The sequence below is a fragment of the Neopsephotus bourkii genome, unplaced genomic scaffold (assembly GCF_033783945.1).
Source record: "Neopsephotus bourkii isolate Nb327-2 ecotype Australia unplaced genomic scaffold, CSIRO-AGI_Nbou_v1 NB_1767, whole genome shotgun sequence".
Classification (NCBI taxonomy): Eukaryota; Metazoa; Chordata; class Aves; order Psittaciformes; family Psittacidae; genus Neopsephotus; species Neopsephotus bourkii.
In genome coordinates, this window is record NW_026902241.1 from 10,123,898 (window position 1) to 10,195,986 (window position 72,089).

General features: G+C 38.3%; 1 protein-coding gene across 1 annotated transcript; it reads right to left on the minus strand.

Annotated features, from left to right (window-relative positions):
• Positions 1 to 20,922: 20,922 nt before the first annotated feature.
• On the minus strand, positions 20,923 to 52,363 carry THBS2 (thrombospondin 2). Its single transcript, XM_061378522.1, has 21 exons — positions 52,293 to 52,363; positions 50,773 to 51,329; positions 49,149 to 49,233; positions 44,334 to 44,527; positions 43,310 to 43,450; positions 42,971 to 43,067; positions 41,783 to 41,953; positions 40,616 to 40,792; positions 39,142 to 39,315; positions 38,569 to 38,696; positions 38,316 to 38,468; positions 37,086 to 37,304; positions 34,708 to 34,815; positions 32,742 to 32,901; positions 31,658 to 31,776; positions 30,770 to 31,004; positions 27,513 to 27,740; positions 26,775 to 27,046; positions 25,738 to 25,835; positions 23,263 to 23,402; positions 20,923 to 22,579 (listed from the first exon to the last, which is right to left on the minus strand). Exons 1-21 carry the CDS (start codon positions 52,360 to 52,362, stop codon positions 22,572 to 22,574), a joined length of 3,534 nt encoding a protein of 1,177 aa, XP_061234506.1. The 5' UTR covers position 52,363; the 3' UTR covers positions 20,923 to 22,571.
• Positions 52,364 to 72,089: the final 19,726 nt, after the last annotated feature.

Here is a 72,089-nt window from a genome sequence, read left to right on the forward strand (position 1 = left end):
AACACATATATTTACACTTGTGTTCTTTGCCAGATACTTGCAAGATAAATCTACACAATAAGAGTAGCATTTAAAATTACCGATTGTGATTTAGCCATTATTGCCAGTGGCTTGCATATATATTGCAATCCAAGAGAACTAGGGAACTCAGAGAAAAAGTTACAGTGCACATAACAGAATTTTTGCAGTGCTGAGAGGACAGAACTTCTATCACAAACAGCATCTTTTTTAACCTGCAGCAACAAGCATTTTAAAACAAATGTGATATGACCTTGAATGCTTCTTGCACAGAAAACAGAAGTAGCACAAGGAACTACACAGCAACATGTGGTGCAGCTTTGAATGTGGAAAATCCTGTTGTGAATCAGAAGGGGGTTGTGTTCAGACACAGACTTCCTTAGTATTTTCACATGGATGAAAATCATGCTTTTCATGACCAATCATGAAATCTTTCTCTGTGGTTGAAATAATGAAATGTTTTTAGGTCTGAGCATTCCACAAACATCAGGACAGAACATTTTTCACAAAGTTAGGGTTGGGGTTTTCTTCATTGTTTTGAAGGACTGATGCAATGATTCTGAAACACCAGATACATTTCCACTTTACAAGATTAAGCCTGATTTATTCCTTAAAGTTAGTAAATTTTTTCCCTGAAAAAGAGAATCTGACATCACAGACCAGGGAACACAAAGGGGCAATATGCTCTGATGATTGTACCCTAGGTAATTTAACACAGAGCATAATTGTATGTGTTGGTGGGCACTATAACATGATTTCTGTTTATGCAGATTAGGCATAATAATTGGGAAAATATTTTAAATTTGTCTGTCAATTCATTTTTTACTGTGAACTTCACCTATGTAAAAATGACATTGTTCTACTCAAGACACCTTCCCCTTCCCTCTAATTGGCATCTGATCTAACTTCAGTGCTCAAAAGATGCGTTTTCTCTTCTCTATTGCAGGTCACACTGTACAATCATTTCTACATAAATTGTGATTCCAGAATCTTTATTCCTAACGCTGACAGAAAGAGCTTAGACAGCCTTTTAGATTTTGTGATGAGTTTTGCAAGGTTGTTAGCAAGTTACAAGAGACATTTTACTTGTGATCTGAGCAGATTTCATATGGAACTCATGAAAGACCATAAACCACCCACAGTTTAAAGACACCTTCAGACAGAATATTCAAATTATTTTAAGGTCCTTCTGCCAGGAAATTCTTAAGCTTCCTGAAAGGACACTTGAGTTTTTATCTTTAATGTCCATGCAGAACCTTTGTCAGGACTTTAAATAACAGTATTTTTTGCCAAATGAATATAAAGAAGGCTGAAACCTGCAGTGCACTTATCCTTCTCTTACTTGAAATGACACTTGTTATGTTAGGAGGCTACAGAATGCTCATAGCATCCATGTAAATATTTCTGGTAGCAGCCGTCCAGAGAAAAAGACAAAATATGGCAAAATGCTCCTTTATGACATATTGGTATCGTGTGTACAAATCTGATCATCCAGATTATAGTCTAGCAATGCTAATGCACTTTATCCAAATATATCCAAAATTGCTAGTACGTCTCTATTAAAATCTTCCCAGGTTTGTTTCTCTTGCAACCTTCCAACCAGTTTGAACCTTTTAAGCCAAAGTCTTTTCTGAAAGACTCTAAGTGGAATGTGGTTTTCTTTCATTACTTAGAAGGCCTCATTTACACAGCTTCCCTGTTACAGAATTGATAAGTCTCTATGTTAATGAACTGCAGAAGTTCTTCTTACTGAGCAGATAATATTCTGTTGATAGGTTTATAATAAATCAAGAAAAGCATGCACTGTCCACTGCAAAGCCACCCACACAACTCCAGACACTTAATCCTTAAACAAAGGAAAGCCAGGCAATTTGATGTTTTTATTGAGCAGATCATTTACTTCTTAATCTTTCTAAGGTGAAATCCACCCTGGTGGAACAGGATATACATCAGGCCTATAAGCTACTTGGTTCTGTTTAAGTCCCAGTTGTGTTCGGGAACATACAAAAGTGACTCTTAGTTGTTGCACAGGCCTTGTGAGGCTCAAAAGAAGTAAGCAGTGATTGAAATTTTTTCATAGCTAAAACATGCCTTAGCAGCAGAGACTGCTAATAATATATACAACCAAAGTACAACATATCTCTGGCTAATTTCCACACTGGGTTACCTACTTCACAGATTAAATTTTGCGTGCTCCAGTTAATATATAGCTTATATATATTAATATTTTAATATATTAATAATTAGCTTATACATTAGCTTTCAATACCTATAAATTAGCTTATTTTGATCAGATTTTAAAAAGTGAAAATGATGTAGATGATTTTATAGGCTTGACCTAAGCATAAACAAAAATCTTTCTGACAAATAAAGAGAATTTTGAGGAATGCACCAAAAATATAACAGGGATAAATTTCAGTGGAAACTCAGAGCACAAACATATACTAGAGAAAGAAAAGGATCAAGGAAAAAAAATGCATTTCTTGAATACTTATCAGTTGAGCCCTGCTCCAGCAGTCAGGGGCAGCTGCTTTTGGAACAATAGGCTGAAGTTAAAATCCATGTTGTAGTTACTATTGTTTTGATTGCTTTGGTTTTGTACTTTACAAAGTCTTCCTATGCACATAAAAGAAATCATGTGATCCCTTTACCAAGTTGCAAATTTATAGCGAAATAGGTTGAGGTATAGTCTTGCAGAGAAGCAGAGATGGTGACTGACACAACTTTTGTATGTTTGTTTTTCACATGTTTTTGAAAACTTGCCTAGATTGTTCTGACTCTGCCTTTGCACAATAGAGTGAGCTTAAGTTTTTCGCAGTCATTTGTAATTAGTAATTTCCGTATAAAAGAGAAAGACAATGTCATTGCAGTAAACAAGACAGGAGAGAAAAAATCTTATCTCTGTACAGCTTAAGCTCTATTGGGGAATTTTTCAAGGAAGAATAACTCTTTTTTCTTTTTAGTAAATTTCCTATCAACTAGAATTCCAGTGATGACTAATTCACTTTTTAATGTTCAATCTTGTTTGTTTGTTTTTTTATTTGTCTTGGAAACCAGCATGACCCTTTCAGCTTCATGTTATAGATTTCAGCTTAACCAGATATACAATGAGAGTACTCTGCACTAGGTACTATTCTACTCTTTCCTCTGTCAGTTATATAGTAGAGAGAAAAATCTGTGTTATAACTGGAGTGAGGATTGGTTCCACCAGTAAACAGTTTCTCAAGGGATCTTCAGGAATTGATATAAAACTACGCTCTCTACCTTGTTAGCTTGCTCGCTCGCCTCCTTTGCCAGTTTGCCTGACCATAGAATCATAGAATACTAGAATAGTTACGGCTGGAAAAGACCTTAAGATCATTAAGTTCCAACCCTCCTGCCATGGGCAGGAACACCTCACACTAAACCATCTCACCCAAGACTTCATCCAGAGAGATAGTTCCTTCGGTTCACCTTCACCACCTTCCTATTTCTACCTGTCTCTTCCTTTGCTTTATCTTTTTTTTTTCCCCTTTCTTAACCACCAGTGTTCTAGCTCACATTTACATTTACATGTGACATTATTACGTATACTGTCCAAGACACGGTACGTAAACTCTAGACAATACAATTAAAAGTCACCTGTAGAATAATAATAAAAAATATTATTTTAAAACAACAGATTTGTAAATCATCATGTATCTTATGCATTTCTCCCCTTTCCTGAACCTGCTGGTTTCCATTGAGGTCCTTTCAAGAGAAGACTGTAATTTGCCCTCTAGTTACAGAACGGGCTTTAATGATCACTGGAACTTCCAAGGAATACTGAATTGTTATCAACAAGCAAAATGATAATGCACAAAAAGCGAAGAGTATGACAATCAGACAGAAGGATCTAGTTCTTCTATCACTATTGCATGAATGTAATTAGATTTGACCAAAATTTTTCATTTGCATTTTCTTTGCCAAGGAAGCTTTGATAGATCATTTTGACCCAGACACAACAATTCCAGAATTGTCTGAACTATATATATTCATGTTTTTCTTCAACCTTGGCTTACACTTGTTTTTCCTGTACTCAAGCAATACTATTTCATTCTGAAAGGTTCAAGGGGAGTGAATAAAAAAAATAGTAATAAAATAAATGTAAGATAGCTATATCACAGAACCCCAGTATGGTTTATCTAACCCTCACTAGTCATGAGAAAGTTCTGGGGTCTTACAAGGGTTATACCACCCCTTGGGTAGATTTCCAAAGATTATGAAGGTTGAGACTACAGCCTCATCAGTTAATGGATAGTGTTGTGCAATTCTCTCACAGTACGATGTGTCTGTATGCTTATGAAGCAACTTGGGAGGTTAATGAGTACAAATGCATGCTACAGATTCTTCACATAATTTTAATCCCCTTGAGTTCAGCCTGGAGAAGAAAAGGCTGCGTGGAGACCTCGTAGCAGCCTTTCTGTATCTGAAGGGGGCCTCCAGGGATGCTGGGGAGGGACTCTCCATTAGGGACTGTAGTGATAGGACAAGGGGTAATGGGTTAAAACTTAAACAGGGGAAGTTTAGATTGGATATAAGGAGGAAATTCTTTCCTGTTAGGGTGGTGAGGCACTGGAATAGGTTGCCCAGGGAAGCTGTGAATGCTCCATCCCTGGCACTGTTCAAGGCCAGGTTGGACGAGGACTTGGGTGATATTGTTAAGTGCAAGGTGTCCCTGCCCATGGCAGGGGGGTTGGAACTTGATGATCTTAAGGTCCTTTCCAACCCTAACTATTCTATGATTGTAAGATGCAAAAAAAGCACTTAGCAAATCCTGATAAGTGGTAGCAGAGAATTTTAAAGGAGAAGATATTGCTCCAAGGCCCCCCAGCAACTCAAACATGCCATTCTTCTGTACCTGATGCTGAAAACTGGTTAGATTACAAGACACATCAGTAGAGGGTAGCCATTCCTCCCCTTTCCTGAAAGTTTATTAAAGTGTTTATGAAGTGCTTGTTCCAGCTGTCAGGTCCTCAGGACATCTTGCTGCAAAAACTCCTAAGTCAGATAGGTATCAAATCTCATTGTTCTTGGAAGCAAGTCTGATTTCATGATCAAGCTTGCCAACAGCTGACCTCTGTTCTAGTGCAGATGAGAATACCTCAGGTTGGACACTGTGGAATCAGCAATGTAATTTTTTTATAAACAAATGAGACCTAGGCTAAAGAGTGTGTTAAATCATACCTTTGAGCTCAGGAAAACAAAAACATCTTCCTGTCTGCATAGTAGAGAGTGCAGCTGGAACTGGGTTTATGACATCAAAAGCACAAAAAAGTTTTTTTTACTGTTGCTGGTGTGTTTTCATATGCTTTTTCAGAAACCCTGTTAAGCCATGGAGAATGCTGAGTAAACTACACTTTTAATACTTAGACATCTTAGATATAGTCTAATCTGAAAGAAAGCTGGATGAAATTCATCAGAACAAATGATAGGTAACCTCTGAAAGGAATAATCAAGCTGACAAAGACAAGATGGAGATCAACAACTAAAAGATGTGATGTGGGACTAACAGTCGGTAACCAGCTGGAGTGCTGTGTAATGGGTAGGGCTCTGTAATTCAAGAAAGATGTAAACTAACTAGAGAAAGTTAAAAACTGATCAACTGCTGGAAAATCTGAATTAAAAGGAAAGATTAAACAGAGATTGGCAGTAAACAAGGGAAGACATAAAGGTCCTAAATGGCTTGTAGAAAGAATTTATTAAAAGAAAGTCTTTTTCCAAGGTTTATAGTGCTAAACATCTACCAGAAGTTATACACACACAGTTTGCTGTCAGTCCTTCTTTGGAAGTGACAACACTTATTTTTCCACCCAAACGCAGACTAGAAGTTACCATTGAATCCCTTTCCATTCACTTGATTATTATTAATGTGCCTATACAATCATGATCAAGTCGATACAATGTCTATACAATAGCAAGTCTATACAATGTTTCATTGTAATTATAAATTCTTTTTGTTTGTTTTACATTCTTAATTCAATCCATAGTCTTCATTTACATAATATAAAATTACACTGTTTATGAAATTTTATGTAATAATATGGGCACATCTATGTATATATGTCATGTAAAGTTCACGAATGTGTGAACCTGTAAATTCATCCATTGACCTGAAAAAGAAATCGAATGTGTTGCATCTATGACTTTTGCAAGAATGTGTACTTGATTCCACTTTCCATTTAAACTAGTTCTATTTGAAAAAATAAAAATCAGTGCCCTTTATCTGCATCTTTGACTTTGGGATTCTAGTAAAAAGTTTAAAACTTCTCTTAACAGGTTTCTCTGTTGCCTGATTCTTCAGTCCCTACAACACCAAACCCACCCCTGCTTGCAGGCTTTTTAGTTACGGGCTTATAATCTAAGCCCAAGCTATTTGTCTTCAGATGCTCATGTTAAACATTTTTCTGGCCATATCAAAAGGAAACCATAAACAATGCTGAAACACCTTGTTAATCATAGATACCAGTGAAAGGTAAGGACTATCACATAGAAATCAAGCATGGCAAAAGTGTCCTAGGGCACATGTTACATGATCATTCGTTTAATACATATGAACAATGTAGATATACATGTCTTCAAAATTAACCAAATTTTGCACTGGAAGAAGCTATTACAAAGATTTTTTGCACTCTTAAGAACACAGTAAGAGCAGTGACCTGCAACTGCAGCCTGTTGCTGTGGAGTCCTTATTTCATGAACAGCCCTTTCAAAAGGTGTGCAAGGGTACAGAGCAGTCCCTCCATCCATTCAGAGCTGCAGGGATGAGGTTTTGTGAATGTGCACCAGGAACAGCAGAGATGAGAGACATAAAAATTGGGAAACTTTTTTTTTTTTGACATTTAAATAAAACACCAATGTTTCTCTATGATAGAACTTCTTGAAATAAAAGGATGAAGCTTCCATCTAAGTGGCCTGCATCATGAAAATAACTCATCTAAAAAAGCCAAAGGTCATTTCTAGTTGGATGCCAGCAAAACTAAAGCTTCATTTCAACTCAGTCTGTCACAGCTAATTCTGTAGTGAAGAAGAAGTAGAAATTCATACAGTGGGATGACAGCTGTCCTGCTGGAAGACAGTGCTTGGTATTGAAACAGGAGGGGGAAAAGCGGCTTCAGAGAACAGGTACAACTTCTGGGTCTAATTCCGATGTGATATTATATACGTGATTTTCTGGTTTCTGATATTGTGAGCATGAATGCATTTTCTATGCATGATTCCTATGCATGAATTCTACGGCTTGCAGAAACTTTTCACATGATCTTTGCAGCTCTGAACCACCTGGTTTGGCAGGTAGGAGTGCTTTTGTGCTTCACTAAAAGACTACTGGACTTCATAGGCTGACATGACCACAAAATATCTAAACTTTCATGAAAGAGCCCTGCCAGGAATTCTAGACCAGAGATGTTCTGGCCTTAGTAAAGATTTGCTGTGCATTAAAAGAAAAAAAAAAACATACATCCACAAAGAACAATAATCCTAGAACACTTTCAGAGGTAAATTTCCTCATTTATTTGTTTTACAGGCTTTGGGGCCACGATTTCTGAAGCTCTGTTTTAGTCTGCTTTTAAAGTGACAATATGACCCATCCTTCCTGCAGGGCTCCCCTGCTTTTCAAAACCTCATGCTTGCTCATAATGGAGCTGTTTAACTCTGGCCTTAGGTGGTCTAATGAAATATTACCGTGCTATTTCTTCAATGACTCCTTTGGCCTCTTGTATCATTTATCCTTCTCAAAATCATAGTATTTATTTTGGACTGTTTTGCTGGAATAGTTCCTTGGTCCCTGATCTATTTGATGAAAGGAAGGACAGGCACCAGTGTCCCTTGGCACTGTTCAATAAACAGAAATATTTATCTGAGGTTAGCAGGTGCTACTCCAGGTTTCCTCTGAAAAGCAGCTCTTTGATGACATGTAGGCTGCTTAGAGGAGTCCTGTTGACATCACTGGTATTGGCTTCTCTTGTAGGAGATGCAATTCAAACAGACATGAAAGGCACTGGAGGACAGGGGAAGGAATGGTCTTATGCAAGTTGCAGATCCAATGCCTTGTTTCTCCTCCAGAATCAGCAACTAATTTCTTCAAAGCCAAGCTAGGGAATTGAGGCTGTTGGCCTGAGCACAGCTGGGACTCCAGCTGAGCTGCTGTTTGTTTAGTGACAACAGCTGCTCTCAGCTAGGACCTTCAGAAAATAGTATGTGTTTGGAGAGGCAAGAGGGTGCTGCTGCTGTTGTGAAGTACCAAGTATCCTCATCTTCACACTCTGACTGCTGTGGGAGCTGAAAGCTCTCAGCACTTTGCTGGCAGTGTTCAGCACCTCAAGATTAGATGCATGGACAATTAAGGCTTTCAGATATTCCCACAGAAGTGATGAAGAGTTGCAAACATGAGGTTCTGATTCTCACTACTGTTGTGAAGTGTGACTGCTGAAACATTTATTTCCGTTTCAAATATTAGTCCATATGCGTACTTCACTATTGGTATGAGTACACCGTATGGAGTTGAAATATGAAAACTTTGGCCACCAGTGTCTGCTGGGGACATTTCTTCTTGCACGTCCACCTGCTGTGATGCCAAAAGTGTAAAAGGCAGTTTACACGTAATAACAAAATTTCTTCTCAGCATTCATTTTTTTCCCAGTATAATCACTTGTATTAGTTGATTCAGAGAAAACTCCAGGAACAAACTTGCCAACAAAGTTTTCAAGCTGACAAGCAGGTATTCTTTATTGCGGCACCGCGAGACATGGGGGATAGCTCCTCCTAACGTGTGTCCCCGTATTGCTATACAAGCCATCCTTATATAGTCCCTGGGCATACATACATATTCATGAGGCTACATATGGATTACATCATTTTCCAGAGAGTTCCCTGCATGCGTACAGAATTGTGGTGGTGGTCTCTGAGGGTTGTTTACTTCTTCCAACAATCTTCATCACTTCTGGCAGCCTTTGAAGCACGCGCAGTAGATGCTCATACCAGTTTAATTGGTTCATTAGCACCAGAGACATAATAGTCCTCCTATCCTCCTACTTATCAGTTAGTTTAACTGTAGCCCATCCTGGACACCTGCGGTTCCCAGATACTCCTTATCCCTGTGTCCTGTTCTTCTAGACTGTTTTTCTTAAAACTAGGCCAACTATAACGATTTATCTTGTGAGAATTCTCAGTATGTTCTCTAGCTGTACTCTATTTTTTTTTCTCTGTGTATCCTGGACCTCAGTAATTTTCCATTGCTACTGTTACAAAGCCATCAAACTTAACATTACTTAAAACTAATTCTAAAGGTTTCTATATTCCATTTTGCGATTTTGTGCCCCTTGGTCTCATAGTCAACATATACAACAGTGTTAGCTTAACAGTGCTAATTAAGTAGCTGTTCCCTGAAAGTTCTTTAATCAGATTTAGCTTGTAGTCACAAATCAAAGGAGCTTCTTTCTTTGTGATAAGCTGTTCCACCCTGAAATTACTAGATTGAAACACCACCCATCTTTTAAGACAGAATTACTTCTTACTGAAAGCAGTATCTATATGTGTTGTTTAATTATATTTCTTTTATTTTACTACACTCTCTTTTACTTCCGGTAAGAGTATTTTGGACCCTACAAGGTGTTACAAGATGTGAATTCTGACACTTCTGGGGAAAAAAAAAAGCAGATTAGAAAATACTCATGAAATTCTGCAAATATTTAGTTGGTTGACTAGTTGATGCGATGAGGGGTATGTTTTCTTCAGGATGTCAAGAAGGGAGATAAAATACCATGGTTGTCTAAGAGGCTAAGACGCAAAAATTAGATCAAAGACCTTATAAAGTCTACCAGGGAACTACCAGACAGTTTGACTATTACAGACTAGTTTCTATCGAAAAGTAAAGAATAGCAGATCCTTGAATGGCATGATTTTTTTTCCCTAATTTCTTTTTCTAGATTCTTCTATGGGTGCATACATGTTACTTCTAACCAGTTTAGCATAACAGAAATGTTTGTGCCCATCCACATGTAGGAAGGTAGTCTAAAAGATCTTCCATGCGGGTGAACAAACTAAACTCTGTCCTTTTGCTTTTTCAAATCTGCCTGAAACTTCACATTAGATGCTAATGAGAAAGAACAAAACCTGACATTTGGGAAAACTGAGTTTTGTTCTCAGCTCCACGCTGACATTCTGTGGAGATTACCTGCCTATAACACTATTCTTCATTTGCCTTCATCTGCTGCTCATGACTTCCATACATGCTTGTACATGTGCAACTTTAGTCTATCTTGACCGTTTAGCAGATTTTCCAGGACAACAAACTGCATCTTAAACTGTGCTTGTGTAGTGTCAGCTATGACCTGGTTTTGCTTGCTTGTTTTAAATTCCTGTGAATAGGGCACTTATATGGGGGCTCTCCCAGTATTGCCAGTGGCACAACTCCACCAGCACTGGAACTAGCAACTGGCTTCCAATGCGCTTGTGTCTTTTACCCAGTTTCCCACCGCATGTTTCCTCATCAGCTTTATTGTTATTAGACATCAAAAAGAAAGAGATTAGAGATCCTCTAATTATGAGAAAATATTTCGGTCTTTTTGTGACTTACTAGTCTAAAGAGAAATCTTAATTCAATTCTTTGTGCAAAGTTTCTATGTACTTAATATTTTTGAAAAGTCTGCCAAATTCAGCTCTGTCAATTTAATTAAAACTGGCCAATGAGCTTCACATTTCTGTATTGATTTACTAAGATATGAGACAGATGGACAGCATGATCATGCCAGCTTCATTGCTTTGAGGAACCAGGATTAGTAAAAAGCCCTCTTCAGCTCCTAATAATTTTTTCACTGAAAAATTTTATTCTGTATACTTCCAAACGTACATCTTTAGACTTTTATTTTTTTATCTATTATGTATTTCTTATTTGGCCAACATTCAAGGCAAACGTTTTTCAGCAACGGGAGCAAAGAAGTGGAATTCCTTGAGAAGCATCATCACGATACCCTGATTTTCTGATTAAGAGGTACCTTAGTACCAATCAGGCAGGCCTGGTAATGGTTAAACCTAGTGCCAGCTCTAGATATCTGCTGGTCTAAATACAATTACACCGAGTCCTGCATGTATTAGATGTGGTACTGAATATGGGTTAAGTATAAGCTAGCAGTGCAGCCTCACGTGTATCACCATTACTTTTTTTTTAAAGTAAAATTTAAGTGCAACACTGAAAACCCAACCTACTTGGAGATTTTCTTGCTCAGTCTGATTTGCTCTTGAAGCTTTGCCATTAATGATGAAGCACCTGAATCCGGTGCTTCTGGCAGGCTATGTAAGAGCTCCTTTCATTTTCCATCATCTTTTACAGAGTCACAGAGTGGTTAAGGTGGGAAGGAACTTCTGGAAGTTGTCTAGCCCAACCCCCCTGCTCCAAGCACAGCCAGCTGGACCAGCTGCTCAGAACTGGTTTTGGGTTTAGTGGTAAGCTTTCTTAAATCCCATCAGTGGCGTTATATTCATTTATGGCGTTATATTCATTTATGAGCAGAGCAAAACGGGAGAGATGTTTTCCTTCTGCATCTTAAAGAATAATTTTATTTGTCCTACTTTATACACCTACATTAAACCAAAAACTTTGTTCTAGGAAATCCTGGTTTTCTTCACTAACTGGAAAGGAAGTGTAAAGAGTTACATCAGGTATAAATATCTACTTCTCAGATGTTAAATCTCATTTCTGGTGTTTTGGATTTTTGGGGATCGTGGTTTTTTTGGTTTTTGGTGTGTTTTTTTTTTCATTTATTTACCAGATTATCATCTGTCTCACACATCTGGAAACAGAGTATTTCTTACAGCTATAGCTGCAAATGGGGCATTGTGAAGCACAGACAAAATGGCCAATCCTTTATGAAGGAGTATGCCTTTGGGAAATGTGATTTAACAGTTGCCCTCAGGTCACTATTAACAATCTCAAATAATTTCTATTTCCATCTTTAAAAAGCCTAGGTCTGAACATGGATCAGTGGCCTTCAAAAATGTAAATGAAAAATGTATGTAAGTGAAAAATACCACCTCTGTAAGCTCACTCTGAAGAGCATAACTTCTGTATATTATGCACATGTATAATTTTCAGCCTGCCTTTGCACAAGTGAAGCAAGAATTTGGCTTTCTGGTTTTATAGTCTATATAATAAAAAATACACAGCAATGAAGAAAGGCTAGCAGCTGCCTTCTGATCTGTACAGTACAGCAGCTCCCCAGGGTATCCTGCCAGGCATCTTAGGTGGTTCAGATCCTGGCTGATGATCTCTGCAGACGAGATCCTACATTTCTGCAAGTACTGATTATGACTTTGAGCAGAGTATTATTTTCCCCCTGCCCACCTTTTTCGTGCGGTTTGTCAGACCCTATAAAATTTTGTGCAATTTTACTGCTGCTGCTTTCCCCACACTCATTCCTCTGAGCCACATCTGGTATGTTACATGTCTCCATCTGAGATGTTTCTGCTGGCTTTCCAATAGCTTCAGTAAAGTGATATTGGCATAGGTACTTTTAAAAAGTGGAGGCCCCTTTGCAGCACAGATCCTTTCAATATGTCTCCTTCTGTGACTGAGCCAATAGGTTTAGTGCTGATGCATTTGCCTACGGCTATTTTGAATCAGCAGCTATGCTTTTGTTAACAGGAATTGTTCAAGTGGTTAATTTTCATTGTGATTAGCATGCAAAACCCTGTACATATGAGTACTTACTTTGTATATGTTTATATGCAGGCTTGTTTATATGCAAGTGTATTAAAAAATGGATATAAGCACAAATGCTTTGTAACTGGCGCAGGATGAGCAAAATTAATGTCCTTGACTCAGTAATTAATGTAAAGCTTACATTTATAAACTTTATAATAGTCCTTAGCAATGCTTTGTGCCTCACATAATTTGTGTGCTGAAAGACACAAATTCAGATGCCCTCCCCCCTCCTCATACCACAATATTTCTGTCTCATCACAAGAGGTGAGTTTTTCCTTTCTTCTCATGGCAGCACACCTGGCACTCACAATGTTCCTACCACTCTCTGAAAAAGTAAAAACCTGCCTTTGCAGAATACAAAGTGTGTTTCATTCAGTATAAAAATAAGGAGCTTTATTTTTTGGGTTTGTTTTTTTGCAATGTACTCCCTGCAAGTTTTACCAATATTGGAGTATCATTGGTGGAAGAAAAAGAAAACAAAAAAACCTTAGATAGCCCAGATGACAAATACATTTGGCATTCTCAGTTCCTTATTAGACTAGTTTAAAAAAAAAAAAAATCTCTTTGGCTTAATCCACTTCAGGAAATTAATATTGAAGCTGAAGAAAATTTAGAAACCCCTAAAAGCCGCCATCAAGAGCTGCTGTTTGGTACTGTGAGACCTGGAAATAGCTGTACAGGTTCCCCCTCTCAGCCTTTTTTGTCTTTATTCTTCTTTAGTTTCCTTCTCAGCACTTGTGGGTCTGCGATACTGGGAGAGTCTGCTTCCCACTGTGGCACTGATATGCACTTCCAAAAGCTATGATATGGAAAAAAGGGAGGATTTTCTACCTTTCCTATAGGTTATCCCTGGGAAAAATGGAACACCTCATGTGATGGGGACATTACAGTGCCGAGCATAAACACGTGTCAAAACCCAGATGATGAGATACCAAAATATGGATATAACAGGAAATTAAAATGCTCTGAGATTGTTTCCTTTTGAATTAATAACTCTTTCCATGCCTTCAGTTTTATTTTGCATTTTTAATGCAAAACACTCGCAACATAAGAAGCATCAGGCTTTTTTCACTGAAAGATGATTTGTGTCCCTCAAAATTATGAACATGTGTATGAAACCCTGGTAGTCCTAGTAAGGCAAATTGACAGCATTGGCTTATGCCACATGGACACATCAGTAATGACTGAGCAGTAGAAAAATTAAAGATGTCTCAGATACTTGCAATTTCTTACTTTACTAATTAAACACTTCACAGTGAAGTGTTTACAGTTTCTTGTAAAAATTAATCTTTCTTCTTGAGAAATACCAGTTTTTCATCTTGAATTATTTAGACATCGCAGCCCAAGGGGTTTCCCAGCCACTTTTCAGTGTTAGAACTCTTTTAGAATATTCCAGGAAAGGGCACAAAAATGTACATTGATAAAATCTTTTCCATATCCAGCTGAAAATGACAACAATTAAGAATTCATATTGATAAACAAAACTGGACAGAAGAGTAAACTTCCTGTTTATAAGAAGGCCATATATGCAACCACAGCATTCATTCCTTTTGAAGTTATAGAAATTAATGCAATAGTTTTCTAAGTAATCTTTTTATTTCTGAAAGTACTATAAAAATGACAGAGGCTCCACTTTGTTTAGGGAATAAGGCATGACCTGAAAAGATTACATAAAGTAACAGCTTATACGGAATAGGCTGTGATTAACCAACTGCATTGTTAAATCAGTACATTTCACGCTCTGTTGGGATGAGTAATACAGGGAAGAAAGTATGTACATAATTATGGAGCAAAACAATACTCACTTTCTGAGAAACATCAGCCACAACATTATGAACTCATCTTGGGCAGGAATGAAGAGGCACAAGCAAAGATCCTTCACAGTACTACAACACCACAATGCTTTGCACAGGAAGTTTTTTAAAAACTCTTCCAAAACATTATTTCATCCTCTGGGATATACAGGTCTATTATGAAACCCCAGTTAGTAGAATTAAAAAACAACATTGTCATGAATATTCCAGAAATAAGCAAGTAAAACTGTTTAGTTTCAGTATATATGTATCATTAAGAAAAAAAAATAACTTGAGCACAGCATGCAGGTGTTAAATCTGGAACTAGACTGTAGACAGATTCACTGGCAAGAGAACAGGGGAAAGTATTTTAAGTACAGGCAGTACAGCCTCCACAGAGCTGATCTGCAGAGCTCAGCGTTTGAAGTAACTCTCTGTGGGCTTAGCACATTTTTCCCCATCTCCTCTGTATGAGACTGAGCAAGGGATTTCTTACCTGGGCTGTTTCTTTGGCTGTCACAGTGGGTCAAGTGGAACCATGCCACAGGTGCCAGCTCCTGTTTTCTGTAACTCAGTTGTACTATTTGTGTCATCAGAAGGCACTCAATGCCCACTGGAGGAGAACAGATCTTCCTCTCTACAGAAAAAAAAATATGGTTCTGGCTAGAACTTTCCTTTCCAAGACACATGGTTTCAGAAAAAACTTAACCAAGCATCAGGTCTTCCATGCAGTCAAGTATGATTGGCATTAACAAAAATCAGCTTCTCGTTCTTATTCACAAGAAGTTACCATAGATAGAAACAGAACAAAACAAACAAACAAACAAAAAAAACCCCAACCCTAAGGGCTGAAAGGATTTTACACAGAAGACCCTTCAATCACTGCAGAAAAGTAGATATAAGCCACTCATTTCCAAATGTAATATTACAAATTTAGAAATTATTACAGAAGTATTATTCGTCTTACCAATAAACTCACATAATACATTAAATACCTGGGTCATTTGTTAAAGTAGCCATTAGTTCTGAAACATTTTTCTATAGTCAAAACTGGAGATATGTTTGAAAGTCAGGTCCTTCCAGTGTATAGGTCTCAATCTGCCAAATCTAACAAGGTAGCAGAAGAATGTTCATTTATCTCTCCAGCATAGTGCCCATGGTTGGATGAATAATCAGAAAGTTCACATATAAATAAGGGAATATGAAAGCATTCAAATAAGATTGTTGGTCTTCATTTCTTGTAAAGGAAGGCTAATTCATTGTCAGAGGAAAGTGCAAACAGGAAACAACAAAAGCTGATGTTTTCATATTGTCATAATGACCTGTGCTTGCTCATTATCAAGTACACAGTCTTGTGATAAAGACATTGGCCTAGTGCTCAGAAGCTCTCTGCTTCCTTTTTAGTCAGCCACATCTTTCTTCTTATCTTCTCACACCACAAGGAAGACTGATGCTAGGCATAAAGAACAATAAGTTTCTTGATTCTCCAGTGATGGAAGATACAGTTCCTACTCAGGGTTGGACAGTCTTCCTATCTATAATCATGAATAGCTTAATTTCTTACCATTTAATTAATAATATTAATTTGAGGTCTATTTGAAACTCTGAACACCAGTCTTCAATAGAGACATCATGTAAGGTGATCTGAGAGCATAACTAATTATGTTTGACCATTTAATATTATTGAATAAACAAAAAAAAAAAAAAGGAAGGATTAGGTGCTATATACATAATAGTCCTCTCTGTGTACTGTAGAGGGTGTTTCCTTCTCAAACAAGTGGGAGCTTTTTATTGATATAGTAATGAAAGAACTGAATGCAGAGTGACTCTTTCTTTCTAGGTTTTTTTTCTGCCTTAATGAAAAAGAAGAATTTCCAGGAATAAAAAAATGAGAATGTGGTCTCTTGCCATTTTATTGCCCATGGGTTCTTCATTTCTCTGAAAATTGTGCAGTGCTTAACCTGAGCATTTAACAATATTCTGGGTTTCTCCCTGCTCCTGATCGCCCTTATAAACATTGGAACTTCTCTTTTTAAATAGGAAAGTGCTTTCTAGAACAGTGACTGCCAGTATCTTTGTAACTGAATCTCACTTGAGAAAGCTAGTGATCTTCCACATGTCACTGGTTACACCTATAGATATCGTCCCCACTCCATTAGCATCAAGGCTGAGCTTCTGCATATAGTTAAACTTACTGGATTACATACACAACCATCTGGGTGGTCCTTTACTTCTGTCTGCAAAATCCTAGAGCAGAGACACTGCAGCTGAATCTTCAGAAACCAGGACAGACTAACTTGCTTGAGCTCTACACTCTACTCTATAAATTACTCAAGTATCACCAGAAAGGAATGTCTTAACAATTGGTAGCCACTGCTCCTAAATATCTTTTAAAGCAAGCTGTGGTATTGTTTTTGCCATATCTTGAATTATTGTCTCTTCATGATGGGCAGATCCATGCCTGGAATTTCTATTGGGCGCTGTCACTACTTTCCAGAAGGCAGCAGCAGCAACTCCAGGAAGAAACAAAAATTGAATGATCAGTCAGGAGACTGAGAGAAACCTGTCTGGCATGGAACTGGAAAATCTGGGTTTCATTTTTATTTACATATATTAAAAGGTGTAGGTTGAAAATTATCCACTGCAGCAGCTGACAATGCCTGCAGCTTTCCACACTCTCCCTTGTTTTCTGTCAGCATGATTTAAAGAGAGGAAATCAGCTCACAAAGGGAGCATCAAGACTATATCTCCTAAAAATTACTGAATGATTGACTAAAACCAATTTCTAAAACCAATTTATAAGTTGCTAGTTACAGTATTACAGCTGTTGCTAAGATTTGAAGTGTGATTTGCAATGCATCCCTCCAGCATCCAGAGACTGGTGCACTCAGCAGTGCTAGAAACAGTCCAGAAATGGCAGCAGGTGCATGAAAAGAAAACTCACTTGCTTCTAAAGGCACACCACCAAACACACTCACATCTAGCTCTACAAATATCAAGATGAACGCGTAATGACTGATGATCATTGATAGGATAAAAGGTTGTAAAAGATCCATCCAACTCATTTTCCCAGTTTCAGCTGTGGCCTGTAGCAGATGGCTAGTGAAAGCACTATGAACAAGACAAGCACAGAATCACATTTATCTGCAAGAGCTAGCCAGGGAGACGTGGAGAAGACCATAACAATGAGTAGCACCCTATACCTGAACAGAATTGCAACATGACAGCTGAGCGTTTCAGCAAAAGTGGAGAAAATTATTCTACCTTTGATGTACTGCATGAGCACATTGCAGACACATGCACACAAGCAGTAAAAGCAAAGCAGGGCTGGTATTTTTTTCTAACATGCAGGTTTTGTGATGAAATACATACTATTCACTCTTTTCCAAAGCCTGTGACAAATAAAGCCTGTCAATGAAATTAAACAGTAACAGACCAGAAACTGGTAAAAGGAAACTTATACTGTATATCAGGTATAATCAACCACCAGAACTCTCAATAGGGTGAGTTGTGGGATTAAAAACCTGATATATGTATATGAATAATAATATTTGCAGTTATATTAGTGCAAAATAAGCCATGCAGGCACAAAGGCAGAAACCACCCATTAACTGCCTGAGGCTGAGAATGTTGTTTCCCTTCTAGACATGACAATGTATGATTTTTAATGATAAAGATTTTACACCTTCCTCTGGTGCATTTGGTACTGGCAGCTCTAAAGAAACAGAGGAATGGATTAAAAGCACCTTCGGTTTAAACAGTCCCAGGTTTCTTTTCCTTCAAAATCCCACTTCCTGATCTTCTCCGTATTGGGAACAACACTGTGCCAAGTCATTACATAGTTAGTTATTTTTCAAATGGCTTTACAGAGCAAATGTTCCCATGTGAATATTAGAACTCTTCCTCCATGGATGTTTGCAGTACATGCTGAACCCTGATTCTCACCCAGATATCACTCAGGTTTGTAGAAAAGCTCCCACTGAGCTGACCAAGATGAGAATTTGGCCCACTGACTGTGATAGTCTCTTCAGCTTCTGCTCCCATTGTGTAACTAGCAAGGAGTAGACACAAATATTAGCATTCATTATGCTAATATTTGAGCTGCCTGATGTGCAAAATCAGGTATAATCCTTTGGTGGATATTTTTCTTTTCTTGAAAAGAACCATGGTAAATGTGTTACTGATATCCTTAAATGCTGTGAGCTCAGCTTAACCTTCCAGAATTCAGAGGCTTATCCAAAGTTTATCTGAAAACCCATGTTTTAAAAGTGGTCAAGAAGTCTCATCAGGAATTAATTTCGGGGGATTTCAGGATTTTATTATTTCCTTTATTTTTTTTTTTGACTGGACGAGAAACAATAAGATACATAAAACTTATCAAAAGGATTTTAAAAGGAATTTTAAAATTATGATTGACATTTAGTAGGTGGGAGTGTGATACTCTGGGAAATGAAAAAGAAAAATCTGCCTTGTATCACACAGGACTTAGTAGCAGAATCAGTGACTACTGTACTTTGCTTCCCCCTATAAGAAAAACAGGCTTTTTGCAGAGATTTCAGGCCTTCTTTTTCCAGCTCCATATCTCTTTAAGAATCAGGTGTACAGAGGCTGCAAAGTTTTTAAATATGGATGTTTTTCCAAATTGCCTAAATATTTCTGAATATCTTCAGAAGTCTATAGTTAGAACAACAGACAAGGGATGTCACTGCTTTATGTGAACCTGCTCATTCACAGCACAGAATCTGTATTTTTGGTCCTTTCCTGTAGACACCCTGTACTAGTACTGAAGTGCCGCTGTTGTTTTCACATATTTCCACTAATGTTATTTCCCTGGATATGTATTGCAGGGCTCTGACTGGTTGCCATGAAAGGATTTCCCCACCTCCACCCTGCTTCAAACCATCACCAAGTGCTCATGCTCAGAACTCTCTTGTAGGTCCGTGCTAGAGTTTTGAATGGGACTCTTGAGAACATTGCGTAACAAGACCTTGACCTATTACCTCAACAATGTCAATCATTGATGTCCTCACAGCATAAATAAAAGAAAGCCACCTCTCTACATAACTGAGCATTTGCATTGGTTTAAAAGACTCATCAAAAGACCGTCCTGAAGACTTGGCTTTCTTGTGCAGTATTCTGAGTACTTGCACTGGAATCAAAATCCAGGGAAAACAAATAGATGGGATATTTGTAAGGCCAAGACAATGCAATAGTTGGGCTATTATATATTATAGCTATATATATTTACCATCTCATATATATTATAGTTATGCATATATAATATAGTTACAATATGACTTGAGTTCACACATCAAAATGGGCATTTTGGCATGCTGGGCATTCTTACTTGCTTAATCCAACTCAGATTCCTTTTCCTAGGAGCAGATCCTATTTTCAGCAAAGATCTCTTATGCTAACAATTTTTCATTTTATTTGGTTAGTGACGATTCACTGATTCCTGAAATTCTCCAGCAGGAAGGCAATCCTCACTCACAGCAACAAATCACAGACTCGGATGGGACTCACGGCAGACGCACTTACAGAGAAGGATCATGTATTTGTTGAAACACATCAGCCAAGACACAATTCAGAGAAGCAGGACCAGTTCCTGCTTCTCAGTTGCAATGCTATAAATAAAACCTGGGATAGTCTGCCAGATAAGGACTTCATTGGGAATGATTTCTTGTCAGAGTGAGCTGGAAATCTGCTGTTTACAACCTTAGAAGATAGTGATTTGTAACCAAGCAACAGATTTTCTGGTTTGCTTGAAACAAACTGGTTTATAGCAAGGCAGGACGATTATTTAACTGAGGGCTTTGGGGAATGGAATATTTTCTTTAAAGAAACATTTTAACTATAAAAAAGGTAAAGAGAGTTTTTTATATAAAACCTTTTTACAGTTTATTTCCTATCATTAATTTCTTAATATATATATAAATGAGGATCTGACTAAATGAATCAGGACGTTAAATGATAAAGTTCCGTCCATGTGAACAAATAAATAATTATTTACAATCTTTGGCAAAACAAATGAAATTTCATTGATCTCACTCTCTCACACACACTTGCAAGGAAAAAAAATGAAAAAGAAATTTAAAAAACATCATAAATAATTTACATAGAATAGGAAAATTATGATACAGTCCAAATATTAACATCTTCCTCCCCACATTGATGTCTGTCTCTGACAAACAAAAAAACCTACACAGCCATTACAATCACTACATTTAATGAAGTCACCCTCCCTTCTGCTTGGGACACAATTTGAAACACCAAAAGAAAGAAACTGAAATGTTTAAAAACCTTAAAAAAGGGGCAAAAAACCCAAACAAAAGCAAACAAAAAAACAGGAAAAAAAAAAGTTTTAAACAAATCCCGCTCCCCCCCAAAAAAGATTTGATAATATGAACACTATAAAATGTGCAATAAAGCCAGTAACCATGGATTCCTTTCTAATGAATATAGTAACAAGATCTATTTCAAGGGAGAAAATTTAGCTCACTTTGCCCTACAAGGTGGCAGAGGTACTGTATTATTCCATTAGTTAACCCATCTATGAATAAAATTACACCAGCATGTGTTCTTTTTGTGAACAAAGCTCATACAACTTAAACAAAACAAAACAAACAAAGTTAAGCATGTTTATACTATTGTATATCTGAGTAACTGTTGTATCTGTTTAGAATAAACACTGGTATCCCTTCAGCATTATTTAAGAAGTTCTATATACAGCAGACATAGGTATTAATACAAAATATTAAAATTAGGGTAACTGGATATATATATTAAGGTTCCATTTATAAATTCATTATTATTATTCAACTTTAAAGTATACATGAACATAACCCATGAAACTATGCTTAAGTGTATACCATGCTTTGACAAAATCTACATATTGTGATACGCTTTTACAAACAGCTTTAAAATATTATTTGTGTATGTATTACCAATGCATTATATGACATGCTTTAAAATAAATTATCAGAGAAGATAGCTCTGTGTGATAATCTCAATAAATACTAACAAAATATTTATAAGTGGAACCTTAGATTCATACATTACCAAATTAAGTAATAGTGGCCTTGCCACCTTTTCAAAAACCCACATTACGATTCAGGATCTCAAAGTGCTTTTTGCAGCAGAGATGGGGAAAGTGGTTCAGGTTCATTTTGCTCCACATGGTCACTGCATATTCTTTATTACAAAGGAATGCAAATATGATGGAAACAGAACAATTTGAAATAATTTTTTTGAAAGTCAGACAATAGTGATGGCTTTGCATGTTACATGACTCATTCTTCCCTTTCACATGACAGTTTCTAGATCGTGTTTGGCTTGAATTAAGCTTCTACTAGGCTTTAAGTTTCAAATCTGGCATTTCTACTAACTGTAATTTTAATAGGTGTATTAAAAGCATCTTCATCAGCTAAACAACATCTTTTTGGATCAAGAAGTGTTCATAATTGATCTTTACTTTATTACCCAAAGGCATTTTCACTGTTATTCTAGACACTGTTGATGTAGCCCTCCATCACTTTGCTAAAGTTAGACCCAGAAGCCTCGTGTTATTGAAGTCCAGTCCTGATCAGAACAAGGAAGTGTCAATCATACACCTAAAAAGTAATTCAAACACATTTTTCCTCACTTAAAGACAATGACTGATAATCACCACCCCCTCTTTTTCTCCATATATATAAATACATATTAATTACATTTTTATATGTAAACATCATTCCTTGAAAAAACACAAATAAAACCCCATGTTTTTACTCTGCAGAAGTATTCTAATGTATCAATCTGCTACTGCTTCAGTGGTGGGTCAGATGCTCACATTTAGGTTTCATTAATCCTGGCTGTGAGAAGGCACTTGGGTGAAGGGATGGCTGAGGCACTCCTGGCAGCAGGGAGGTACCTGGTGAGTGGAGCACAAGGACAGAGGACAGGAGGTACACAAAAATAGAAACTGGGAGTACCAGGATGTACTGAGGTGTCTAGGTTGCATAGCATTTACAGTACTTTGCTGGTAATGCAGCAACCATTGCTCAAGCATCTGAAAGAAATGGGAAAAAAGGTATTAATTGTGATTGTTTTATTTGGTTAGGTAGTCAAACACAAGAACAGAGCTCCATCATGATAAAATAAAGATCCACACAATGTTTTTCCTGTTCTGCATTTCCTACAAATGTGAGGGCACTTATATAAAAATAGGTATCTGCCTGTGTAGCAAGATACACACGTATGTGTATGTGCACCTACATATTTAAATGTATATAAAAATCACATAGAAGAAACCCTGGGAAAGCATTTTCGTATTTCAAAAGATTTCAGACAAGGCACTATAGACAGACATGCTCATTAAAAAATATCTGCTTTCCCCTTCATGCCTCTTGAATGAGGGATGATCCAGAAGTAGCTCTGCCCTCAGGACACACTGAAATAGCCTACAAAGGAAAGGGAATGTATACAGGGAATTCTAAGAACGTATCTTGCTTAGAGATTTCAATCTCATTTTTTCCAGGTGGGTAGTATTAAAACATCTGTTTTTTGTTATTAAATTGAGATTACTATATGGGCAAAGGGCATTCATGGTATTTCAATAAATCAAGATTTACTCCATGTTATGATATTACATATTGCTTTCAGTAACTACATGATACTTTAGTTTCCATATTTCACTCTGCTCCACAGGTTATCAAAGCCTTCAGCATTTTCCAGACATTTTCTGTAACTAACCTCTGCATTCGTATTTGAGGTCAGAGAAATAGACCATCTCTTGAGAGAAGACAAAAAGACCTAATCGTCCACCAGCAAATGTTGTATCATAGATTGGTCCAGAATCCACCATGACTTGTTTCCCTTCATACACTAAAACTCTGTAAAGAACAACATAATTTAAATTAGACAAGAAGGATAATACAGTGTTCAGTGCTGCTGACAGTTCCCAAGAACTAAAACAAAATTAATTTTAACAAGGCACCAGAAAACCCAATTGCATTGTAAGGATCACTTCTCATCTCTATCTCACGCCCACCTGGCTGGCAGCCACAACACATTAATCAGAAGCAGTGGAGCTGTTCCATAAGTAATTTCATGCACACCATCTGCAAAAGATTTCCCAATTCTTTATTTAGAAGTCATGTCTCCTGGAATGAACTATGTCATGTGCTAGCATTCATTGATAAGCCCTTGTCCCTGTGAACTCAGAGGTTAGCACAAGACATTGCTACATCACTTAGCAAAATCATCTTTACAGCTGTCTGAATGGATGATTTATTTATCTTTAGGTGCAAGGGCCAACATCTAAAATTGTAAGAACCATCCCTTGAGTAAAACAAAACATCAATTGGAGATATGCTGAATCTCAGTTTCAGACATTTTAAGAGCTTAATGATAGCTGGAAGGCTTTGGACACAAATGACTAGACTAATAATACATTGGAAAAGAAAGAGAACGTGTGTGTGTGGTGGGGTGTCTGTAGAGGTCTTGGTGGGCTGGTTTGGGTTTTTGTTGTTTTAGGGGGAAGAGCTGACTGTTTCTTGAAGTGTTTTGGGCATCTAACTTGAAGCCAAAAGACCAAGACATTTATTCATTTCCCTTCTCTATCAGATAGACTGCAGTTCCTTGAGCTTGGATTCTCCACTTCTCATGGGAGACCTTGAGATAGTCAAGATTCTTAGGCTCTCAGTCTCTTAAAATAGCTTTAGGGTCAAATAAGAAAAGACTCCATAGTCTGTTAGTTAAAGAAGTCTCTAGAGGAAGGGATCATGGTCCTGCTTCAATTAATACATTAGTTATACAAAGCAGAAATACACGACTTCATATGAAGACTAAAACACTTGAGCAACTTCCTATAAATCAAGGATTAGGGAGATTTCTGCTTAGGATGGAATTCATATACAGCACTTGCTATATCTTAAAGTGTCTTATTTTCTGAAAAGTGCCCAAAGAGAAGTATGAAACTGCACCCTGAAATCCATATCTAATGGCCTGTAAAAAGAACAGCAAAAAGAATGACAGGTTTTCATGTTCAAGTAACCCTATTTAATGTAATTCTTTATATTTCAAAACCCCAAAACATATGGAAAGAGTTTAATAAATTAAGAGTTTAACAAAACAAACCAAGAACATGTAGCTCAAAACATGTTAAGAAGAAATTTCATTTTTGTACAAATAGAATGGTTTCATGACTATATTAGTGAAATCATTGATTTTATTATCTATAAAATGACCCTAAAGAATTAAGGAATTTAATGCCCTGGATCATAGACTTTGTCATGCTAGAATAATCTAATGGGTTACCAGTTGAAACACGCTTTGCCTGACACTAAGCAGATTCTGCAAATGAGGATACAGATAACAGCAACATGAATGAAAAACTCAACTTTCCTTTTGACCTGTATCAGTCAATGCTTTGCACTGCAATACTTTCATGCATAAAGAAATTATTTTCTTTCCAAGAAACAGGTAACTTTTAGCAACTTAGTGTATCCAAATTTGCTTACCCTTTCTCTCTTAAAGCCAAATGAATAACTGCTGTAAGCACAAACAAGACCTTAAGAGGTAAGATCATACTCTGCCGCATGGAAAACATCGTTTACAGGTCCAGTAGTTAGTAGAAGATAAAATTGACAGGGCCAGTAAATGCTCATTCTTTGGAATATTAGATAAGCAGCTGGGCTCTAAGGAAAGTCATATGCCATAGCACCCTGTTGTGTGCATTACAGATGTGCGCATGGCTGCTTCTGCAGCATTTCATATAAGCCACTATGGGAGACAGGATGCTGAAGTAAACAGGCCATTGGCCTACTTCCCTGTGGCAATTCTGATGGTTCTGATTAATTTCATTCATTCAAATTCCAGAGGCTGGGGAGGAATCTCATGTTCTAATCTTGCTTTAGTTTTGCTCTGGAATTTTTGGTTCCTTTACAGAAAAGCTTTTTTTTCTTTTTTCCCAGAAATTTCTTGTTTTCTTTAATTCAATAATATTTATCTGATGTAAATACTGAATCATCCAGACTAAATTGAAAACATCTGAAAAGAAAAATAACTTATTCTAAGGATAACAAAATGTCCTCAAAATACTATAACAAACTGTCACACAAGTATTAACATTATCAGAACTGACAAAGAAATTGATAACATAGCTCCTATATCAAGAGAGACAAAAGTCTTGCTACTAGAAAATAGAGGTGCAGAAACATTTCTTACTTTATTAATCCTGTTTTAGGTCTATGAATCAAATGCCACCGGTAAGCAGTATAATCTTTCCAGCCAATGTTCTTGGGATCATGCCACAATGTACGCACCTACAATAGGAATACAAATGCCTTATTAGAACAGACTGTGCCCCAATAATTGTACATCCACTATAGAAACTGTACTTGTAACCAAAGTTCATTTGCTGCAGAGCATGAAACTGAAAATAGTGTTTAATATTCAATGGTATGATCCCCAAACCTCTCTTATAGGTGCAGAGTAATGAAAATTTACATCTTAAATTATTGATCAGTTACTCATCTGTAGTTTCATAGCTGAAGTCACTGAAGACCATTACAGCATCAAACCTGACTTCCCTTAGGAAGTCCTGCCCTTGTTTGCACATACACACCCATGCTGCTAGAGTCAGTGTTAACTTTCCTATCTGTATGAGTGACTCCATCAAAGAAGAGGGACTGCAGCTTGCACAGATGTTGCTGCCTGTGGTCTGCTCCTTGAAATTGCTTCCACTCAGTCAGGGTCCTCTTCCTGCAAGGAGCCCCGAAGTTCTAAATTCCTATCTACACACAAAGCTCCACTAATTTCCAAAAGGCATGAATTTCTTCCATGGCTGGGCCCTATTTGGAACAGCAGCATTTTTTCTCACTGTTTTCATTTATTTTCTCTTTGGCTGTCACTAGCTACTGAACTCTAAATCACGTATAATCGAAACAAGCTGGAACACCAAAGGAGCAAGGGCCAATGCAGAGTTCACAAAGGATTTATGGATAACTGAGACCTCTCACTCCTTTCTTTGAACCACATCACATCTTCCCTTCTGTAATTTTTTCCATTTGTAGCTTTTTATACGTGTAATGTTTTCTTTGAAACACGATGCAAATATTATTGACACTAGTAATGTGGGAACTGAAGAAAAGCTGATAAATGTCTGCAAAAAATTGAGGTGGGAAAAGAAATTCTTTGAGACACCTCCCTTCTTCTTGAAATATTAGTCATGCACTGTTGGCCTGAAGTTTTAAATCTCTCACCTGTCCAGGTGTGTTTCCTGTATGCCAGAGGGCATTTCTCAAGTGTTCACCAGCACCAGTTGTTGAATTTACTACTTTGAGTGACACACCAGAATAGCCATAAGCCCTGGTGGGTTTGTCCTCCCAGTAGGTCTGAGTGACCTGCTTCCACATCAAAACATAAAACCGACTGCTGGACTGGTAGCCAAACACAAAGCCAGCATAATCATCATCACGGTCTGTGTTAACATAGAACGTCCCACTGAAGTCAACAGAGCTGAACTCATCATAGCCTGGGAGAGGACAAAAGTGACAAACCATTGAGTTACCATGCTGAGCCCAGCCACCCACACCAAAGAGTCCCAGCTCTATCCTGAGTTTTGCTAGAGGTCATAAACTACCTTTTTGAGTTTTCTTACCTGTAGGAGAGGAAGTAATTACACTTGACTACCTATTACATGGAGGCTTCTGGAGGGAAATAAGTTGTTTACAAGGGACATTGATGACAGCAGGCACTACACTTATATCAAGCTCTTCAACTGGGTATTTTATGTGTGTTACAGTCAGTAATCAGATAAACAGTCAAAGGCAAACAGCACTGACCTGGTTTTCATTTGGGCATATACATTGCTCCCATATATCGATCTAAAGCTTGTAGCACCAAAAAGGTGTATTTATCTACCTTTTTACTTTTTCCTTTCCTTATCACCAGATCACTGGTTCATTTTCTGAAGATAACGCCTGACTTCAGATACTCACCTACAGCTATTCCAGGATCAGAGTTGGCAGTCTGTACCAGTTCCTTGCCTTGGTGGCGAATAACCCAGTTGGGATCAATCTGAGCTGTTCCCTTGGGGTCCAGTGGGACCATCTGGAACTTTCTGAAATCAGTCTCACTTATCGCATTGTTTTCAGGGCAAACATCATAAATATCTGGGACATTGTCATTGTCAAAGTCATCTTTGCAAATATCACCTCTGCCATCACCTATAAGCAATGTGAATAAACAAATGCAATCATTAACAATTTACCCAAGCCTTCCTAGGAGCTCTCTCAATGATGGAAGAAATTTATGATAAGCATAAGTATGTTATTATCTTGTTTCTCAAAGAACACTCCAAATGACTCCAAAGAAAACTTCATTCTCTAAAAGTCAATTTGAAATGTTGCTGGTAATGACTGGAAGAAATCATCAACTTTGATGAGGGCCAAAATCGTCAATAAACTGTCCTGTCAGTGGTTTATGACAATGATCAATCTGGCCCCAGACTATACGCTGCTTTGGAATTAGGGTGGGAAAAGTTGGAAGTTTACTATGTCTATGTGATTCACTAATTCTTGTATTACATTTTCAGTTTGATTTGTCCCAGATGTGGATACAATGCCACATTAATATGTGCAGTGTAAATGAATTCAAACAATAGCATTAAAAACTTAATCTTCCTGCACATTACTATATCTGTATATACTATTGAGGATATTAAATATTTTCAGACTTTTATCTCTGTCTCAAGATTTGCTCCATCCAAGGTGCTTCAGACTGCAGAAGTGTCACTCAGGTGTCGAAAGTGGAAACAGTATTGCAGTAAAATACTGCAATATTCTGTAGTATTTTGAAAGACACTCTTAGTCTTTCACTTGTGGGTAGAGCAACTTGTCTTAAAGAAAACCTGGTGCTTCAGAAAAATGTAAGAAAAAATAAAGAAGCACTGTATCCAATATGACTAGCCTTGGAGAAATGGAAATACTAAGTTTTGTTACATGAATTGCATAAGTTTTTAGAGAATCTAAAAATACATTCATAGAGTTCAGCTACAGTTGTGCTTCTGCCCAGTACTTTTACTATACTCAGTATTTTTAAAAAAGACAAAAAATTATTTCCTTTCTTAATTTACCCATAATATTGGAGAGATGCCTTGCCTTGAATAGTAGGTGTTGAAAGAAGGCATCTAAAAAAAAAAAGATCTCATTGCCAATGCCACTATTATTCAGTGGCATATAACAGTACAAACACTTGAAAATATAGCAGAAAATCTTGGCTAGACAAGTATAGAAACAAATTTGCAAATGGCTCCAACCTTAATAACAGAAACCACTGGATATTACACTGGGTACTAACATAAAACCAGAACTGTCAGCTAATTTGTTCCTATCCTCATGCAGCTCTGCAGCTGCTTTTAAGGTATTTGTGACTGCTCTAAGAACGTGGGAATTAACACAATAGGAAATAGCAATGATCCAGCTCATTCAATACTGACCTGCTACTAGATGCTTCACAGACAAATGGAAAGCTACATAATTAAGCCTAACCAGTACAGCACTGTCCAAGTATAAAGCTTTCACAGAGAAAGCAGAATGAGCTTTAGGCAACAGCCAAAAAATAAAACCAAAAAACTTTAGGAAAAGATGAAGCATCTAGTATCTCAAAGACACTCTGCAGTTCAGATACATGGTAAATTGGTCCCATTTTCCACTCTGGCAACCAGCCACAGAGAACTTCAAATCCTGACCAGCTGTGTGCTCCTGCACCTGTTTGTCTTAGTACTTATTGGAGAAAAGAGAATGAATTTCCAATTTTATTCTCTTTGCCAATATGAAAGAGGTAATTCTTGAGTCACAGGAGAATTTAATTATTCGCTGAAAAGCCCTGCTGATGCTCATTTGGTACTGAGCTGCTGCTGACAACATTGACTCCATGTCAAGGAAAGTTAGAAAGTGTTTGTTTACCCATCCATGTCCAACAGCTCTCTCCAGGGCCTCATCTTCATATGCTATAGCTCACATCTTCAGAGTGTGGGAGCATCTTTTGGCTTTATTTATTGCTTTTCCAAGACTTCTGTTGGACCTACCGCTAATGACAGTGATGAGCTGGCTAAACTGTTTGCATTTATGCTTTTTGTGATCCTTACTCCATACTTAAATGCAGCATCCCTCAAGACCCAGATGACAGATGACTACAACAAGCTATCCCCATCTGGGGGCACCGGTTTGTTCTGGGCTACTTCTAAAATTAAGGGGTGTTTCCAGAGACTGGCAAGTACAAATATATTCCAAATATATAATTGGACTGAAGGGTTAAGTAATTTAAAAACTACTACTGACTACAAACTTCCTACTGCCAGAGGGAAAAGAGTCAGTGCTCAGAATTTTATCTTTCTAAAAGTACCTAAAACCATATTGTGTAGGTACTAAATTCTTCTTCCAATCTCACCATGGAATGACTCCAGCAAGCTGTGTAACTCAGAACAGAAATTGCTCACCTGTATTTACTACAAGGGCCATTACTTGTAGACATATTATGGTGGTTTTCGATAGGCCATAAATGTTTTCTAAATCACATTTACGATTATGAAACTATCACTATTTCATTACTGAAATACCGCCAAGCACAGAGAAAGGCTGTTTGAGAGTAACCAGCAGCATTTTAGCACAGAATTGGAGAAAAGAACAATTGTGTATCTATTTTTTGATCTGCGATATGACTATTTTAAAAACAGACATGTATATCATTGAGACATATTTAAGGCTACTTACAAAGCAAATTTGAGAAAAGCTGCTCACAGAAACTTTTTTTTAAACCAAAACAGGTAAAAATTAAGAAGAAGCTTATACCTAAAAAACCTGGTGAAATAGCCTGGTTTTCAAAATAAAGCAGAGCAGTAAACCATATTCTTTTCTTATTCTGATTTTCAGAATATAATGTTTGGAAAGAAAAACAGATAATTTTTTAAAACTTCTATTTGAAATATTTTCCCAGATTTTTAATATTTCAATTCAAAGTGAATAGCATAAGTATACAAAAAAAAAAGGTATTTTTCTTTTTATATTTGTTAAAGATGTTCTTCTGTTCTACTGCTCTGACCCTGGACCAAACTGGACAGTTCAGTTCCACTGAAGTCGATGGTGTCTCAAATGTCAAAACCAGCATGGTTTGATCTGAAGTCTCTCTATCATATATTAATAATCCAAGATCATCAGATACCAAGAACTAAGTTAAATACATATGCTATTCTTACCATCAGAATCCTCCTGCTCAGGGTTGTACCTAAGACGACAATTGTCCCTGTCATCTGGGACACCATCATTATCATCATCAGGATCACAGGCATCTCCTTTACCATCTTTATCATGGTCAGCCTGGTTTGCATTGGGGATGTAAGGGCAGTTATCCTGGTTATTCTGATGGCCATCTTCATCTATGTCCTCATTGTTGTCACACTGGTCACCAACAAGGTCATTATCTGCATCAGTCTATCGAAAAAAAAAATTTGAAGAGTACATTTATTAGGGTTACTAAACACAAAAGTACAGATAGCCTGGTAGTTAACTTCTCACCACTTCTCCTCAAAGACATTTCTGAGGAAAAGTGGTATTATGATGGCAACTATGCTTCAAACAGAAATATTTTCAAACTAGTATGGGCATTTATCCTGCCATCAGTGCACAAGATCTGGTCCCAAAGACATTTCCAGGGAAAGTCTTTGGCCACAATCATCTTCATTGTTCTCATTCTAGAGATCACAGGGGAGTGTCAGTCTGGGCAGAACATTTTCTTGCTGCTTCTGTACACCTGACATTACTTACCTGCACATAGACCAGCTATCTCAGGCATATCAAATCCAGCACTGAGGCTGTAATCATTTGCCATGGGGCAATAAGCAGTTCACCAAAGGCTTAAAGATGAATTGAAAGACATCATCACTCTACTTCCATTTCATCTACTACTGCTAATGCTGAACCCAGAACAATCTGATACAAAGATATCTGACAACCTGAGGTGAATATTAGCAATACAGTTCCTCTTCTTCAGCTCTACAGTAAACAGGGCCTGATAACAATTCCCATGTTCTTTTCTCGACGCTTGTTCTTATATTACCATTAAAGAAATGATCTCTAACATTTACCTGGTCTGGATTATGCATCAAGGGACAATTATCACACTGATCACCAACTCCATCACCATCTGTGTCACTCTGGTCTGTGTTATAGACATAAGGACAATTATCTCGTTCATTAAAAATGTCTATGAAGGGAAAAAAAAAGAAAAAAAGATTGAAAAAATCAGAATGATACAGCATCCAGCACAGCCAGCCACACACACAACTGTAGGAGTCACTAGTAAAGAAGGAAGGCTCTTAAGGGGTTCACAAGTTTTCTGACTACTGCAACATATTGGCATTTCTCTCTGGAAAGGATAAAAGAACCCTTTCCTATATTATATGGCCCCTGAATAATTTTTTCCGCCAATAGCATATGATTACACTTTTCTTCAAATTCAGATCTATCTTAAGTATTACTAAGAACCTGAAGATCGCAGGGATGAGAGGACTTCAAAATGTTCAGAAGTTCAAGTCAAATAAGCATCCAGAAGTTTAAACTGTTACTGAAGGAAACCCAAAACTGGATTTCTTCAGCTTCTAGTACTTCCTTATTCTCACAAATTTTTGGGAGACATTTAAGTGCTTTTTCCCCCCTCCTTAAATCTGATCAAATCCGAGTCATATAGGCATGCACTGGTAGATGAAATGAGCACCTTTAATATTATTTTAAGACACACAAAAATGTGTATTTGGATTACTGTGGGCTTTGCTTTACACTTATAGCAAAGCAGATCGATTTCCTACAGGCATTGTCTTAAATGCCTGGATGTTCTGACAATATTTTACCTCCCTAAAAAGGAAAAAAGAAGTCAACAGAAATGTTATATTAGACACTGTTTACTTTGGAACACAAATATTTTTTTCTTAGGGTTACACTGATAAAAGACTTGCTGTGAATTATTCTTCAACAATATCCACTGTAGTTATCTAGGGACTTTCTGGACAACAGTGCTACACAGAACAGATGAAATTCAGGTGTTCTCTTCTGCCTTTTTGAGCTGCTATACCCAATTTTATTCCATGTATAAATGCAGGTAGCCCATCTTACTGGACATAAAGCAAAGTGTCATCATGGAACAGCATATAATTCATAAAATTGAAAGCATACCATCTCCATCAATATCCACAGCACATGAGTCACCCTCCCCATTATTGTCTGTGTCAATCTGAGCAGGGTTGTGCACATAGGGGCAATTATCACAGCGGTCACCAACTTCATCCTTGTCATAATCAAACTGACGAGGGTTGAACAGAAGAGGGCAATTGTCCTAAGTAAGAAGAAACAGAAGATTTCAGAATATAAATCACAACTCATGAGAGCATACTATGAAGTGGTAATTCTTCCTTTTAAGCTTGGACAGAGGCCAAAAAGAAGAAAAAAACCCAACCAAAAATCAAACTATTAAACTACATTTTTTTTAATGGACAAGCTGTACTTTCACTGAAAATCTTGGTGGTAATGGGATGCCATCTGGACAGCCTGATTCACTGGCTGGTTTTGTACATGACATGTGAATGTGTTCATATATCACTAGGATAGCAACAGGCATTTTAAATTGGATCTGTATTCATATGTCAACAAAAGTCTATTACTTGTATGTGTATTATTTTATTAAAAAAAAAAAAAAACAAAACCAGAGCATGTTGTAAAATCAGGCCAATTTCAGCTGCATTTTGTATTTTCTGAGAAAAAAATAATTATTACTCTGAGGGGTTTTTTTTTGGAACAAACTAGCAATAATATTCTCACTTTTAAAACCACATATTTTGATTTTTTGATTTAGAAAAGGATCAACTTTTTTGTGGGTTCTGTTATACTGCATATGATAGTAAGATGTAAAATGTTTCAGAAAAGCAAAGTTAAATGCTATCATTGACTCAGAATATTTTTTCCCTGAGACCATGCCTTTTAGGGGAGTTTTGAAAATTTTTAGTTTGTTCCCTAATTTGGAAGTTTGCCGGAACAAAAACTCTTATGTTTCACACGTCCTCAAATTACACATGGGCTTTTGCACAGGCACAAGGAAGTGCATGGTGTGGAAAGCAAAGAACAATAAGACCAAACCTAATTAGTTTTAGTGAAGGCTATATCAGCGTCATGGAATCTGAATGGAAGTCGCATGGAAAAAAAATTTAAACTCTTTTTTTTCTGCTAAAGCAAAAATGATTTACTAGGAAATAGCCTCTTAGCACATTTTAAATTCCTCACAAATAAATTATATACTCGAGGACAAGATGTACTGGCAATTAAAAAAATATATTGTTCATAAAATAATTGTTCTGGCTACAATTTTTTAAATCTATGTACTAAATCATATTCTTTTATCAAATGATTCTTTGGTTTTGAAATCTTCCAAATAAAAACAGGCCTAACCCAACTTTGACCATCTGAAGCTCTAGAGCATCTAGGCTCCCTCTGAAGGAAACAAAGAGGAGCAGTGAACTAAAACTAATTCACTCATTCTCAACATGTTCAGAACAGGCAGGGTGAATCCCACTGTGGTGGAGCCTCTGTCCTTTTGCTGGATGTGCAGGGAGAACAAGTTTAGACTGACTGTCTATCTCCTGGAATCTACAGGAAGATTAATTTCAGTTTTGCTGGCAGATGTAGAGGAGTGAAGCATGAATCAGGCTAGGTACTTTCCCCCTGTCATTTCCCATTGATGCTGGCTGTGTTTATAGCTGTTATTATTACCCATCATCCCTTGTCTCCAACATACCTCAGATGTATTATTTACCAGCTTTTCAAATACAATGGACCTATCATTCTCCCATTGTAAAATACAAAGGCCAAAGCTACTTTCCATTGATCTGTTTTAATGCACACAACTGAACCCAGAACTGATATGGAGAACGTAATTCACACCCAGGTTCCCCAGGCTGCTTTGCTCTTTACAGTGCTACTCTCCTTTGACCGAACAGAGCTTTACCATGTATCAGATATCATCCAGGGAAGGCAGTGCAGAGTAACTCACCTGAAGTTCTGAACAATAAAGCTCTCATCTATTGTGATGGTTTTTGTTAAAGCCAGTTGTTTAGGTCAACTGTACTGAAGACACAGAAACATATCTTACTTTGTCATCTTCGACACCATCATTGTCATCATCCTCATCACAGGCATCTCCTTTGCCATCTTTATCAAAGTCTTCTTGGCCAGAGTTAGGCAGAAGGGGGCAGTTATCCTGGCCAAAAGAAATAATCAGTGCATTATGTTTATATTATGTCAGAATGACTTGCCTGGGCAAAAAAGTGGATATGTTACACCAGAGACTATAAAACAAGGTCAATCACAAATACTTTTTAAAGTGCCTGTTTGTTTGCTGCCAAAGATAGTAGTTCATTTGCTGCTTTCATACTGTAAAGTAAGTGAAATGCATCTGCAAATCATTCTATTTCCCAGCTCTCCTTCTGTCAAAGCAATGTTTCCAGTAAATTTAAGATGAAACCATCTAGCAGAGAACAAGCACACCACATGCACACACATGAACTCTTACATCAACTTTTTATAGACAACTCATGAAGTATGTTTGAAGATTACAAATAAAATGACCAGGTTTGGCTGCCAGAAAAATAAAGACACAAGCCAGGAGATGATCTTCAGAAATAGTTGCTCATATGGAAAGTTACTGGAACAAAGTAGTACGCAACAATGAAGGGGCACACTGTTAGAAAGGGGTTTGGAAAAAGTGCTTTTATACTGTTCAGCAGAAGAGTACCTTGGCAATCTCATGCTCCCATAGCATTGAAAACAAAAGGCAAATGAACCTCCATTTTGTATCACAGCTTTATAAAGAACAATTATTTTAAATGAGCAAGTCTTATGTTACACTGAAAAAAATAAGAAGTGAAATAGTTTGTCAAACTTTTAAGATGTATTCCTTTAAAAAATACTAGAATCAGCTAAAAATTTATTGCAATTCTACCACTGGCTAAGAATACCTCTGTTATTCTCACTCCTCACATTCTGTATCTACTGTATCAAAACTGAACCTGCCAATTGCATGCAGAAATACCTTTTTCATAACACATACCTTAAGAAAATTAATACTATAGTAAGATTCCTAGCCATGTTTTCAATCTCAGTGCTTCTAACAAGGTAAGTAATTCAAGTAGACAAGAATTAGAAAATTTGTGATAAATATCAAAACCCCAAAGCAACCCCAATTTTTTTTTTATGGCACTTTTATACCAAATAACTATGAACAGCCTGACTGTCCATTGCTTACCAGCAATACAAAAAAAAAAATCCTTATTTTGAAATAGTGAAAGAAATTAGTTGAAGCTTGCCCAGTCACTCTGTATGTTTCTATCTATGTTTTTCTTTCTACATTCTCTATAGATTTGAGTCCAGTTTCATGTAAATCAACTAGTAAGGTAGAGACATCATGGGTAGCAAGTTCTCATAAACTTTAGAAAAGGAGATAACAGGACAAAGAGAGATCCTACCAGTGCACTCTAATATTTATTATTAGATATTAGAAAGAACTTAAACATCACACCTTCCACCTGGGAACTCAACCTTGAGGCACAAACCTGCTGGAAAATAGGCTTCTTTACTTCACCTATCGACAAAGTTGTGTGTTGGTATGACAAATATTAATGCAAAAATTATACTTTCATGTGAATGAAAATAAAATTTACACTAAAAGATATTGCTAAGGTTTTGTTTTTATTTAGATTTACTTGCTTTATTCATATAGTTTTGATTAGACAATAAGCTAATTTTCAACCATTATTAGCTCAAGAAAGCAGCATTGTTTTTTCCTTTTTAATTGAGTTACTCAACCTCAATATTTCATAATGAATATAAGTACCTGAAAATACCTGCCATTTTTAAGGTTTTTTTGGAAGGGCTGGAAAGGGAGCCCTTAAATGAAATACTTGCGTCTATTAGAATGACACATATATTATAGAAACCATTAATCAACCTTTGGAAACAGTTTTTTCTAATAGGTTCAGCATGTAGATTTTTTGTGAAAAGTAATCATTTGCTTTACATCTTGAGTCAATATGTTGCAGATTCTGATGACAGGAACTGAAAAAGAATACATGTACTGCAATTGCTGAATTGGCTAGATCCACAATGAACAGACATCGACTACAGTGAGGAAGATCAACATTTGAGGCTCAAATTTCCACCAGAAACTCTTCTGCTGATAAAGCCTAGACTCACAACTTCAAAAGGATTACATCTGAGTGACCTGATTCTCTCAAAGAGCCTGATTTCAAACTTTCCTATTCTCTTGTTTTGTTTTTTTTTAAACCACTGGAGTGGTCTAAAACTCAAGTATTTTTGTATTTTTCCTCATTTTTTAAGTATCCAAGCAGGCTCACCTGCCAGCTTCATGAAAGCAACCACCAACTTGATGCTGAGAAGTGTTACTCAACTATTTAGGAAAAGGAAAGAAAATTTGTTTATTGCACAGCATTTTCATCAACTTTTTTCACTTACCTTGACACAATGGTATGTTGCATTAGCAGCACAGACCAAGTTATTATTAGGCCAGCCATCCAAATCTGAATCTTCACCACAGATGCGCCCATCACCAGCATATCCTGTCCTGCATTCACATTTGTACATAGGATCACTGAAATGGCCCAGATAAATGCACTCTGCAGACTTATGGCAGCTGTGTGTCTTGTCCTTGCATGGATTCTCAGGTTCACAGACCTGTAAGAGACCATATTCACTGAAACCTGATGATACTCACAGTCAGCTGTGTGCACCTCAACTTCGTCAAAAATCAGGGCAGTTATTCAGATGCCTAAAGACAGGAACTTTGCCTGAACTGTGGTTAGTAAGCTATACTGCTCTGTCAGCTCACAACTCCAAACAATGTGTTCAATGAAAATAATTAAAACAAACCGCAGGAAAAATTGGACATTATTCAAAAAGCAACTAAAGTGTGTGATTAACATTTTCAGAACTCTGCTTTCATACAGATGTCATTAATTCCTAGAAATTAACTGCAACAGAAAGTACAATGTGCTCACCTCCTTCCCTTCAGTCTTTTGCCTGTCAGTATGCAAGGACTATCTTATTTTCTTAAATCAGAGACCTTAACGAATTCTCGTGTACAACAAATGCATTTTCATTAACAGTGTCTGAGAATCTCACACAAATGTTCTACATTTAGACTTCACACACTGAACTAACCACAGATTTATTCAACAGCAACAAAGAGAAGGCATCCCAGGACATCTGTTTTAACCTTTTTTGTCTTGTCTATCAAACCATAGTCTTCAATGTTACTTCCACTTCTGTTTTTCACCATTAAGAGGTGTTGTTTTATGGAGTAAGAACTTCAGACATATGTCTAATGACATCCACATTCTCAGCGTTATATCTATGGAGAGAACGATACTGATTCTTCAGTTTCCAATCCCCAGAGTAGGCGTATACACTTGAGAGAAAGGAGAGCATAGCAGGAAAATGCTTGCTCCCGGCATTTAGCTCTCATTTGGAACAAGTGTGCAGATGCCAATGAAAATAAAACCCTTAAAAAAAAATCAAATCAAAATTCAGTGTTTTGTTACTCAGATCCAAAATACTCTGAAACAGCATTTGTCTATTTCAGTTTACCTTTGGTACCTAAGTTTATCACATGCTTCCATTCATAGATATTTTCAGGTGGGAATTACTCAGTTTCAAAAGCCTCAAGTTCTCTTCAACATCACTTACTTGCTTCTCTGTCTTGGCAACTTCCAGCCCTACCCCATAGGGCTGACTTCCTTTATAGCGTGGAGGACATGGCAAGCAGTGGAAACCTGGATTTGTGTTCACACAGCGATGGACCTGATTCACCTTGAAGCAAATGTCTGACACAGCTATACACTGCAGGAAAAGAAAGAAGAAATCAATGAGATGGATATGTAATTCCCAAATAATGAAAAATTCAGTGATTTCCTGATGTTAATGGAAACAAAGCCAGTACCTCATCAAGATCCTCACAGGCAGTACCATTGCCAAGGTAACCTGCTGGGCATGGCCCACATGACCAAGACCCATCTGGGTAACTGTTGCATTCTGCTCCAGGAAAGCAAGGATTTGACAAACACCCATCTGGCAAAGACACATAAAAGTGTATATTAAGTTAGGAGCATAAAAGGCACATAAAATTTCATTCAAGAAACAGGAATTATCTGTTCATTAGCTTAACTCATGTCTGAGGCAACAGGTTCTTATAAGGACCCTTAGAATGATGGTTATTAAATTCATTTAATATAGTATTGATTTAAAACTATAATAATAGATTGCTACATCCAGTTGAATACTTTACAACATACTGAAATCCTGTTTAAGAAATGCACCCTTGTTCAGAAATCAGTATTAAGAATATATATATAAAATCTCCCTGATCTAAAAAGCAGCCTAAATAGTCAAATACATTTTCCCAAAACGAAGGTATAATTAGTAGTTTTCTATAGTTTCGATTCATAATTATCCATTAAAGAAATGGCAGCAATTAGTCAGACTGTATAAAGAATAAACGCCAATAAATACCAACCAATTGGGCAATCCTTCTTGTTGCACATATCATGTTGCTTGGTATCTCCCACACATGGCTTTCCTCCATACAGTGGCTCTGGACTGTTGCAGAGGCGAGACCTCTCACGAATTCCTCCTCCACAGGTAACAGTGCAGGCAGACCATGGAGACCAAGGACCCCACCGGCCATTCACTAAGACATGCAGAAAAGAGAAGAGCATCACAGGCAACATATCGTCAGCTTCTTGACTGAAGACAGTTTCTCACTATGCACATAGAAAGAAAGATGCTGGCACAGCATTACACTGAGATAGCGATGTTTCAGAAACAAACAAACAAAAAAATGCCCAACTGCTTTATAGGCATTTTTTGGCCAACAATTCAAAACAACATGCTGTGCCCAATGGCATGGTGTATTTCCATTTAAGCTGATGAGAACAAATACAGTGTCTTCAAAGCTCCCTACTAAGCTTCATTTTTTGTACAGAAAGCAGAGAGTGATCACAGGATACAAACTTCTGCTAAGCCAGACCTGAGCTTTGTGGCTTTTTTAATAGGAACAGTATTCTCAGTAAGGTTGCAGCTATCATTTTTGTTTTGTCATACATTCAGTGTATCTTCAGCAGTATTCCTTGATTCAGTATAAATAACTGGTTTCAATGATTGTTGTGCATGTTTTTAGTGGTACAGCTCTACTGATCATTCGTTCATCAATTCTGAATTTTCTTGAAATACAAATATCTTTGAACCAAACTCTGTGTGTGTTCTTGGTATTGCAAAAAAACATAAGGGCCATGGCTTGTGTCCTTAAATAACCTTTTCACTAAATTTGCATGCACAGTTAGATTAAAAAAAAAAAAAAGTGAATATAACTATTTAAGTACTATCAGGTTGGAAGCTTGACATCAGTTTCAAGCTCATATTCTGTAAGTAGAATGGAAAGACTGAACAGAGAACGGAACGAATAAATATATTCAAAGGGAAAAGAGTAATGGGAAAAAATATATGAAAGAAAATGAAAGTGAATAGAGTGAATGGTCTCTGAAAAGATTAAAGAGTGGAGATGAAGAAAATTATAACACTTGAGTTGAATATGTGTAAAATATGTATACATACTTTCAAAGAAACCTGGCCACTAAGGGACTGGATGTCTATTCCTAACATGTACAATATAAGCTTCCTTTTAGATAGTGTTTGTACTTTTGATATGCAGAGATAAATCACTAAGTTATAAAGTGAAAATTTCTCAAACTCTCAATGTTTAAAGCCAAATCACAACTTAGGAGGTTTAAAAACCTCTGACTTCATTGCTGTCTTCATTTTAAGAGCACGCTTGTGTGTTATTTCAAACCATTATAAATTATATTATTTAAAACCAAGTTATAAATTATATTTTCCATCACAGAAATTCACTGTAACTTAGACCTAAATAAACAGAAAAAAATCAGCTGGACTATTATTGCATCACCTTGGATTCAAGGCCACAGACATACCTGGACATGGAACCTTCTCGCACTTCTCTGTTTCACGCCCATTTCCCACACAGTTTTTCCCACCCATCTGGGGAATAGGGGAATTGCAGAGCCGGATGCGGGTGATATTTCCTACTCCACAGGTAACTGAACAGGAAGACCAGGGAGACCAGTGACTCCAGCCACCATCTTGACGTACTGTGAGAAAAGACCAAAACTCAAGAAATAGCCCACCTGCAGCAATAATGCAAGATCACTTGTGAAGTTAACCTTCTTATTAAGCCTCTCACTATATCTTATGAATGTCCCATGTCTTTCCTACTATTGTCACTTACAAAGCACATAAGCTCAGGCATTCAAGTACAGCTTTCTTAAGAATCTCAGTGACCAATATATGACTAATATGAATGTTATATAATTAAATAATTTTATATTTAATATTAAAAATAAACTTGTTCCAATGAAATAACTTGTTTAAAATGTACTTTTGGAGATCTAGCAGCTTCAGCAATAGCCTTATGTACTAAAGTAGCCAATATATAGCAGCTACCTGCAACAGTATTAACTACCTGGAGTATGGTTCTTTTAAGTGCCCTAAATGTAAAAGCAATTTAACATTTTGCAAAAGTCTATCATTACCACACTCCTAAACACCACTGAGCTAATGGAATGGGCCAATAATTGTGAATGAACAGCAGATTAAAACATGGCCTCATGTGTCATGGCTATGAACTCAGCGTTGTCTTGAAACTCACTTCAAACGAGACTCCTGTTCAGAGAATCATATAATGGTTTGGGTTAGAAGGAACCTTAAAGATCATCCAGTTCCAATCCCCCTTCCATGGGAAGGGACACCTTCCACTAGACCAGGTTGCTCAAGGTTGCTTCATAATGTTAAATAAAATAAAATGACCCACTATTTTATGCTTAACAGATCTAAGCCCAGATGCACACACATATTGCACTGTCAGGAAAAGAAGAAATAGTTGACAGGGGTGAGATGACAAAGAATCTGACATTAGCTACTTTAAACATGCATACATGAATGCTCAAATACATACTGCCCTGACTAGTGAGCATTCATAGGAAATCCAGACTAAGCTTCTAAGTTTGTTTTTACTTAGAGATGCCTAAAGAAACTTAAAAAAAAAAAAAAAAGAAATTGAAAGGAGAAATTTTATTACTTACTGCGATGGTCACATTTCTTAAAGCTGCACATCCTTGTCTGGATGTGTGGGCCTGTACAAGCACTCCTGGTCACATCACATGACCTTCCTCGCATCTGAGTCCCAGAGCCACATGTAACTGAGCACTTTGTCCAGTCTGACCATGGTGACCAGCCTTCCTCACTGTCATCAGCTGCAGAACAAACGGTAAGAAGACCTGCTTAGCATCACTATTATCCTATTCAGAAGATTTTCATTTCTCTTTCTGTAGAACATGAACTTCGCCCTTCAGATCTCTCTTTTCAAATTTTGCTTTCCCAAACTGCCACTGAACTTAGGGAATTATAATTAAATGTAACGAGAGGTTAGCCCAGGTAAGAATACTGGATCTTCATGAACGTGCTTGCAGTGTTTGTATGAGGCACTGACCTTTGGAGGAAGAACGTTTTATCTCTGAAAAAGACTGAGCCAAAAATTTGACTTCCCAACTGCCTCTGACTTCATAATATAGGTCAGTGTAATGAAATGTGTCCCCACCTCTTAACACAACATAACAGCATACATGACCAAGAGCACATTGTAAGAGTATACTGTATGCTCTGAACAGGGAAAAAAACCTGAGAATATTACAATATGTTTTTATTTAGAGCATCTAAGCAACCATCATCTTCTGTAACTGCCCTGCCTAGTACACTGAAGTCACTTAACCAGTGAAACTATTAAAACTGCTGTCTCTAAAGCCTAGTTCACAGCCTGCACTGCCATCTTAAATGTGGAACAAATTGTCAAGGTTTATAAGTAAAGCAGTATGACAGAGAAGGAATAAAACTGAGTAAAAGAATTACGGTAACAAAGAGGAAAAATAACTTGCACTCTTGATAAAACAACAGTGCACAGTGCTATTGCAAACCAACAAAAATCAGAATGTCCACAACTGGGGAGGAGCATGTATCTAACCTTTAGTTTCCAACTTAGCCAGGCAAGTTATCAGCTTACTTCTAAGCAACCAATACAATCAACAGAAGAGAGACCACCTCCTCCAGAAGGTAGCTTCAAGCAGCCAAGTTACTTCATATGATATTTATGTACATATAATTTTTATATTTGATCTCACCTGCCTTTACCTCTTACTTGTTTTGACCTTTCCAACACACTAGTAATGATTTCAAATATTGCCAGAGAGTATCTTTCTCTTTGGCTAAATACTCACAATGAGAGCAGACTGGACAGCATTCACCTTCAACAAAAGATGGATCAGCACAGGAGACTGCTGGGCAGGTGATTTGATGGCATACAACTTTAGAATCCTACAGGCAAAGAAAGTAATTTACTGACATACTCACATCCAGAGGCAAATAAAGGTAAGCATCTGGGGAAATTTCATGTGTGGAAATTCAAGCTATTCTGTCTGTCATGGACATGGGGACTACTTTTTAAAAATACCAAGTCTAGGTCAAGCTCTTCAGTAAATGTGACCTGACCTGGACAGTTGGGCTCAATTAAACCCACTATCCATTTCTGCAAAAGAATAATGTTTCCAAAATCTTACCTGGCAGGTGCACTTGGTGCAGCTATCTACAATCCAGCTTTCATTGTCTGCAAAGACACGACCATCCTGCCAGCAAACAGATTGGTTCTTCAGTGTTTTGTTAGGCCCAATCAATTCCCACATAATTTGGTTCTCTTCAGACTAGAGGAAAAAGTAAATGAGAATAAGTTGTGTACTTTGCAAGCAAATCATTTTAAATAAAAAAACAAACAACTGAGACACTAGTGGATTTAATTCTTCCTCCTTAAAAAAAGAAAAAAAAAAGTATATTTTTCCATATTCATGTACATAAAGATGACCTCAGACAGTGGAATACAGCATAGCAATTATTCAAATAACAGTACGAAAACAGTCACACAATACTAAGAAATCTGTTCTTCACAATTTTGCTTTCCTCTAGTACAGCTCATCTTTAGATGGTAAGATTTTAGTCCTGAGATATATGGCATAGTAATAAACTTCCTTCAGAAAGAATTAACTGATTCAGAATGAGAGGGGCAGACTACAGCAAAATGTCACCATCATACTTCATGTTTAGGTACCCTGGTTAGCCACTTGCTCATGTTTTCATAAATAGCATAAGCATGGTAACACTGCTTTAGCAGTACACAGGCAAGGTTGGGTTTGTTAAGTTTTGATTTCCAAACCTGCAGCAACCACAGATCTCTCCTGCGTATGGATGCATGTGTGTGTGTTCTTTTAAATCCAATCAGCAAAAAAACAAGCCATTGTTTAAGTATTATACTCAAGAATTACCTAACTAGTCACTTTGAAAATGCAGGTCATCTCTACATTGTGTAGATATACCAATAGGTATATGTGTATATACGTATATATTATATTATATTATTATAATGTAATATATTAATATATAACGTAATTATAATATATATGCACGTGTGTATGTGTATAACAGGTATATATGTGTAATAGAGCAATCTATTAACTGCCTCTGGTGTAAAGCAAAGAGAGAAAGAGCACTGCACAGCAGACTTCTTTAAGTTCTACACTTTACAGTACTTACAACTTTTTGGAGGTTATCAGCTAAGTTGTTCACCACGATGCGCAGGCCGGTGAGCTCTGTGAACATTGTGCCCAGCTCTTCACAGGAGCGGTCACAAAACTCTGCCTTCTCTGGTTTCTCGCCCACATATTCAGTCGTAACAGCAGGACTCAAGTGAAGGATTTCCGTGCTCTCATTGATGGTGTTCACTTCAGCTGGTAGCAAGAAAAGGAAAGAGAAGAGCAACATACACAAAGTTCTTCCACAGATTACAGATTCCTGCTGAAATCACATATTGGCACCCATAGGTAGGGTTTAAACACATCTATTTTGGCACAGCTTCATGCCAGATTATACCCATGAATAAAAGAGAGGGGTTAGATGTCAGCTGGTTCCAATTAGAAGCTTTCCCTTTTCAAAACTAAGAGCCAAGCTGTGTCTCATATGGCCCTCACTTTAAAACATAGCTGGCACTGCAGCACACTAATTTATGAAGAAGGCATAACAAAAGGACACTGTATCAAAAAGCAACCTATTTTATCCACTCAGAGCCATGAAAGATTTCAGGTTTTTCAAGACATATCACATTATACCCTGATGCAGACAAAAAGGAAGGAAAAAAGCTTCCTTGAAAACAGTCATTGTCCTCATTCTTCCCATAAATTCCATAGTTATTTGGGTCAAATTTGGAAAATTATGAAATTTCAACCAGTCTCCAGGTTACTCTGTATTGCTCTGCCTGGTATAAAACTCAGAGTAGCTTTTGTAAGAATAATTTAATTCTGAAGTGAAATGAAGATCAAGCTAAGATCAGGCTCAGTATCTGATCTGTCACTCTAAATACTCCTCCATCAGGCAGTCTATAATTAAAACAAAAATTTGCATGCATTAGAGAGTGAGAACTGAAGAACTGGACAGGTAGTATCAAAGACCTCCTTGTCTAGCAAATTCTTGTAAAAGACTGTAACAGAAGGCATCCACAGTAATTAATAAAAAAGGAACAGAGGTAACTAAATAAAACAGTCTGTGTTCTGTTAAGCATTTAAATCTCCACTATGTAAATATCTTCTGGATTCCATGGAAGCTTTCTCTAAGGAGCCCAATGTTCCCTCATTTTATATCAGCCATACTAAAATCCATACTGCCCTGTCTCTTCATAAAGACTTGTTTACCAAGTTTAGTACTGTTGTGAATAGCATTACCAAATAACAGGAAGGAGAAGAAAGGATATTGTAATTTTAAAAGAAGGCATCAGAACGGGAACATGTGCAACAAGACACATCTTCAAAACACCCCAGTATCATTTAGTGTTTTCAAGTCACAGAAGGTGGCAATGCTTCAAAATTTTGAGGGCTTGATCTTATGCTTGACTACACAGTGTGAAGTGTTATATTTAAATGTGCAAGGAATGAAAATAAGAGAAAAGTATTCTTCATTCATTTGGAAAGCTAAAAATGAAAAAAACAAAGAACCAACTCATAAAATGACATTAAATAATTACTTTCCAACCATATTTAAAATGATTGGCTTGATGTGCTTTTAAATTAGCTATGAAGTATCTGCCACTAGCCAAGGTCTACAAAAAATTGTTTGCAGTATTCCAGAGTTGAAGTAATTGGCCAGCTTCACTTACAGGATGCAAGAAAACCGATACACCACATAGCACATCAGAACCCTGTGTCATAACTGTTTATTTCAGCTGTTTTTTTGATTCCCTGGAAAGAATGTAATTTTCCTACCACACTGAAACACTAGGTTTCTCAGATTCCCCCATAGCACTTCTCAGGTCATTAATTTCATATTTTTCAAGCCAACATGGAGTGTGCCTTGACCAGAACATTCTGAGGACATTAATAAAGCTGCAATCTCAGCAGGAAACATAAACCAAAACTATGCTAGAAGAACTAAATCCACACTTCCTACTGGTACTTGGCAGTGACTGAAAGAAGATGCCTGGGGATCACTGGGATATCAGTTCTCTGCTGCTGGCTTCCTGCTAATTTCTTAAGAACCACATGATCATCTTTAAAATGAGAAACCAGAAGAGCAAATGTGCATCTTCTCACACATGCAAATGTCATTCTGTTGATCTAGCAGAAGAAGGGATTTTATTGATGTGCCTATTTAGATGTGTTTTTGTCATCTGTCCTACCCAGAACTGTGTATAAGTCGTGCCAAAGGTATTTAGGACATGCTTTTTACAAGGGCAAGTAGTAATAAGACAAGGGGGAATAGCTTTAAACTGAAAGAGGGGAGATTGAGACTAGATATTAGACAAAAATTATTACTGTGACACTGGCACAGGTTGCCCAGAGAAGCTGTGGCTGCCTTGTTCCTAGAAGTGTTCAAGGTCAGGTTGGATGGGACTTTAAGCGGTTCCTGTAGTTGGGAGGTGTCCCTGCCCATGGCAGGGGTCTGGAACTGGATGATCTTTAAGGTGCCTTCCAACCCAAACCATTCTATTATTCTATAACTTGCAGCCACCACACTACAGAGATATTTTCCTACCCTTTACTCAACAGGAATCCCAAGATACCATTTCACCATACCTCACATTCTCACACTAGGATTAAAGATACAATATAAAAACACAGTTCAGTCTCTGAAAAAGCAGCAGGCTTTTTGTCTCCTCAGAGCTAAGGGCACTTCTCTATTAACATCCACCACATTGTTTTGGGACGCTTACACATATAAATGGCATCTTAGTGCCTGTACCTCAGCTCAACAACTGGAACATCAAAATGAGCAAATATGTACCTTGTGGCCATGGCTTTTCAGCTGTGGTAATTAAGTTGTATAAGCAACACCAGAAAATCAGCCATGCACATAACAAGCCTATCAAGTAATTTTGATGGCCTCAAGTCAACAGTGTGTTACTAGCTTTCTTCTGCTGTTGCTCTAGTAATTTTTACCTTGTAGCATCCTCTTGGTGTTGCAAAGTAAACTACTGTGAATTGAGCTGTGCACTAAATAATTCCCAGGAAGGGTGAAACAAAACCCAAGTCTTTATAATTTATCAGACCTGAAAATTTGGTAGTTGACAGGTGTGATTAAAAAAAATACCTTAAGAAAATATTATCTGTTTTCTACAACCACTGAAGGCTATAAGAATTCCTCCTAAGGTATGTATCAGCGTGCAGAACTCAATTATCCCTTTAGGCTTCCATCAGCTTCCTCTTCGTAGTAGAATTACAGTAACATCCTATTTCTACTTGGGGAAATTTCAAAATGTTTAGTCACACTATTCCACTTTGTGATAATCAACCAATAATAACAGAAAAGATTTATAGACACTGTCTTTAACTGGTTTTGCTGGTTCAATCCATCTACACCTAGTGATCCTACCCTGTTCTGCCTCTGACTACTGAATGTGCCCTCAAGGTTCTAACTCAGCTTCTGGGAGTTGTTTACGCTGGTAAATGAAGCATGATAGATGAACTGCATCCTTTCTGAAACCATCCTTCTGTTATTTAGATTACAACTTGACCCAAAATACATGTTCCCTCTTCCCATAGCAGTTATACTCTTCAAGCATTTTATTTCACTAACAAAGCTGAAAACTAGTAATCAGTAGTTCTGAGTAGTTTCTCAGTAGCTTCGAGTACAAAAACCAGCTTGGATGGGAGAGATGACAACCAACAAATGAGGACATGTCTTCTTGCCTGTGCCATGTAAGGCCAACTTCCACTCTAGCAAACGTGACTCCTTTCTAACACATTGGCACACCTCTGGAATGCACAAAATACCCATCCAATATTTTTTTATCAAGATTTAGAAACAGACTAGCAAGCTCAGTTAAACTTCTTGTGAATACACAAATATACATACCCCTATGTAGACATATACACACATTTATATATCGCATACAGACTTCATTATAAGGTCTCAGTACTTTGGCCCCCTTTGAAGAAGTAAGACCTGCTACTGCTTAATTTCTAGCTTTTGCATAAACAAGGAAAAAGGTTGAGTACAGTCAGCTTAAATGATCTGAGTTTCAAATAAAACCCTGAAGTCCCGACTGTCTTGTGCACCCACCAAATTCCTCCAATGGACTCTGTTGTCCAGTCCTTGACTGAGCTCTTGCTAGTTACAAACTCTGGAAAGTAACACAGCCAGCACCTCCCATGAGTTTAAGTACAAAACCTTAGTGAATACTTGACAAACCTTCTTAATTCTTTTATAATGAATCAAATACACTCCCATACACCAAGGGCTCCCTTCCTAGTGAGGTCAGCATGAACTTGACTAGCAAGAACACATCAGGCTGTCACATACAAGCCTTCCATACTTCTTAGGTTTTGGGTTTTTTTTGTTTTCCCTTATTTTCCTTAGGTTGTTTTGATTGACAATGCTTTGGGTTTCAAACCCAAAGCCTCTCACGATCAACAAACTTATTGCGTAGGAATTCAGCACTGTTAAGACTTGGGAGACTTGTTCATGGGCCCATTGACACTCAGGAGCAAAATTCAGAAGCAACATTACCACTGTTGTGTTCAAAGAATCATAGACATCTCATGGAATAATGCAAATATTTTCATACACATTCATTTTTTTTCCCTTTTATCTCTATTAATTCTTTGCTTGACAGTTTTTCTCCCAATTTAACTCAGGGGCTGAGTTATAAACCTAAGCAATAAGAACTAAAAATAGTAGGCTAGACAGTAGAAACCTAACCCAACATAGCTAAAGAATATGTTCCTATTACCACCAAAAAGCAGTTAATTCTCTCTTTAATTTCAAAGTTACATGTTGCATAGCTTTAGGATAATACATCACCATTGACATTTCTGATTTTCAGAGTTAACTGAATGGTATTAATGAGATAAAAAGCCTTACTTGACTGGCTTCTCTGGCATCCTTTTTTACGCAGAACATCCTCTATTGAAGTATCAAAGATTAACTGAATATTTTGCAAAAGACCCTGTAATAGTAATAAAAATATAATTAAAAATCAGGCCAATTTGGGAGTAAATAATAACAGATCTGTCTCAATCCCATGCCACTGACTGGATTCAGCCATAAGTAAATATGTAAAAAACAATCTAGAAGACATTAAACCTTACACAATAGGAAAAATATAGTTTTGTTATATACAATTTCAATACTATAAGCAGCAAAACCAGGTATGTTCTGAAATCAGTCATAATAAATTTTTTGGATCAGCTGTGAGCTCAAATCTCCATGCTCATAACACATTTCATTGTTCTATGGGTTATTCCTCATGAGATAAAGCCAACTTTTGAAGTTCCTGTCCCATCACATTTCAGTCCCTAGCCACACATTCCCATGCACCATACTTCACTGCCTCCTCAACTATGCTGACAGTACCCCGAAACAACACTGTATAACCAGATTAGTATGTTGCACTCAAAAAAGAAAAAAAAAGAAAAAAAAAATCAAAGAAAAAACACTGATTTTAAACCAGATTGTTTCAATGATCCATTTAACAGTAATGCTCCAGAACCAGTTCTATCAGCACAACTGATGGAGAAACTTAGTCACGGAGACAGGAACAAAGAGGCTATGGGCAAGAACTTCTGTCTTCCCTGTGAAGACTGGTCACCCATGGAACCACAGTCCAGCATGTCACGCTCTAGCTGACAACTAGGAGGCACAACAGGCTGAGAAAGAAAGGGGGGTTGGAAATCTCTGAACCCGTGAGCCCAAGTTTGATTTCAGCTGTGAGTGAAAAGAAGCCATCCTTGGCCACTATATGAGGCAGGCAGCAATTTTAATTTTATAGGAAAACCAGAAAGTTTGGAATTGCTTCAATTTAAAACAAAACTGAAAGAATAAATGTTTTCCACAAAAAGGGGGAAAAAATAAATCTCTCATGTAGTATCAAAATATTTCTAATTTTCTTCCCCCCTACCTGTTTTTGTTGTTGTGGTGGTGGTGGTTTGGTTGTTTGTTTTTAATTGAAACTAAAGGTTATTCTGAACGGCAAACAAAGATATTCTGCTAGGGGAGGGACCAACATCACATGGTTTAGTTCCATTTAAAAAAAAATAAATAAATGTGTTTGTTCCTTCTTTCAAATAAAGTTTAAAAATATTGACAGGCTTCTATGACTTTGATAGATTTCAATGGAAAAATACAACTTCAGGAAATTCCCAAAGAATTTTACAAACCACCACAAAAATATAACATGTTTAACAGTCTTACATTTGGAAAGAAAAAGTGGATGGTTGCATAGGAAAGCCCATAAACTGGCCTTGTGCAGTTTGCCTGGATCTAGGCTGTGTTTTACCAGTCCTTTGCTTTCAGGAAACCCAGATTTGCACAACACAGATCCAGCAATGAATAAAAACACACTCTGGAGAAATTCTGCTTGGGAACACCTGTGACCCCATCAAATCCAAGATGTGCTGGGGAACAAAACAGTGCCTATTGCATCTTCTCAAATTATTTGAATTTACTTTTACCTCACCACAGAACCAAGCTTCCCCAGGTTACCTACCCTGAAATGATTCTCCCGAATAGACCCTTTCGCCACATACATTCTGCTGTTCTCTGCTTTCAACTGCTCATAGAAAGGCTCCTCCAAGATGAAGCTGTCAATAAGGTCACAGCCAACATAGAGGTTGTAGTTCTCCCCTGTTATTTGCATGGTGAGGTTCTTCCACTGTGAGTCGGCAAGGTCCACATCTTCCAAGGAAATCACGTTCTGGAAGCCATCCACCCAATAGATAAGGTCCAGGGTGTTGGCACGGCCATTAGAAATGATCTCAAACTGCCTCTCACTGATGCCAGGGCCCTCTAAAGCAAGGATAGTGCCTCTAGATTGCCTGTCCTGTCTCAGGGTGGCTGAAAGGATAAAGCCCTCATTCTGCCGTATGAGTTTGACAATCTTTTTTAATTTCTCTGGTTTACATGGAGGTATATGGTCAAACCGAATGAAACGATACGCTGGCATAGAGGGGTCTGGACCCCGGAACAATTTTGCTCCAATTGTCTTTCGGTTTATGTTACTGATTTGAAGTAAATCAAAGGTAGTCTCCTCTTCCTTCTCTCCATCTGAAAGAGTTAACAGGGTGTGACAATGTGTCTACAAAAAGTCCCAAAAGAAACAACTCTGCACATTATACTTAGCAACTGCAATTACATGGCAGGTGCAAGGATCCACAAAGTAAACCTACTAGTTTCATACTTCCACAAACAGAACTTTTTCTACTAGCACACAAATTAATGGTATTTTCCACCTGACGTTTTCATTTACACGAGAACTCTTTCCTTCAATGTCCATAGGTATAAATATGTTTGGTTATATAACTAAATATATGGCTATGTAAATAAACATATGGCTATACAACTAAACATATGGCTATACATTTTATAGCACTTGAATATACACTTGTATATACCTATATATGTGTATATACGTATATACATATATATGCTGTATACATATGTCTACACAGGATGCATCCACCAATGTATTCATTAAATATTTTTAATATTTATGAATGGATAAGGAAGTTGAGCAAATTTCTATATTTTGACTATCAGCTAATAAAAATCAAATTATGAGAAGCCACATGGCAACATGACAACAGGAAGCAAGAGATTTGCTTTTAACAATTCAGGCCAAGATGTCAGATGTAAATGAGGGTCTGGCACTGTGCCAGCTTATACTCTCCTTATATTTGGCCTGTAGAGGTCTATTTCTCTACCTCTGTCGTTTTAAAATGTTCATCAGACTTAGTGACTCTGCTTACATGTGACTTCCGCCATACATTTCCACTGGAGAGGAAAGTATAACAGGAATTACTTCTTAGATTTATTTATTATTGGAGAAACTTCATTTAGCAGTAGTAAGATGTATCTACCAAAAACACCACTAGGAACTACTATTCTAGACACTTCTAAAAAATACAATATGATTACTTTGGCCACTGTAGCTCAGGTGAGCAAATGGTTTACACTGACTTTTAGCTTTGTGAGTTACTAAATCTCTGGTTAAGAAGTGTCAGAACTTACCCTGAGCATCTGATGAAACCCACAGAGTTATCAAGATAGCAAGCCACAAGAGCCCACTCCTCTGCAGCATAACTCCTTTGAATAAACCAAAAAGCAGCAAGTATTAGGGAAATAATATTTATCAACTACAAATATTTCAATTTATCTCATGAAAAGCCATAAACAGAACTCTCATTATAAGCAACTGTACATATAAAATCTGAATTTCTATCTTGTCTGATTTTTGTAATATTTATTCTCAGGTTACTCTTGATGCCAGAAGCAAAACATGATATCAAGCAAAGGGAAGAGGAAATCTGGATGATAAAACTCCTTTTTATGTAAATACACTTAAGAAAAAGGGAAAGACAAAACAGAAAAAAATCACAGCTTTCTCCACTATATTTCAGTTGCTGGCACATGACACCACTACACGAGATGGAGAATAAGCTGCATCTTTATTTTGGAGCACAGTGTTCAGCTGAAATTCCCTGTAGAAAAATGGGATCTCACTATATGCTGGTTTTGGTTACTTGTTTTACTATTCAATACCTTTTTCAGTGCTATCGTACAAACTCTTCTTCCTGTATATATATATATATATATATATATATATAATACCATTCATCCATTCTTACAACCCTCTGCACCCACCAATAGCTGGATAAAGTGCCTTTTAACATGGTGGCATTTTTGCCCCGAAGCACTATGCAGCTATAAGCCACGTAGCTGCATCTCCAGATGTGCTTACGCTCAAAATGAATGGAGCAGATGGCGCTCACTGGAACGTGCAGACGTTCATGCCTCTGGATATAGCCATATCGCTTCAACACTGCTAATTCCACATATTCTCATAAGGACTCGGGGATGCCAACATTCACCGCCTATACTCTCTTGCGGGCAGCTCTTACTACCTGCCGCCCCGAGGAAGCACCGGTGCAGCCAACTACCGGCCAATGCCACGAAGCCTCTTTCCCCTCTCAATCCCAGCGCATCCCCCATGGGAGCACACCCCTGCGGGCACGGCGCGGCTGGCAGACGCCGCACACAGCCTCGGGTCAGTCTTCCTGGGGCAGGTCCCTCCCTTACTACCCGAGCACCCGCGGGGGACGGCTGCCCACGGAGAGCTCCGGTCCTGCAGGAGCAGTTCCCACCGCCTCCCCCCCGGGAGGAGTATTAACGGTAAGGGGAGTACGGCGCCGTCCAGCCTTGTGCCTCACCTGGCATGGGGGAGCCGACGGCGCGCTGAGGCTCTACCGATGGAGAGCGGAGCACAGTACCCTGCCGCCGTCACAAGTCCCTCCGCTGCCCCGCGCCCCGCTCCGCTGCCTTTATGGGCTACGGGCCGGGCCCCCGCTGTCAATCAGCGCCGCCGGGGCGCGCCCCTGGCTCGCCCCTTCGCGGTCGTGACATAGCCCCCGCGCCGCCCCCTCCCCACCGTGTGGCCCGCGCTCGCCTACCTGCGAGGCCATTCCGCGCCCGGGGCCGCCCCTGCTCCGCCCCGCGACCGCCCTTCGCGGGCGGTGCGGGAGGCGGGACGGGGACCAGTGTTTCCCTCGGGGCGCAGCGCGGGGGACCGTCCGGGTGTGCCCTCGAGCTTCTGGTTTCGAGGCGGGACGAGCGCGGCAGCCCCGGCGCGGCAGAGCCCCCGGGAGGCGGCGCCAGGCCCCGGCAGAAGGGACGTGAGCGCGGCGAGACCAGCCCCCGCGGCCGCCCGAGTCCGGTCCCCGGGGGCGTGGAGCGCGTTCCCGGCTCCTCCGGACCGGCCGGGGGCTTCGCGAAGCCTCGTCGGCTGAGAGCTCGGTGCTTCTGCCGGCACTGCGGCAAAACTCGACCTTCCCGAGCGCTGAATCATTTGTCTCATTTTAAACTTCTTTATTAAATTACGCAGCAGCCAAAAGGTGAGACGTGTCCCCGTCTACCCCCACACCCCTATCTGTAAAAGTTTGCTGGAGGTAAAGTTTTGTAAAGCTTACTGGAGATCAACAGCTTCTCAAGCGAGCCCAGCAGCTCAGTCCCTCTTTTCTCCATCGGAAACACCAGCTCCTTTGACCTCAAGGAGGGCTCAGTGGGCTTACTTAGGCATCTCCTTATGTAGGGAGCCTTGGGCTAACGAAAGAGGCACACAAATCTTACTCTTAGGCTGCTCCCACTCTAGTTTTGGAGAACTGGAATGTATCTATCTCCACAAACCAGGGCTCCAGTCCCAACCCTGGGACTTGCTGGTTACCATGCTGAGGAGCTGCTAGCACAGCTGCAGACACCATGCTCTATGGGAAGCAGGAGAGTGAATCCCTGCAGTGGGTCCACAGAACCTGTCCTCCATGTTGTCAGGAGTCATACAAGGAGAGCAGGATCCCTGCTGCTGCGACCCGAACTGGGATTGCAGAATATAAATGGAAGGATCCTACAGCTGATGCAAAGAGACGTGCATTTGGCTGAGTTGCCTACAGAAATGAAGCCCTGTCAAATCACAGAATCACAGAATCCCAAGGGTTGGAAGGGACCTCAAGAGATCATCTAGTCCAACCCCCAGATCATCTACTCCAACCCCCTGTATAGATGGATAAGCACCACAAATGTTAACCAAAAAAAAAAAAAAAAAAAGAAAAAAGGAATTCATCAACTTTGCTCATCACAATTTGAAATTGCAGCAGAAAAAAAGTGAAAAGTGTTGATGTTTCAGAACTTGGAAGGCTCAAAGAACTTCAAAGGCTCAATCTGTCACTAGAGCACAAAACACCAGTGCAACGCCGGTGCAAGCATTGCTGCCTTTCCTTTTGCCATGAAGCTCCTTCCAATTTGGCTGGCCTTGGCCTTGCAGGATAGCAGGAGCCAAGGAGCCTTCCTCTTTCTCGCAGGGTCCAGGAGACAGAGCCAAGCTAGGAGGGAGAGGGCTTTTTTGTCCTCCTAAGACATTTGGTTTTCAGTTTTGCGAAACCTCAAGAATTTAAAAAAATAGCTAATGAAGATCAGAAAACCTCAAATTCTACTGAGTTTGCTCATTCCCCCCCCCTCCCCCCCCCACCTCCCCATATTAAGACTTAGTCTTTGTATCTATATATGTAACTGTATGGTGTGTTTTCCAGAAGACTGAACAGCACTCTCACTGGGAAGCTGCTCTGGGTTTACAGCTAGAGAAGAGAGGGCAGCAAAGTGTTTGAGAGACCTAGAAAGTATCTTTGAGATGGTACAGTTTGCTATTTGTTCATGTACAAAGAGTTTTTACATTGGAAATTTTTAAGTTAGCAGAAGAACAGTGCAAAGCAAAGAGACAAATTTCATCATGATTGCTTTGAACCAACTGCCTCGTAATAAAATTCTTCTTTCCATCTCTGCGGGTGTTACAGGAATGTAAGACTGATAGCATATTGTTTCAAGCTGAGTGATTTATATGTAGGATGGTGACCTTTAAGAAGACATATTGGGTTCTGTTCTTTCCATGACTGTGGAAATGCTCACTACTCATTTTTCCCTGGCCACCTTGGAAGAGGTAAACATCCTCTTATTTCCAAGATTCCTGAGAGAAAGGCTCACAGGAGTGAATGCACATACTGCTTTCCCTAGCTAGCCAATGTACACATGCAAACATTGGAATTATGTTCACATTTCTCATTCTATCTGCCATTTTAGTACAGGGTGAAAGTGAGCAGTAGTAATTAGAGGGTAAAGTCATATTTACTAATATTTAGGAATGTTGGTGACAGTAGTTCTCATACTAATGGTCTTCTTTAATGTTTTACATTTCATTGAGTTTGCTTCAGACTGGGACGTCAGACAAGTTCATAGACTTCTCATTTCCTTATGCACCCTCTTTGCCTTTTTCACTCTACTGTTTGGATTTTGGCTTCTTTTCTGCATAAGCCCATTCTGGATCACATGCAAGATTACACGCATTACTGAAAATCGCTGGAGAATGGCAAGATTCTGATATGGCACTATCTCAGAAAGAACTGTGATTTGATGGACCTTCATCAAATAATCCTTGGTTTTACCTAGGGGGTCATCCCTGACACTCTGACTTAGCTTATCTTGGGGCAAGACTTGAGCCCTCCTACATTTGAAGAAATCCCACTAAAGAAGTGGAATATACTATACTTACTAGAAATTTCTTTTCGGGCAGCTCTTTTGATAAAACTGAAGTTACTATAACATGATGCCAGAAGACAAATTCCATGAGCTTTGCTGGGTTAAATGCTGACATTCCACCACCCCTCCCAAAAACATGCCGACTGATTGAAATGGATCTAGTTGCCCTAATATGATGAATCCTTCATGTCTCACCTTGCATTCCTTGATCTTGACCTGATGCTGATAAACATTCTTTCTGAAATGCTGTTCCACAAACATGATTTTTTTTAAATTTTTTTCTTGTTGTGATGAGGTTTGATTTTCATAATTCGCTGTATCGGGGGTCCAAAACTGAAGCAAATCGCTTCAGGTTAGCATGTGACTCAGCCATTCAGGTCTTTGAATGAGCTTGTAGTGGTAGGAAGAAAGACCTGGGTGGTTCCTCACACAACGTAAGTACACCAGCTAAATGCAGATTTTGAATGGGGGAGTAAACTACCCCATGGACAGTGAATTTATCTATGATGAGGGAGAAAGTTATTTGTGACAAAGCTTTATGTATGCTTTGATTAAGTTCTGGTGAATAAGTAGTCAGAAAAAATAGGCATCATAATCAAGTAGTTAGTTTTCTGTTCTTTGATTCAGAAGTGCTTTATTTCCAGCCTTCCTTAAAAAATTTCCAGGTACAAAATGTATCCAGACACAAATACTAACACATTCTGTCAGAATAAATGGCCATGGGTTGTAGAGTACCAGCTGGCATACTTTAACAATAACCTTGTCAAAGAGGGAAATCGTGCTACCACCCATTTGCAAACCTCGTTTTTACTCAACAACATGCTTATACACAAAAGCTTGTTCAGTGGTGTCAGCAGGAAGACTTTGAGTTTAAAGCTAAGCACATGTTTAAATGTTTTGTTAGATTGATTCCTACATGATTTAAGTGGTGTCACACAATAACTTATGGAAAGAGCTGTAAGTGGAGCCCTGGGCTTCTAATTCATGGTTGGAAACTTTAATCTGGAAACTGGTTTTACCCTGTCCTTGCAGTATATATGGCAAAATTAATACCCATCTACAAACAGTTAAACGTGTCCTTAACCATTTTGCGGAATTTTTGTATTCTTTCTCCACATGTGAGCTGCTGAACATGTTAGGGCTGCCAAGTATTTTCAGCCTCCAAAAAGGAACATTCCCTGACCAAGTGCAATGCAAATGAGCACTGAAAATGCTCAGTAAATCCAACGTTGTTGCTCTGAGTTCCAAAAAAAAAAAAGCCTTTTACTAGATTTGGAGCAGATTTATTACCCAAGGACCTTCTTTTATTCAACGTAGTTGCATAGTTTCACATTCTATCACAAAGGCATAGATATTTTCACTTATAACAGGAAAAGAATACGCCGCTACAGCACTGACTTTCAAACAGCTAAGAGTATCCTTATTATCCAGGCTGTAGTAATATAATTTTTATTTTATTTGCAGTACTGTGCGTTCTGTATTTCAAATGGAATTTGGTATGTTGTATTTACATATATTCAAAGACAGCCCAAATCTAAAAGCTTTTGGATTCAATTTTGGATTCAATCCCTATTTAGAAGTAAAACATACTGAAGTTGATAGTAGTTTTAGCTGAGGAGCAAGTGAATACAACTGAAACATAACTTCAGTGGTCCAGCTGGATTATAAAAGTTGCTCAGGGGACCAGATGCCATTCACTTCAGGAGGAGGTAGAGCCAAGCTACCTTGGAAGGCTTTTGCCTACTTTCTTTTCACTTATTTGGGTGAAATAAAATACCAAACACTTACTGAGGGCTGAACAAGTTATAACAAATGTCTGAATGATCTCAGTCTAAAAAGATTTTGTTACTGCAATGAGACCTGCATTTCTGTTTCACCAGAATTCTGACAGGTCCTTGCCTTACCCACACAACTGCCCCGTGAAATGTGCCACTGCTGCATGTGTTGACTACCGCAGGGGACCATCCTGGGGGGACTTGAGGTGCAAACACAGGATGGGAGCTCCTCTCCTAGGCAGGCATGCAGACCCATGCCCAAGGGTGCTGCTTTCTCCCACCTCCTGGCAAGGGCCTGGGCATCTGCACCCTTCCCGTTGCCCTCCATTTTTCTATAGGTGCAGCAGGGTGGCTGGCCAACAGCAGAGTATGGTCTAACCAGGTACAGTGTATCCCTGAAACATGGGATTCACAGACTCTGAAAAAACCAAAAGGCACAACTGGGAAGAGAAACCAAATGGATGAAAGGCCCAACAGGGCACAGAAAAAAAGCATACTCAAAAGAATTGAAATTGATTGCATGAAATTTGAAAGGCCACAGGGAACAGTCTGGGGGTTTGCTATCTCTCCATATGTTCAAAACTCTCACAGATGGAGTCATGGGTCCCACAGGATGAAGGGAAGAGATGAAAGAAATCAATTCATGAAGCTACCACAGCTGGCTGTGGGTCTCTAACTGGGAGAAAGAGCATCATTCAGCTGTGGTCTGATAATGATTATGATGATTAAAGCTGAACAAATAATTCCCATATTATATTATTTTTTAACTCTGTGTTTTACCTCTTTTTCTGCTCTTAAGAACATCTACACAGACCGCAGCTTCCCCTAGCACATTCATTACTTGGGTTTGTACATATAGCCGTTACTTGCATTGTTGATGACTATTTAAAATCCAAATCATCTTGCTTAGCTGTGGATAGTCAGTCAGATGACTGTATTGGAGCTCCCCCCTCACTACACAGTCAATTCCCAAGCAAATATTTGGGCATAGGTATTAAAAGTGGGGCCTTCTATACTGTTTGTGCTTATAAACATCCATTTTGCTCTCAGATGGCTCTGAAAGCTGTCATCACATAGAATTCAATAATTTCAAAAACCCTCTGAAGTAGTTCAAAGGTGAAGAAAACTGGGTTTGCTGTTATGTTCCTGGGTTGCATTCGTGTGTCTTGAAAAGCGAACAGGGAGAAATTTGCTCTGATGATAACCATAAACTACTCAATTTGGTATAGTCATATAATAAAAATTATGGGGAAACTAGAAAAATTGGAAAAGTACCTATTACAGCATACACCAGAAATAAAACAACTCTCCACACATACTTGATGCAGTGTTGATAGTTCTTTCAAGTCATGGGCTATTTATTTCTTTATTTGCAATTTGTTCTATGTTTCACTCTATTCAAGAACTAATTGACAACGTGTATTCTTCCTATGTCTATCCTTGTTCTCTGGCAATAAAAAATGCAAGTTGATCCACAGTAATATAATTCAACCTATAAATTGTTTGCTGATATTAATATTCTTGCTTGGTACTTATCATGTAGGAATTAACTGCATTTCTCCCTAATGATATTATCTTCTTAACATGCGTCATTTTCCTTTCCTGAAGTTTAACTGATAATTCTCCATTTGCCACTGGGCTTAATGTTTTACTAAAAACTACAGAATTAAATATTTTGCATTTTTCTTCTCTACAAGGTCTGTCTTTGCTTCCTTTGGTAAATCCACCTTTCTTTTATCCAGTTTTCCTCCCTAACTTCACTTATTATTTGTTTCAGCATTTACTCTAAATTCTTTGCACATTACTGATGTCTGAGGTACTCTCTCTTCTCCTCTAGAAAGTATATTTATATTAATATTTCCAATTTCCTGTGAGACTGTCTCAGATGAGAAGATTTGCTTAAGTTGCTTGCTACTGGATTTGGAACCTCTTGTGCCAGTTCCTTCTTAATGCTGGTACAGAGATTATTGAGTGATGTAAATATTGAGCATGTAGAGTCTGGGAGTCTGGCTTTTCTTCCACCTCAGATGTTATAATTCTTTTTCAATGTGCTTTATTCCTTTTTGCTTTTCCTTTTACTTTTTTTTCTTCTTTTTAATTTCCTTCCCCCTTCTCCCCTTGTTTTCAAAACTTCGTATATTTTTTTAAATAGGAACACCAGAAATGGATACAGCTTTCCAGTCAAATGAGTGATAAAAATATCTTCCCTGTTCTACTCGGTATTTGCGGATGTATGTGTCCAAGGTTTATGTGCTTTTTCATAATCCTAGCATAGTGCTGAATGTTTTGTTCAATTAGTTATTAGCTCATGACCCTTTACAAGTCTTTATTATAGTCACTACTTTCTATGTTCTCACATTTTATTTAGTTAAAATATTTTTGTATGAGACACCTCAAATTTTTGTGTAATCTGAAAACCTCAGCAGTCTGAGTGTATTGTTTCAGGTACATACAACTCCTGAATTTAAGAATAAAGTGTTTGGCAAGATCTACTCCTTTCTTCCATGGCTGTAATATTTCTTAGTTCCCTCATGGAACTATGCATTTAATAGATTAGGCACGTGTGAGGGTGTTTTTATAATTTGCTGTGGAAGATGCCCTAAAAATCTTAATCATTTTAATTAAGTACTGTTACCAAGATGAGGTGTTGATGGCTCTGTGTACACATAGATATTCTTATCTCCCTTGAAATGGAACTTACTGTATAAGTAAATCCTTTTTACATAAATCTGTCTATATATCTTATTTATTCTTTCAGACATCTAAAATCATACTGAAATGCCATTGGTTTCCACGTTCGGAAGCAACTAGTAATTGGACCTCTGTTTTTTAATTAAATTGACACACCTTCAGTGTGATTAGTCCCTAGACAATAAGTCTGTGGAGATGTAATTCTATAATTCATTAGAAATAGGCTTCTATGTGGGGTTATTTTTCCATTTTTTTATAGAACTTGAGAGGAAAAGTGATATTCCTGACACTGAATTTTGGATAATAGGTGGTAAATTAGATTTCTGCTTGGAGTAAAGGCTTTTAGAGTTAGTCTAAAGTTTCAGTTTTCTGTACGGCTTGCATAATATTATTGTGATAAGAAGATACTAGTAGGTAAGGTATAGTCCTGTTCAGATTTGATTTTGAAGAAACATTCCTGATATGCGATACTGCATTTCTCTTCAGACAGAAAGTGAGCAGTAAGGTGTATTCCCTGTGCCAACCTCTCTAAGAACTGTAGCTATAATTTTCAATACGTTATACCCAAATGAGTCATGCATTTCATGGGGAACCTTTTTCATAATGATAAACAAAGTTTATGTTTTCGGATTCAGTGAAAGATTATTAGATGTTAAAAAAAAATTATTTATTTTTCACATCATTGCAGATAGTTAACTAAGTCCTGATTTGTGTCCTGTATTAATTCCTCAGTAGTCTCTTGTTATGATTTTCTCAGGTTCATTTCTAGTATATGTAAATTAGTGGAATAGTTGGAGCATGAATAGTTGCATGTACATTTTGTGTACCAAAATTAGACTGAGGTTCTTTGTTGAAAATCAAAGTTTTAGTAATTAATAAAAACCTAACTGCCTGACCTTTATTTAGAATTACTGTTTCAGCATTTTGGTTTATAAAGTAAATCTAGACACCACCCCTGAAGGAGTGGATTCCATTCTGTAAATGGAAATGGTACAATCTCTTTAGCCAAGTTGGGGTTCCTTGTAGGGAAAAACAAACTATGGAGAAAGGTATGTTAGCTGAATACTGATTTCAGCCTCTTAAACCACCATCTGAAGGGAGCTGATGAGTGTCACATAACCATAGGACAAGGTTATTTGCACCACATGGCTCTTAGTCGCTTTTTGCTGCTGAAGTGTATGCTTGCCTTTTCACTATTTTCTCCCCAGAGGTGTGCATCAGCCCAGTGTGAACAGGATGTAAATTTGGTTTATGTATGTGCCTCTTATTGTGTGTAGCTGAAAAAACTGCAGTGAGATATCAACAGATTGACAGCTTTAGCACACCATAGAGAAACAGTAACAAGTAAGCTTACAGGGGTTGTAGTTCAATCTTGACAAACATCTGCCTAATTAGATCAGTGGTGCAGCCATAGGTATACAAGTTATTCATTGACTGATGTTACTATCTCAGTTAAGAGGGTGTCTCTCATCTTTCAAACATTCAGTAGTGATTTCTGCTTCTAGTAGGACACAGTCTGATTTTTATCATATGAATCTGCAGTGATTAGTTCTGCCAGGAAAATCAGTAGCTTCCAACTGCCTTAGACATATGGCCTCCAAAAGTCAGATCTGTGGAAGAATGGCTGTTGTGCTGAAAAAGAAAATGATCTCAGATTATTGTTGGAAAAAAGATAATGAATGCTCTTTTCTGACGCTTGGCCTAGTTAGAATGCTGATTTTCTTAGAAATTCAGTCCCAGATATAATTAAAACATCATCAGACTTCTGCATCATAGAAGTCTGTGTAAGGTTGAGCACACAGCCAAAAGGAAATGTTTTTAAGAGCTCTCATAACACAAGGACAGCCTGAGATTGTCTTTGATCTTTAGTGAATTGCTTTATACACAATCTATTTCACAACTGCATTTAGTCATCTGCCTTCATGATAAAAAACAGATTTGGTGTATGCCTGTGCATTGTAAAAGTGGTAATCAGGTTATGGCACAGGATCATGGAACTAGATCCTCTTTGTCTAAAAATGACATTTTAGACATTCTCTTGTTTAAGTCGATTCTGCAATTTCATTACAACTTACAAAGATGTCAAAGAACATCCTTTTGCAGGTAAACTTAAAAAATAATACATTTTATTTATTTATTTATTTTTCACATCATTGCAGATAGTTAACTAAGTCCTGATTTGTGTCCTGTATTAATTCCTCAGTAGTCTCTTGTTGTTATGATTTTCTCAGGTGATTTGTGTTGTTTGGGTTTTTTTTTTTATATTTATTTTCATGGAGAAAAGGAGAAGATTCATAAGAAGACTTTTAAAACTAATGAGATTATGCTTGTTAAGGAAGAAAAGACATCAAGTAGGAAACTGAGATTTTGGAAAATTCCAATTGTGATGGCAACTACCAAAAAAAAATATATTTTTATCACTTAACCAAAAAATGGTTATTCAAGTCTTAGCCAGCCTTAGACTGATTCTTTCTGTGATCAACACAGAGACATTTCCAGAGAATGACTCCTCCCCTCCTAAAAGCAAGTCTAAAATAAACAATATCCAAAGGTGCTGACCAAAATGAAGAAATCATGCCTTTAAAGGTTGCATTGACATTAAATGACTGAGATGTCAGAATTCACACATTATTCTCATAAGCCTGAACAGATTTTTCCATAAGTGTTACCGTCTATCTAACATTTTGAAGGTCCCTTTGGTCTTTCCTGCTTAAAGTCTCTTGTGAATTCACAGTTTGTTCTTCAATGAGATAGCTGTTACCTGGACTCATAATTCAACATGTACCTCATTCCCCCCTCCAAAAAAAAAATGTGGAAAATGCAGATACTGAAAATTAATAGTGAAAGCAAAGAAGAATGAATACTTAAAATCCCAGAGTGAATGAATGAGGACACTGAGCCCGTCACACAGAAGAGAAACCCATTAACCAGGCAGACTGGGATGATAAAAGGAAAAAAATATTCCATATGGTACCATGCTTCATTATTTAGAGGTTTACAAAGAAAACCCACAGAATTTCCTTCAAACCATGTTTACCCACAGGTTGGATTATCAGTATAGACTTCTGCCAGACATTGCAGAGTGGGTAGTTGAGTAATGACTCAGGCTTTGGACAAGGGTGGTCCTACTACACCATTCTACAGGTTTCACACATAGAATCATAAAATAGTTAGGGCTGGAAAGGACCTTAAGATCATCAAGTTTCAACCCCCCTGCCATGGGCAGGGACACCTCGCTCTAAACCATATCACCCAAGGCCTCGTCCAGCCTGGCCTTGAACACTGCCAGGGATGGAGCATTCACAACCTCCCTGTGTTACCCATTCCAGTGCCTCAGCACCCTAACAGGAAAGAATTTCTTCCTTATATCTAATCTAAACTTCCCCTCTTTAAGTTTTAACCCATTACTCCTTGTCCTAGCACTACAGTCCCTAAAGAAGAGTCCTTCCTCAGCATCCCTATACCTGTTGGGAGCCATGGACTTGGACATTTAAAGGTTCAATTCAACAGTGAGGGGGCTAAAACTATCTGTAAGTATTCTCTAGCAATCTAGCTTCTCCCTTGGACACCATTTCTTCTTCTCTTGCTACTATACTCCTCTTTCTTTTATCTAACCTGTTACCCTTATCTGTCCCCTCTATGCAACACCAATCACAAGATTCCTTCCTGCCTTCATCTCTCTTGCCTAGTCCCAAGATCTCCTGTCCTTCTGCTATCTCCTAAACAGCACTACTTTCCCACATGCTTGACTCCCCTGATCAGGTCTCCAAAGTAACTGCTAAACTGCATTCTTCACATTTCCAGGTAAGTCTACTTGCTCTTCTAATTGAAGTTTTAATTTTTATTCAAAAAATGAGGACATGAAGTGTCCTCTAAACAGCTTTTACATATGAATTAGGGATATCAGATGTAAGATGGCCTCATTCCAACCTCAGAAACAAGCTTTCCATCTATTTTTCCTGAAAAATCCTAAAATCTGAATTCTGACACAGCTTTAAAACAAGAAAATTTTAGTTTAGACTATTAGCATGGGAAAAAATTAAAATCTAATAAAAAGAAAATCAGACACCCTTAATGTAGATGTCGTTATCTGCACTGCCTGTAACATTCTTATCATATATATAGTGGTTTTTACTGAATGCCTTGGGATAAGTATCAGATTAACTACACTACCAAATATTAAGCAAACAGAAAAGATTTATGTCAGTAGGAAATAAAGTTGACCCTCACTGCGTAGGAATGTTCTGAGGAAGGGAGGATCAAGGAATTTTTCCTAGTCAGGCCATGATCTGTTGAGTGATTATTCTATTAAGAAATTTCTCTCTCAGTGTCTGACTTGTCCAAAGGATTGAAGTTAGGTACAGTTGAGCAAATAAAAAATCCTTTTCTTCTGTGCTAATTAAAAAATTAATTTGGACTTATTTGTGGACAAATACAAACTGAAATGTCACCAGTACGTTTTTCTGAGTCTTAAAGCATGACAGGAAAACATCAGTAAATATACAGTTTATGTTTCAAGCAGTCAACATGAAGATATAATATGATGTTTGATTTTTAAACCTCTGGAAGTAGAAAGGAGTCTTTTTGGAGAATTTAGGTCTTCCAGAGAATTTACATTCATTAATAATAATAATAATAATAATAAATAATACTTCTCACAGAGTGTAGCTGTCAATTTTATGTATGAAAAATATGCAGTAGTGCTCAGCTAAGAGTAAAAATTCTTGGGGAAATACTTGATGCTTCTTGCACCACAAAAACGTAAGATATTTTTTGTTATTTCTTTTACCCGTGAGACTTGAGGAATCTCAAAACGACAACTGCTAAACTGTGTCCTAGAGACAGACGTGAAAAGAGCTCCTCAACTTAAAGGATGGCGATAAGTGACTCCTCATTATAGCTGTGTTTGGAAAAGAGTGTGAAAAGGTTATTGAACTGTACATCAAACTAGGAAGTCTTGCCAGGAAAACATGCATTTCTGGAGTTGACAAGGCAGCATGCAGTGTCTCAGCATTATAGTATGTGGAACAAATTCTAATGTCTGCTCAGTTTTTAACCATTCTTTACTCAAAAATGTCACAGAATTAAATGGGAACAGTGCCAGAATAAAGAGTGAGTTATAGTTGGGATTGACAGTGACTTATTGTTTCAAATATGACTGTTTTAAGTAGTTCAAAATTCACTTATAACCCTGAGTGTTTGGAAATCTTTTGCCCTCCTGAGACAGCAAGGCAGGGTTAGGGTCCCAGGTTACTTAAGCAATCGATTCCAAAGTTTCCCCCATACTATACCCACGGAGCAGCACACAAAGCCACATGATCTTTCGTTTTATATGTACAACTAAGGCTCAAACCTCTACTCAGCCTTTCCCAAAATGAACCAAGACATTTTGGATATGTCTCAAGAGCATAAGAACCATAGCCGTTTAGGCAGACAGGTAGTAGGAAGAGGTTCACATACAAATTTTCTCAAGGTTTAAGTTAGAAAAATGAACTGAAAGCCAGGAAAATGAACTGAAAGAAGCAATGTGAACATTGAGGAGCAAAAGAGCTACATGCATGCACTGACTCAGTGCCTCAGAGGCTCAAAGAGGCACACTGCTCCCAGTGAAGCTAAACTTTGTGTCTGGGGCCCTGTGCTATTCCCACCTCCTGCCTAATGGGCCTCTTTCTGATGTTTCATGTGGGCATTTACAACTGCACAGAAAGTGTGTACATCAGTGACCTGAGCCATCATCTGGTCACCCAGGCCGGCAATGGCTAAAATGTGTTATGCTTACTTTCTGGCCTGCAAGCTGGATTTAAATATCTCAAAGGCAGGTGCCAGGAGGGTGGTGACAAACTGTTTTCAGTGGTGCCTAGTGAAAGGATGAGTAGCAATGGCCATAAACTAAAATACAAGAAATTTCACCCCAACATGAGGGAGAACTTAGAATCATAGAATCATAGAATAGTTAGGTTGGAAAGGACCTTAAGATCACCAAGTTCCAACCCCCCTCCCCTGGGCAGGACACCTAACACTAAAACATCTCATCCAAGGCCTCGTCCAACCCGGCCTTGAACACCTCCAGGGATGGAGCATTCACAACATCCCTGGGCAACCTATTCCAGTGCCTCACCACCCTAACAGGAAAGAATTTCTTCCTTATATCCAATCTAAACTTCCTCTGTTTAAGTTTTAACCCATTATGTTTTTTCCTATCACTACTGTCCCTAATGAAGCGTCCCTCCCCAGCATCCCTATAGGCCCCCTTCAGATACTGGAAGGCTGCTATGAGGTCTCCACGCAGCGTCCTTTTCTCCAGGCTGAACAGCCCCAACTTTCTCAGCCTATCTTCATAGGGGGGTGCTCCAGTCCCCTGATCATCCTTGTGGCCCTCCTCTGGACTTGTTCCAACAGTTCCATGTCATTTTTATGTTGAGGACAACAGAACTGCACACAATACTCCAGGTGAGGTCTCACGAGAGCAAAGTAAAGGGGCAGGATCACCTCCTTTGACCTGCTGGTCACGCTCCTTGAGATGCATCCCAGGATACGGTTGTATTTCTGGGCTGCAAGCACACATTGAAGCCGGCTCATGTTCATTTTTTCATTGACCAACACCCCCAAATCCTTCTCCGCAGGGCTGCTCTAAATTTCTTCTCTGCCCAACCTGTAGCTGTGCCTGGGATTGCTCCGACCGAGGTGTAGGACCTTGCACTTGGCATGGTTAAAATTCATGAGGCTGGCATCAGCCCACCTCACAAGCGTGTCAAGGTCCCTCTGGATGGCATTCCTTCCCTCCAGCGTATCAACCGAACCACACAGCTTGGTGTCATCGGCAAACTTGCTGAGGGTGTACTCAATCCCACTGTCCATGTCAGTGACGAAGATGTTAAACAAGACCGGTCCCAACACAGATCCCTGAGGGACACCACTCGTTACTGGTCTCCAGCTGGACATTGAGCCATTGACTGCAGTTCTTTATGTGCGGCCATCCAGCCAGTTCTTTATCCACCAAGTGGTCCATCCATCAAATTGATGTCTCTCCAATTTAGAGGCAAGGATGTCGTGTGGGACAGTATCGAACACTTTACACAAGTCCAGGTAGATGACATCAACTGCTCTACCCCTATCCATCAGTTCTGTAGCCCCATCATAGAAGGCCACCAAATTGGTCAGGCAGGATTTCCCCTTAGTGAAGCCATGCTGGCTGTCACCAAGCACCTTGTTGTTTTTCGTGTGCCTTAGCATGCCTTCCAGGAGAATCTGCTCCAAGATTTGGCCAGGCACAGAGGTGAGACTGACTGGTCTGTAATTCCCCGGGTCATCCATTTTCCCCTTCTTGAAAATAGGGGTTATGTTTCCCTTTTTCCAGTCGTCAGGAACTTCACCTGACTGCCATGAGTTCTCAAATATGATGGCCAGCAGCTTAGCAACTTCATTCGCCAGCTCCTTCAGGACCCGCGGATGGATTTCATCAGGACCCATGGACTTGTGCGCGTTCAGATTTTTAAGATGATCTCGAACCAGATCCTCTCCTACAGTGGGCCCAAGGTCTTCATTCTCACAGTCCCTGCGTCTTCCTTCCAAGACTTGGGTGGTGCGGTCAGAGTCTTTGCCAGTGAAGACCGAGGCAAAGAAGTCATTCAGAAACTAAACTTCTTTACTTTGGGGGTGGCATAGCACTGGAACAGGCTGCCCAGGGAGGTTGTGGAGCCCCTCTCTCTGGAGACATTCAAAACCCATCTGGACACAGGTAAACTGCTCTAGGGGGCCCTGCCTTGACAGTGGGGTTGGACCAGATGATCTCCAAAGGTCCCTTCAAACCCTAATGATTCTGTCATTTGTCTTCCAAGGAAGTAAGAAAATAAGAGTACATGAGGTTCTAAGGAAGAGCCTAAAATTTCATGGATCTCATCCTCGTGCTGTGTTGAAACATGAATTATATGTGCATGCAGAGCTGAAAGCTTGGAGCACACAAAGATCTCATAGGTTATCTATTGATCAATCCATATAACATCAGCATTTTTAGATGCAAAGACGCTTTCAAGTTGCTTGAAAATCTTTATACAGATTCCAATTTTATTTTAAGAATCCTTTCCAAAGAAATTAACACTGATGTAGTAGCTAGGATTATACTGGCATACTTTCTGACCAACAGACCTGAGCATAAAGAAGACGACGCAGCAAGTCACTGTGCTGTGTGGACAAAGGGATCCCTCATACAGATTCTGTAGAAAGGTTTCTTCAAGACACTTCCAGATGCTTCTCAGCTGCTTTTTTGGGTCAAAAGGAACATATAGGGGACATCAGCATAAGGAGACAGCAGGGGGCTTGGGAGCAGGGAGAGAGAGGGTGTACAGTGCAAGAGGGTGCTCCAGAGGCAGAAGAGAAGAGGGCAGATCAATTAATTTCATTTCCTTGCTTTTTAGAAGTTTTTATTACACTGAGTGGTAGCTTTTATATTCTCCTAAGATCTGCATTAACAAAGTGAAGAGAAATTTCATTAAAAAATAGTTAAGACCATGAAAATTTAAGACTCCATTTGCTCCAAGGCTTTTTAGAAGTTTCTTGGAGAAAGCTTCATACTCTCAGACATTTCAAGAAAACGTATCATTTGTTTCTGAGTTCTAACCAGTCACACAGTCACTGAAGAGCACCCATGGCGCTTTCAAGTCTATCTAATTTAAAAATTGCAAACAACAGAGAGTTAAAAGTCTGCAAATATTGAGAATACAGCAGTCCTCTGAGTGTTGTAATACATATTTTAATTGGGAATAAAATGGTATTGGTATTTATCATAACTGTATGTTTATATATTGTGGTTAGCCAACTGTGAAAAGTATCTCCATCAGCTATTTCCTTTCTCTGTCATGGTTTGTAAAAAGACTTCTGGAATATTTTAGTCAAGAAATATGAAACTACATTTTTGCATATTCCATTAGAACTGTTTCTCCCGTCCAAGAAAGTGGAGGAGAATAAATTGAATGGAGAGTAGGCTTAGTAATTTAGAATGTTGGTTGGCTTGTGTCAGATATCTTGGACAAAATCTTGACAACTTTGCAGAAAAAAATATGCATGGCAAAAAATAGACTGGTGGAGGAATTAAAGATGCAAAGTATTCTCTGTAATTCATAGGAGTTCTACTATTGCTGGTGCAGATGATGAAGCAGAAAGTGCATAGTGCAAGCAGATTTTTCTCATTGACTAGCGTTTAGGATTTGGCACAGGAAACAGTCTTTAGTGACATGCAGTGATTGATACTGTACATGGCAGCAATAAAACTCCCTTCACTTTCTCCTCTCCTCATGAGTGATGACTGTAATGACGGTTTTTGTTCTTCTGTTCACTCCTTGAATTGCTCCTTGCAATTGCCAAGTTGTTTTGCACCTGATCTGTCAAAATAAAATCTTCTCCCTAAATATTCAAACCTAGCAAAGGAAATCATCTGAGGTTGGTTCAGTGGTTTCTAGAACAGAGTCACCAAAGGTTGGATGGTGCTTCCTTGTCTTCTTCCTTTACCTGTTATATTTTTATGAGTGCTCACAATTAATTTTCCTCTCTCAGTTCTTCATGTCATGGTGGTAGATCTAATTAAATGTTTGGAATGAGGGGGTGTGCCTGCCATGAAAGAAAATAATACTTTTGGACGTGCACATCTGCAACAGCATTTATTTTACTTCTCATTAAACATGTCAGAGTCTTTAAAGTGAATTTTTTGACTTTGAGAGGACTCCCCTGCTGGGAAAGTTACAATATGCAGAAATGACACTTGCAGCGTCTCAGCTGTCCCCAGATTCTTCTCACAGTAACATGAGAAGCAGGGTTTCCAGATGTCACTGTCTCTAAAGGAAATAAGAGCTTCTGCTTTACATGACCAACACAATGTGTTTCATTTCAGTGGATACTACTATGCCAGGAGTGCAGTATCACATCAGTACTTTATCCCACAGCCTTAGGGATAACAAAATATACGACTATAAGGAAAATCTGTAGTGGGTGAAGCACAGTTCAGTGGTTCAATTCATGTTACACTGAATCTCAGCATTTGAAATCAGTTAAGGAGTGACTGATTATATCTGAACCCTGGATATCTTTTCCAAGAAAAAAAACCCAAACACAGTACTTCTTTAGAAAAAAGAGAGTACCTGTGCTCTCTGAAACTGGCAAATGAAGAAATGTTCCCAGCTACAGCAAATGCAAGATATGTGACTGACTTCTACTAGATGACCTGAAGAGTGTACAGAAAAAGCTTGATTTGTGCTCAGGATGAGCTCAGCTAAAACCGTTCACACTTACTTGCATGTCAAATGGTGCATTTGCATATTCAAGTGCTACATTTGTTTGTAAAATTACAGTAAATACATGCAGGCATTTTTCGTTCAAATCACTAAATTTGCAGTCAGTTATGAGAAGATGAATCTTCCTGTACAACTTCAGTACAACTTCATTTGGCTTTTCTGTAGTGACTGTGTCAAGGCCGTGTTGGTTTACTGGAACTGAGGAATGGACATGATGTGCATTTCAGAAAAAAGTACAGATTTTTTTCTTAAAAAGTGGTGCACAGTTTCAATTAAGGCAAATTATGTCTCCATATTCCACTTAGGAGAACCTAAATATTTGCTCAGCACATCCCTCTGAGCCCATTTGAAGACTTAGCCCACAAGCATGATTTTCAGATTGACAGTTTTTCTCCATTCCCTGTCCAGATCCAAAGGTAGTTGGTCACTTAACAAAAGCTTTTGTGGCTTTTGAAAAGGCTGGAGGTTTAGATACATCCAAAATTTATCTGATCTTCCTTTGAGTGAGATAGTGAAAGGGGATTGAACCCATAATGTTGACACACTGGCATAGTGAATATTGAGACCCCTGTAAGACATGAACAGGAACCAAGAGTTATTGATGTATAAACCATCATAATGTAGGTGCAGAGCCTAAATAGAGTAACTGTAGTAGCCTTATCTGATACTGAATACAGTTACCTCTGTATTTCCAGCTGTTTACTCTGTCCAAGTTTTGTGCATAGAATAATTTTTAAGAATATACACAGCTCTGGAAAGTACATTAAGAAAGTAGCAGCCCCTTAAGTATCTCCCCTGCCTATGCAGCTGGGAAAAGACCATTGCAATACTTCTGTCCATTTTCCTTCATTTGCTCTTAGTTCTCCTATCTGTAGTTACCACATTGCCCTGCATGTGATTTACACCCAAATCTAATCTTTTCCAAAGATAACAAAGGAAAACTTTATGGGTGGGGGCTGTTGTTTCAGGAGGAATTAAAG

What these genes read in the sequence shown, in the direction of transcription:
- THBS2 (XM_061378522.1), bottom strand. Translation starts at nt 52,362, where the DNA reads ATGCTGCAGAGGAGTGGGCTCTTGTGGCTTGCTATCTTGATAACTCTG. An exon ending in GGTTTCATCAGATGCTCAGG is followed by an intron (nt 51,330 to 52,292) that starts GTAAGTTCTGAC and finishes TAACTCTTTCAG; the next exon opens with ATGGAGAGAAGGAAGAGGAG. An exon ending in CAACATACCATTGTGTCAAG is followed by an intron (nt 34,816 to 37,085) that starts GTAAGTGAAAAA and finishes TCTTTTGGCCAG; the next exon opens with GATAACTGCCCCCTTCTGCC.